This window comes from Zootoca vivipara, chromosome 4 (assembly GCF_963506605.1).
Source record: "Zootoca vivipara chromosome 4, rZooViv1.1, whole genome shotgun sequence".
In the NCBI taxonomy this organism is placed as follows: domain Eukaryota; kingdom Metazoa; phylum Chordata; class Lepidosauria; order Squamata; family Lacertidae; genus Zootoca; species Zootoca vivipara.
Window position 1 is genome coordinate 35,406,453 of NC_083279.1, and position 63,689 is coordinate 35,470,141.

The window sequence follows — 63,689 nt, forward strand, 5'->3', positions numbered from 1 at the left end:
TATCCGACCAGCTTCCCAGGCAACATGTGCTCTTGAGCGCAAACGTCGGGGGGAAAACCTGCCCAACTTTGCCTTATGCGTGTTTTTTATTTTAACTTTTAAAAAGAAACGACGACGCCCCCCCCCAAGGCTGTATTAATTCCCCTCGTCCTTTCAGACCCCATTCCAGAGCGGAGTCCTCTCATTCCTCTCAGGCCAATTAATTCCCCCTTTTTCTCCCTCACGAGGGAGCAGCTCTGCTGCTGCCGCCGCGCCAGAGAAGAGGCGACGGGGCGGAGCGGGAGGCGGAGGGAGCTAGCTGGGTTTTTTTTTTATTTCCCCCCTGCCCGAGTGGAGAAAGATGGCGGGGGCAGGCGCCGGCGGGATGGAGCTCAGGGAGCCGACGGGGCTGCGAGGCTGAGCTGCTGGAGAGGAGGCCGCTCTCGGGGGCTGCTGGGAGGCCGAGAGGGAGGAAGGAAGGGCGGGAATTTCGCGGTGGCGGCGCTCTCGCTTTTCCTCGGGCCAGAGGAGGCGGCGGCGGCGGCGGCGGCAGCGGCGGCTGGGCTCGTCCCGGGGCCCAACCAGGGGTGTGGAGGCGGGAAAGCGAGAGGATGAAGAGCCCGGCGCGGTGGCGCTGCTGCTGCTGCAACCCGGGGAGCGGCCCCAGTTGTGTCCCACGAGGCCGGGCCGCTCGCTAGTCCGTGCTGGAGGCGGCGCAGGGCGGCCCAGGCGCCGCGGCCGGAGAGCAGCTGCTGGAAGGGGAGCGCTTGCCGCCCAGGCTCCGGCCCGGGAGCGGCAGGAGTGGCGGCAGGGCCATGCCGTGGCTGAGCGGAGGGCGGCGGCGGCGCCAGCAACAACAGCCACCACAGCAGCAGCCGCCACCGCCGCAGCAACAGGCTCCTGCCGCTATGGGGCAAGGGATGGGGCAGCCGGCTGCCGGAGGCGTCGTCGGGCCGCCGCGTGGCCGGGAGAACTCGGAGCTGCCTTTGCCCGCCGGTTGGGAGGAGGCCAGGGACTACGACGGGCGCGTCTTCTACATCGACCACAACACCCGGCAGACGTCGTGGATCGACCCCCGGGACAGGTCAGGAAGGGCGAGGAGGCCCCTTTTCCTCCCTCCGAAACGAGGCTCCCTTTAGCAACATCCCTGCCGTGTCCTGGGACGGCCTTTGCTTGAAGGCGGCGGGGCCTGCAGAAATGGTCGTCGGAAGGGAAGGGACGGGAAGGGAAAGTCCAGGCTCCGGGAAAGAGCATCTCGAGGGGGCCTTGCGATTTTAACTCGGAGCGAGGGCCATCCCCCTTTCACGCTCTTTCCCCGAGTCGCCTTCCTTCCCCAAGGATTGCAAGTTTAGGGATGGACCGTTCCCGGTTCTGGGGATACACCGCAACTCCATTTTGTCCCGTGTCATTTTTTTGGGAAGGGAGGCTGGCGAGAATAGTATCGAGCGCGCCTCATTGTTCTCACTCACAGGAGACACTGGGGGGGGGGTGCATTTTCTCCTTCGCAATGCCGTGAAGCCAGGACTGTTTTCTTTCCTTCTCCCTTCAGTATCTTGTTTTAGCAGATTGTGGCTTGAATTCCTATACCTCTGATAACAGCAACGGATTCTGACCTCTAAATCTTTTTTTTTCTGGGTGGGAAGGTTCCCAACAATAAATAAGTAAGCAGGCAGGACTTAGCAGTATCTCAGCTTTGCATGGGTAACGTGTTATTAGGTTGTTTTACTTAATAAGAGTAGAAAATCCCCCCTGCCCCCAATAATGCTTAGGTGTTGTGTTCTGGAGCTAAAATCTAAAACAACAACGGTATTGCAACAGTTCATTCTGGCTCTATTCTGTGACATTTTGTTTCTTTTAGAGGTTATGGCAAATGCAGCATTTTTAAGGCATACCATCTTGTATTCTGACATTAATAAGTATTGTTACTAAAATTGCTTTGGGACCATTCAGTATCCTGATGTGCCTTTGTATATGAAGCTTTGTATATGAAGCTTTAATCATCAAAAAGCAGAAGGGTTGTTTGGCTCCCTCTCTATACAGTAATAGAAAGCTGTCAGCTTCTTTTGCTGAAAACAAAACAAAACTTTCCAAACATCTAACATTAAAAGCAAAGGTTGTGTTGGTGCATAAGAAAAAACTCCAGAGTCTAGAGTTACATACCGCAGTACCTTTAATAAGAACAACCAAAACGGTCACAAACGTGACTTTTAGGAAACTTTGAACAAGTTTTTAAAATGTTATTTCTAAGTCTGAAATCCTATGCATTGTACAGTAACTTGAAAGTTTAGTAGGCCTAACTGCTGATAAAATATGCCTGAAATTGAACTGATAATAGTATTTAAACTTAGGCACTATTAGTACCAGTGACAAAAGAAGCTAAACACACCCACCCTCTTAACAGTTGTCAGTGATTTCATGTAGTGAGTTTACTTGTCAAAAAGCTGCAGGTCTTTTTTTTTGTCTAGAGCCAGCGTGGTTGAATGGATAAAACATTGAAACTGAGTCTTGAAGACTGGAGCTCAAACTGCATTTCAGCTGAAGACTTGGGATGAATTGTAATCACTTATTTTCCTATGTCTACAAATTAGAAAATAGTAACACTTTGTACAGTTGCATGATTGAGATGATGTTGTATTAAGTTGCTTTACACATGGGAAGTGCTACAGAAAACATGTTGTTACTTACTATGCCTTTGAAAACATTATGACTAGAATACTGTGGTGGATGCAAGAATGCAAAGTTTATTTTTATAGCTTTTGACATTGATCCCTGTGCACACATGTTCAAAATTTCATTCATATTTATTTGTTTGTTTTATTACACTTCAAGGGCAGCAAACATCAAAGAAACAATACAGTACAATCAAAATTAAAATAATCATAGTCATGTTTGGAAGCTTACTTAAATGCTGCCAAAGCATTTATGAATTAATGTACTGTCAAGCATTTTGTTTTTTGTGTTTTGTTTTAAAGATCTTGCTCCTGTTTGTGACTATTGTACAGTATGCTGGTGCTAAAAGGAAAACAGAACAAGCAATATCTTCTGGCAGAACTCCTTAACTGTCAGCAGGATTTCCCATGACGGCATGTGGGCTAGGGCTAAGACTATGATTCCTGTGGTGTATGCAGGCAGAGTTTCTATTTTATCATATGCTTTTATTGATCTTACTAAACTAATTATAACCATGTTTGCCTAGATAGATCAAGGGAAAGAAATATTTGGAAAAAAAGTCAGGAAAAGACTTGTTTCAGAAGGAAGCTAGCTATAATATGCTTTTCATGATCTATTTGAGAAATACTTGCAGAGATAATTCGCCTGCCTTCTTTTGAGATGCATACTACTGATTAGGGGTGCTGTCAAAATTTGCTCCAGGCTGGTTTTGTAAACTAACTTCTGGATTTTTTAAACGGCCATCTCAATGGACAGGCAAAATTCCATGACACAAACACACATGGATGGGGGGGGGCAGGTGTTCTGGTTACCTTACTCCTAGCCTCCACTAGCCCTCCCCTCCCTTCCCAATTCTTAATCTTAAACAGGAATATTGGTGAAGAGCAGAGAGAAGGAAGTTCCCCCACCCACTTTTTCTGTCATCTTGATGCTCCACTGTAGCACGTAAGGACTAAAGTAGTGCTGCATTTCAGAACTTAATAAAAGTATTAGCAAGGGCTGCTGCAGTGGTCCCAAGTGCTATTGCTTTTTCAATTCCAGTTCCTAGCACACTGCATGTCAGGACTGAAAAAATTAAGGAGAGTTCACCTGTAGCTAATATCAAGTTACGGAAAGCTCAGAGTGGGTTGTCCTGAAGTATTCTACCTGCCATCATTGGCAAACAGGGAATTCTGTTTTGTTGCATGTCTTTTTACATCTCCATGATTCTGTCTTCAGTTCGGCCTCTTTTGATCTTCCTGAGCACCTTCTGAATGTTTTCCTACTGGGAAGCTCTTGCTCTCCTTTTCATCACTTCATTGGAGTTCTTCAGGAAAGTATTCTTGGCCCTCTCCACTTCGCTCTGCATTTATGAGGAGTGGTGCGCCTACAAGCTGGGCCAGGCCATAAAGCAGTTTGATGAATTCTGCCAACCCAGTGAGTTCAGTCACGGTTTCTTGTCTGCGATCTGAGTCTCCATCACAGCACAGATCTCAGATGAGAAGTTCAAACCTTTCCACTCCGCCCAGTGCAACGGTTAAGAAATTGCTCTGTTGTAGCACAGGGCTGAGAGGAGACATTGCAGTATCTCTTCTCAACCTATCACTGTAGTAGGGGTTGCATGTGTGCACCTGTGTGTAATTATGAGAAAGAGTCCATATGACTCTTGGAAGGTTGGCTGAGTTTTTGAATGCATCCCTCTGGCTGAAAAGTGTGAGCTGCCCCTTGCTGCATGCGCTGCCTGAGTGGCCTGCCCACATCCTGTGATTTTCAGTACCACCTACACGCTGATGACACTTCTACTGCTTTGCCCCCAAGCTTTCTCCCTTCCCCAAGTTTCATATCTCCAGCTGCCTCTAATATTTCCACCTAGACATATTTCTGCTTTGTTGTCATTTTCCAAGCACTTCTTTCCTTTGCTCATTTTACTTACCCATTGAAATATTGAGCAGGCATGTAGCAGAAACTTTTTCTTTGACTGCTTCCTGTGCTTCCCACATCTAGTCCATTGACAAACTATGGTGTGTTTCCCGTTATAAAAACATGACTGTTGCTGCTTGATTCAGCAAAAACAAACAAACAAACAACAACAACCCTCTGGGCCTCACCCTGGTCATATCTTTCCTTGATTACTACATAATTTCCTCCTCTGGTTTACCGTTCTCTCACCTGGGTTTACTGCTTTTCCAGCAACTTGCTGCCAAAGCATTCACCTCTGTTGCTGCCAGAATCATTCACTACTTCTTTATAATGCCGCTCCTTAAATCCTTACACTGACTTCCTGTCCATTCCTGAATCCTGTTCAAGCTTCTTGTCCTTGCGTTTAAAACCATGTAGGCCTTGCCTTCTTTATCTCTCTAGTTTTCGTATACATTTCTATCTGTGCCCCTTAGCTTGACCACCTTTTACTCCCCTCAGCCATCTAAAGTTCTTCACAGATGATGTTTTTACTGTTTTATGCATGGAACTGTCTTCCAGGGTGCCAATGTACTTACTTCTCCTTCAAACCTATCCTCTTCTTTTCATTGAAGCTGTTGGTACAACCCACTGGTCTCCATATGTTGTTATAACTAAATCTGAATAACTGCAATACTGGTAATTAAGTTATTTTCTTGTTAACCCCCTGCCTCTGCTGTTGTTTGTTTGTTTGTTTTATACTCGGCCCATCTGGATGGGTTTCCCCAACCACTCTGGGCGGCTTACAGCACGTAAGAAATTGTAAAACATTAGACATTAAAAATTTCCGGATACAGAGTTGCCTTCAGATGTCTTCTAAAAGTCAAATACGCTAGTTGTTTATTTCCTTGACATCTGATGGGAGGGTGTTCCACAGGGTGGGCGCCACTACCAAGAAGTCCCTCTGCCTCTTTCCTTATAACCTCACTTCTTGGATTGAGCGAACTGTCAGAAGGCCCTTGGAGCTGGACCTCAATGTCTGGGCAGAACGATGGGAGTGGAGACGCTCCTTCAGGTATAGTGGACCGAGACCGTTTAGGGCTTTAAAGGTCAGCACCAACACTGAATTGTGCTCGGAAACGTACTGGGAGCTAATGTAGGTCTTTCAGGATCAGTGTTATATGGTCTTGACAGCCATTCCCAGTCACCAGTCTAGCTGCCACATTCTGGATTAGTTGTAGTTTCTGAGTCACCTTCAAAGGTAGCCCCACATAGAGCGCATTGCAGTAGTACAAGCGGGAGATAACCAGAGCATGCACCACTCTGGCGAGACAGTCTGCGAGCAGGTAGGGTCTCAGCCTGCGTGGGTAGACAGCTGCCCTGGACACAGAACTGATCTACACCTCCATGTACAGCTGTGAGTCCAAAATGATTCCCAGGCTGCACACCTGGCCCTTCAGGGGCACAGTTACTCCATTCAGGACCAGGGAGTCCTCTACACCCACCTTCCTCCAAAACAGTACTTCTGCCTTTTCAGGATTCAACCTCAATCTGTTAGCCACCATCCATTCTCCAACTGCCTCCAGACACTCACACAGGACATTCACTGCCTTCACTGTTCTGATTTAAAAGAGAGGTAGAGCTGGGTATCGCCCGCATACTGATGAACACCCAGCCCAACCCCCCTGCTAATCTCTCCCAGTGGCTTCATATACTGTAGATGTTAAAAAGCATGGGATGGCGATGGAGCTGTGAGGCACCCCACAAGTGAGAGCCTAGGGGCCTGAACACTCATCCCCCCAACACCACTTTCTGGACACGGCCCAGGAGGAAGGAGCAGAACCACTGAATAACAGTGACCCCAGCTCCCAGCCCTTCTAGCCGGTCCAGAAGGATGTCGTGGTCAATGGTGTCGAAGGCCACTGAGAGATCTAGCAGAACTAGGAAACAGCTCTCACCCTTGTCCCTAGCTCGCTGGAGATCATCAACCAGCACGACCAAGGCAGATCATCAACCAGCACATCCTCCAGGCAGGTTGAGTCTGGGCCCCACCCCCTAGGCCAGGTGGAAAGGGCCTTGCAGGGAGTGGTCTTCAGCACTCATTTCCATCGCTTTAATCTGTAGACTGCTTTTTGTAAATTGCTTGATCGTGTGACCCTAATTCTTTTTAAAATGCCATGTGGCACTATACATTTGTCACCTTATTATATATATAGATTAAATTTTAACAGGCGCTTACTTTAATCAGATTACATCTGTTCTTGTTTGATTTTTTTTTAAAGGAAAGCTGAGTATGTTGTCCTTTAGAAACTAGTCATAAACATTTTATCTACATTTCCAAGAAAGAATGTTTGTGAGTATTATGCATTCCTATGAAAGAAGAAATATCTGTGTGTTTCCCTATACTGAATTGTGTTTTCATAACTGGAGAGCTTGAATATCAGCCAAAACTACTTTACTAGAAATACGCATGGAATGTTAAGTAAACCCATGAAATGTTGTGCTTTTGTTTTTTACAAAACAGTAAAAAAATTTTGCAGCTTCTTTTTGTATTAATAATGAACGAAGGGCACTAGCCAAATTTTTGAATAATTTTATTTTTTCAACACAAACTTCGTTATCATGTTTTCCATGTTTAGCTCTAATAAACAGATCTATGGGCAGGATTCAAAGAGCTACTTTGGGCATCTTCAGTGGGACATTTTGTTTTGAAAAGCAGGTCTTGCTATATCACTGCTTTGCTGAAAATCCTTGTGGTTTCAAAAACAGTTTGCCCTGTGGCATAAGGAACCGGCATTTGAGAAGCGTAATATAAAATTTGTTTGGATGTATAGACGGCATTGCAAGCTGTTTTTTTAAAAAACAATTCTTTCAAATTGCTTCTAACATAATATAAATACTCTACCAACCCAGGAGCTAAATCAGGGGTAAAGAACAGCAATGGGCTCCCTTAGCTCCTGACAACAGGCAGCTCATTTTCTTTTGCCACCTGACCTGTGCTCAAAGTAAAAATGAAGTTCAAAGCAAAATGTTTATTTGCGGGCATGGCTTGGGCTGCCTCCCGCAGTTTGGTCAAACTCATGTTTGTAGCTTCGAGAACACTGTCCAACCATCTCATCCTCTGTCGTAACACACATTAAATAATTGAAGGTTGCACCAAAATTCAGATGAAAATGAGAACCGTTTTCCTTCTTTGCAAACTGAATGAAGTTGTTAGATGATGGCTTAGTGAAACTAGTACAGTGGTACCTCTACTTACGAATAACTCTACTTACAAATATTTCTACTTACGAATGGAGCTCCGTCTGCCATCTTTGATGCGGTTTAGATAGGATTTTTTCTACTTACGAATTTTTAGATAGGGTTGCTTCTACTTAAGAATTTTTTCTCCCAATGCATTCCTATGGGATTCTACTTACAATTTTTTTTTACTTATGAATGTGCGTTCGGAACGCATTAAATTCGTAAGTAGAGGTACCACTGTATTGTATTTAAGCACCTGCTTAATTTGTAGCTGGTACAGCTCTGCTGTACAGAGCTATGGGCTTGGAAACCTCAGAAGCTTCTCTTAAAACTTGTGAAGTGTGAAAGTCTCTCAATGATAAAAACAACCTTAATCAGTAATACTTTTAATAGGCAAAATATGTATAGTTTTCAACTAAATAAATACATGAGCAGAATGACTTTGCTTGCACTTTTTATTTCCTCTCCTTCCAAATTTGCCCCCCCCCAACTGTCCCCAAATATGCTTCGTATTTAGGGGGCATGCAGGAGGATGAGAGGGGGAAGGAGTCCAAGTGAATGTCATTCTGCTTGCACCACTTAACACATTGTGTACCCAATGTGGACCTTCCGGATCTCCACTCGCACCTCCCTGACTATTGATAATGCTGATTGTAGTGTAGTCCAATACATCTGGAGGGCACCTTGTTGGCTACCCTGGTCTAGTATGCTAGTGCATGGAACAGGAGTTTTATTTCTCTCCTAATTGAGATTGTTGGGATGAAGAAAACTTGGAGAATGCAGGGCACCAGGAGTGGAGTGTTTGACAGGACTGTGAACTCAGTTCTAGTACAGTGGTATCTTCGGTTGCAGCAGGATCCATTCCGAAGCTCCGGTCGGATCCCAAGATTTCCGCAACTGGAGGTGCCTGTTTTACGCATGCGCACGGCGCAATAGAGCGCTTTTGTGTGTGCGCACATGGCGAAACCCAGAAAAATACTTCTGGGTTTACTGTGTGCGTATCCTGAAGGATAAGTAACAATAGGTGCACATAAGTTGAGGTACCACTGTAATGAAAACAAATTTCTGAGTTAAGTGTGTGCTTAGAGGCACTCTGTTCCATAATGCCGAGAACACTGTCCCTTTTACACTTGTTTCTGGTTAGTTTATCCTGGGGTTCTAGTAAAACGTAGAAGATCCTGCCAGTGTGCCCATCTCTGCTTAAGAGGATGGGGAAAGAGATGGTGATATATGCCAATTTAATACAGCTGTGGATTAGATGATGAAGAATATTTTGCACAATTCTGACTCCCTTTAAGTCTCATTCTTGTATATCCAAACTGTTTTGCAATGGAAATCATTCTTATTCTGGACTCCCTTTGTGCTAGGACACACTTCTCAAATTCTCATATGCCATTCAGGCACGAAACTGGTTAGGGAACTTGTTGTGAAAGTGGTGATTAGTTTGATATGAATTACTTTATCTGTCATTCTGAATTTCACTTGCTACAACATCGGTGAGCTTACAAAAACTGGTATGCAGTATTTTTTCTCCAGTTCTAAGGATTTCATTTGCAGATTGACTAGAGTTCTAATGCTCTAGCTAGATGACTTTTAAACTTAATTTTAAAAACTATTTAGTACAATAGACCTACTTCAGTTTCACCATCAAATAATGTGTTTCTGTGATTCCTGTTCCTTCTTTTTTAAATAGTATACTTATGTAGACTTACGTAGCAATCGGGCCAAAAAACAACAAATAATAGTATCTTGAAATAGTACCCAGATTTCAAAAAGCAAATAAAATGACATTTTTAGCTCTTTTAAAAAATCATTCTCCTTGGCGAATTCTCTTTGTACATGCTCCTTTTCTTTCACTGTTTTTTGAAACAGAGTTTTCTTAGCATTCAGGTTGTACACACAGCAGAGCACACTATTGAGCTTTTTTTCCTGCTGTGTGTAGAACTTTTTAATGTGGGACAGAGACTGAAGACAAGAATCTCTGTCCCTTTTCATACTGAACTGAGTAGGGCCTACTCATGTAGCCATTTATATAACCAGAATCCAGTAAATTTTCCCGTGTGCTGGCAAGAGGGGAGGAAGATTGCGTAAGCCTGAGATGTATCTCTGCCTTGGCATGTGTACAAGCTAGACATCAAAGATTTGTGTAAACTTGTCTGAATATTAAATGCAAATTAAAAAATAAATAGGCTTTGATTTTGCTTGAATGTTTAGGTTACATGCTTCAATCTTTGATTATCTATTTTTGTTAAAATTCACATCAAGCTGTTCATTTACCTATGCCATGAGCACATAGTGGGTTTACAAAATACTAAAAGGCCTTGAGACTGCAATATTTTTTCATATAGAATAGAATAGATACTTTATTATCATTGTACATAGTACAACAAAATTGAATGGTTTATAAATGTTTCAGAGAATTTATAGACGTACGGTATGGTCAAAGTTCATGTATAGAAAACTGCAGTGAAGATGAGCCATTATTAAGCAGAAGGATGTTTTTAAGTTGAGAATCAATCGCAGAGCATCTACAGTTCTGGTCTGGAAAATATGTGTCTGCCCGTGGAAACGCATTTATTTTGCTTTTCCACGAATAAACCTTTCAAAATGCAGGATTGTAAATTTGTAGCTTAAATATTCTTTAAGTATGCATAAATGTATATTTAAAATACACTCTTGGACTTGAAAAAGCTCTGTGGTGTCTATTTTTGGTGGAGACGGAAAAATTAATGAAAATATTTTTAAAATGTCTTATGTTTATCACTATTTTTATTATTATCTATGATGCCAGCATGACTCCCAGCTATTTATAATGAATCCAACTATATATATATTTTACACACATACATCAGAGAAATTGTAGTGCTCATAATATGGCAGGATTTCCATTTTTGTTCTACTTACACTGAAACAGCTTTTTGCTACGCTAATTTTGAATATCAAAACCAATTGCTTAGTAATTGAATATATTATTAAGAAGAGCCTAGGCAAGTGTTTTATCTGTAGATTCATGTTAATTTTTTATTGAACAAAGAGCACTATTCCATATTGGAGGGTTTTCCCGCCTTCCCCTTGCTGTATTTTTCTTTAGCAGGACAGATTTGTTCTTTCTGGTATTCAGGTAAAGGTACTATATGTAAAAGAAAGTCCAATACAGCATTTATAAGTTGTGGAATGAAAGGTATGCTTGCTCTAGTTCCTTCAGGAAGAGTAGCAGACTACTTTCCATGTATCGGACAGCTATATACATACTGTTTCCATTTCCAAATCAAAATATTTCTCCTTCAGTTGGTGCCTTGGCAGTGGTGAGGAACCTTTTTCAGCCTCATAGGCTGCATGCCAGTGGTGGGTGGGACCAGAAGCAAAAGTAGAGGAGCAATGAATGTGACTTTTACCTTTGCACAGAGGTTTCTATATACACACATCCACCTCCTCCCCACATACGTAACTCTTCTTCATCCAGGCAAGCAAGAGGCATCACAGTTGAATGGCTTATTCCAGCAAGGAAGAAACATTCAAAGGTGGGAGCAGGGCAAGGCAGGTGAGGATGTGCGGCCTGAGCAGAGTCCCCTAGGTTTGAGGTCCTCAGCGCCTATCTTAGAGTGTACTTGTACACTGGAAAAAAGTACTTTTAGTGAGGTAGTTAAATAGTTGTGGCAGGCATTTTGATCCTGAGCTAAGCTTTTTATTGCTAGGCATAATCACAAGCATTCTCTACATCAGCAGAAGTCATAGCTTGCACAGATAAGACACTTTGTACTTCTGAGGATGGCAGATGCTTGTAAGTCTGCCTGGATAAATGAATTGCTGCAAACTATGAGCAACCCAAAATTATTGACAACCAGAGGCTAGTGGATATCTATCTACAATAGCTGCATGGCTTGGGCCAGGGACCTTGTGATGTCGAACAACACTGGGTCTGGGACAGAACCCTGTGGCAGCCCACTTGTCACTTCTTTCCAGGATGACAAGGAACCATTGGTGAGCATTCTTAGGGTTTGATCAGTCAACCAGTTACAAATGCACCAAATAATAACACCGTCTAGCCCACATTTTACCAGCTTCTACACAAGAATATCATGAGGGACTTAATTGAAAGCCTTACTGAAGTTAAGATACATCACATCCACAGCATTCCCCTGATCCACTAATAAAAAGTCTGGCATGACTTGTTTTTGAGAAACCCGTGCTGACTCTTAGTAATCACAGCGTCCTTTTCTAATTGCTTACATACCAACCAATTAATTAGGTGTTTTGATACGAACAGCTTTCTCCAACTCTGTCGTTATAGACAAAAAGGCACTGTCTTTATACCTAACATTCCTAGCTGCATATGCCGCATATAGTTAAGAGAAGCTGGTAAAGTGGAACAGTATTAAATTTATATTTTTTGTATGATGTATTGGTAAACTTCGCAAAAGGATTTTAATTCTGAAACTAAATGTTCTGTGTCTATGGATTTTATAGCTGATATGACATAAAAACATGTTGGTATAAGGGTGTTGCCAGTTAAAATATCCAGCTGTTACAACACTTCCAGACTGGCATCCAATTTTAGTACACCCAGAAAATAATTATGCAAATAGGAGTACTTGACCAGATTTTAGATGTGGTGTGCTCAGTGGATATTTTTTTGCATGCATTTGTCTTGGTATGGAAACTTGAAATATTATTGCTACCATTTGAAAGAGACTATGACATAATGCTTGATGAAACATTTGATATAAAGTGCTATGCATAGTATTTATTTCATTTGCTGGTCTTTTGTACCTTTTGGTTAAGAAGAAATTTAATGTTTCTAAACCTGCAGATTTACCTTGTCAAACTATCAATTTTAAGATTTCTGTATAATGAGTCACAAAATGATTACTATACTGTAGTGAGGTTTTTGTAGCTGTGCCATTCTTAACAAAATGTATCAAATCTGAAAAAAATATTGTATCCCTGAAATATATTTGTGTTTAGTTCCAGTTAGCATAAAATTTTTCATATCTTCTCACAGTGATGGAACCTTTGCAAGGGCCATTTTAGGGTGTGGGTATTATTTCTATGTTGTACCACCTCAATTGTTTGATAGCATTGCTAGCTTGAACAAGAGCATGAGCTTTATAGCTAGCAGTTTCTAGAGAGGTACACAGTAAGCTAGGATGCCACCCATCAAATGGTTTACCAAATTCATTAGTTCAAATTGAAGTACAAATTGCAGTGTTCAAATATCCCCAAGTGCCAGGAACGTTTTGTGTCTGATGCAGGCCCAATTGCGACCACGTGAAGATCTCTGGATGCCAGGTTGGAGACTGATATCTCCACCTGGCTGGCCCCTCTCCAGCTTTCTTGAGCAGGTAAGCAGAGGAGCTTATTTATTGCATCTCGGACCCAGGGCCATGGCCTACTATGTGGCCAGGTTGTCTGGGAAGATTAGCATTGGCACACACCATCTTAATATCACACTGTCTTTACCTCTGACCTATCCTTTGTCTTCCAAAACTTCCAAGACAGCTGAAGGCCACCCTGTATTGGGACGTTTTTAATGTTTGATGTTTTATTATGTTTTTATGTGTTGGAAGCTACCCAGAGTGGCTGGGGCAACCCAGCCAGATGGGTGGGGTGTTGTTGTTGTTGCTGCTGCTGCTGTTGCTGTTGTAGTAGTAGTAGTATCATCCACCCCCCTTTTCTTCAAGGTGGGTGGCTGTTGCTGTTGCTGTTGCTGTATCATCCACCCCCCTTTTCTTCAAGGAGTACCTGGCTCACCCCACTCCTTAATTAATCCCTACAACAATCCTGCATAGTAGGTTAAGAGGCTGTGGGTTTCTTGATGGAGTGGCAAGTTGAACCCGAATCTCCCGGGTCCCAGTCCGATGCCCTAACCACTATACCACATTGGCTTCTGCTATAGGGGAGCTATATAAATTAAGTAGGCAGTTTACATAGTTGCTGGAAGGAGTTTTCTGTAGGTTGAGCATTCTCAGTGAATTACTTCTATGTGGGATACGCTAAAGAGATTTAAGTTCTTTCATTTATCATTCTTCCAGCAATGTACAGCTCACAGAAAAATGCCAACAAGCACCTGATTTCTAAGGACAAATTTTGTTTGTTGGTAATCACTATTGAAGAGAGTTCTTGGTACTGATCCTATTTAAAATACAAACATAGGAAGGTGATATACTGACTAAACATTTCTGAAGTTTGGAAACTACAAGGGAAATAATCAGAGGAAATGGAAATATCTATTTTAAACTTAATGATACTTGGATTGAGGGGGAGAGTAGAGCTGGCGGTGGGGGAACAGATTGGAACTGTGGCTAATATTGGATCCTATGAAAATAACTTCTCTCTGCAGAAGTATTATGGTTAGTCGTAAATTACCACTTAGAATAATAGAATCATAGAATTTTAAGGTTGGAAGGGATCACCAGGGTCATCTAGCCCAATTCCCTGCAAAGCAGGAGTCTTTTGACCAATATGGGGCTCAGACCCACAGTCTAGAGGTTAAAAGTCTCATGCTCTACTGACTGACCTGTGTTGATGCTCCCTAGCGTAGGTTTTTCAATGGATTTCATTTTCAGCAATGTTCTCTGTGATAATGTAAATACATTATTGTGATGGTATAATTCATTGAGGAATGTAGTTCCTAGTGGTTGACAACATTTTCATATATTTAAGAAGAATAATGTAGAATGCTGGAAAAGTAAACCTTTCCCCCCCCCTCATGTGTTGCCAATGGAGAAAAGTAGATGAACTTGGCATTATGATTTCTTTTTATTTTCCTTCTTTAAAAAAAGCAATATTAAAGTTTTGAGCCCTTATAGTTACAGATAATGCCTGCTCCCCATTTCAGAAGCCAGAAGTGAGTTCACTAGGATTTCCAAAGGATGGGATTCTTGAGCTCACAGGCCAGCTTTGCAAATTACAAGATTTACTAGCCCGCATTTTTTTAAATGGACCCAGTGCTACTCCATACCATCTGTTGAACAATTATTAACTTGTATGAGATGATTAGGCTTGTGACTATTTTCAGACTGAGCAGAAGAAGCTGAATATTTTATTGAAACAAAAAATTGCAGGCAGGCTTCTTTTTCATAGTTAATACATGTTTTAGAATTCAACTTTTAATGGTGCAGAACTAAGATTACTTTTATATAGATTTATTTTAAGCACACAATTTGCCCAAGGTTAGATATTTTGAAGTTCCATTGATTTTAGTGGGAAAGGTAAGAACATGTAACTTCTCTTTTAACTTTGAGCTTTAAAACATTTAATTTTGGTTGGATTATTTATTCAGTACAGTATACAGAAAATAAACTAAAAATCATTGTGTAGCTAATGTCCGAATAAAACCATTTACAGTATTTATTTTTGGTATCCATAGCTAGTAAAACTTGAATCTTTAGAATCTAGACTAGTGTTGCTCACTAGTCAAGCTGTTAAGATGTGTGCATTGTTATATTTAAAATATGATTTATAGTCCTGTTGTTCATCACAGATAGTTAACTTTATTTGTGGAATAACTGTATGTGATGCTTGTTACCAAAACATTAGATAATTCATTAGATAATATCTGATGGGTGATAATATCTGATAATATTCATTAGATAATATCTTGTGAAGTGTGCATGCACACGAAAGCTCATACCAAAATAAAAACTTAGTGCTACTTTAAGGTGCTACTGAAGGAATTTTTTTATTTTGTTTCGACTCAGACCAACACGGATACCTACCTGTAATTAGATAATTCAAACATTGTCTGCAATATTGTCAAAAGTTCTTAATACTGAAGAAGTAGTTCTGTTCTGCACTACTTACATAAATTGGAATTCTAATAGAGATATACATTGCTAGTTTTGTTTAATACTTGCCTACACAAGAACATTTACAACTGTGTTAAAAATGAAAGAAAAATAGGCTTTGTGTCAAGTGAAACATATGTTAATTTCATACAGTACGCAACATAAATAGCTGCTTTTTTTCAGCTGGCATGGTTCATGGTAGGCACATTCAGTAAAGCAGCTAGTTGGAGACCAACAAATGTGCACTAGTCCCATTCATGAATGTGCCTAGATACATACCGTATGTGAAGCCCCATTGTGGCTTACATGGTGGGTGTTGCAAGTTGATGGTGTTGATTGGGAACAGTGGAGATCCATCACAAGCCATTAACAATGATCGAGACAATAAGCCACAGGTGCTTCCATTATGTGTTTAGCATTGTAAGATCCTCCTTTGGAAGGAAGGTGGAATAATGTGTACAGGTAGAACAATGCATATTTATGTAGTAACAGCTGGCCGGATTCTTTGGAAAACAATATTGTGCCTAAAACAGAGGCATAGCTTGACTCTGGCTTTCCCCTTAAGTCTGGAATGTATTGGAATGTATTGCCAGACAGGCTGTAGCTGCACAGTAAGCAGCTCTTCCTGTGAATAACTTTACTCCTTGTTTCCCTCTTCTGATAGTGTAGCTGCCAAGTTCACAAAAGAGAATGTTTCAAAAATGTCAGACAAAGACTTATAAAATCAGAAGCCTAACATTTTGTCATTGTGATTTATGCATACCTTTATATGGACAGTAAATGTGCTGCAACCAATAATTCATCCAATGCAAATGCTGTTGGGCAATTTGCTTATTAAATATTTGAGCTAGTACGTAACCTATGCTTAATAACAGAAAAGGTTTGCCTTTTAGTTCTTCCAGAAGCAAATGTAGTGTTAATAGTGATGCATCTTCAGTCTCACATTGTTTTTTAAAGATAGGTGTATTCTTTTGTGTATTTGTTAGAATTTTATTAGTGAAGACATGTCAAAAACTGTTGCCTTTCTTGGCATTATCAAGAGATAATCTTGATAAACAGCCTGCACGCGCTTGTCACTCTGGAGCCTCTTAATTAAACACTTCTCAAAATACTTTTTAAAACTGATGTAGCAAATCTTTTGTCTGTCTGTGTGCAAGAGAGATCTGCAGGTTGCTTCATTAGCTCACAGTGGCATCTCTGCACAGGGCCAATTATTCTCTCAATGAGAGCGAGCATTTGTGGTGAGTGTGCTGACTTGGTAATTTAGAATAAGAGTTGAGTTGCTAGTACTGTATTTGGTTAAAGGATTTTCCATGCAGATTCTGCAATATTCTTTAGGCTTTTCTTGCTGCTCAGCTGGAATGCTAAGCAGTGTGGTGAAGGCTGGCTGTGTCTGAACTCGATACGAAACCACGGACAGAGAACTTGTGACTCTTTGGGTGTTGCTGGGCTCTCAGGTGTCAATAGCCTAAGCCCCATGGCCAGCAGACAGAGATGGCAGGGACTGTAGTCAGCAATTTATGGAAGGTGACAGGTTTTCCAACAGCATGATTTGCATGAGCCTCACCTGATCTCATTGTCCCCTGTGCTCCTCTGTGGAGGGTGGTTTGGGTTCTTTTGCTCCTGTTTTTGCCTAACCACAGCTTATCATCCAAATTAACAAGCTGTAGTTAACTTTATTTTTTTTATAAAAAAAATCAAGTTGAAATCATGGTTTTAAATTTAATATTAACACAGTGAACAGAGAGCTGACTGGAGAAAGGAAAGAGAGTGGAAACAGGAAAGAGTCTTATCAGGTCAGTCAGTAAAGTATTGAGTAGGGTAGAGATGTAGTGAGTGACTTGCCAAATAATACAAGAGCAGAAATCTAGTCCATAGTGGAGACCTGGCAAAGCTATAAGAGACTTATTGGGTTTCTTTGAAGTCTGACTCTGAACCAAACAATACACAGACACCCCACGCACCTGGGGTAGAATTAGGCAGTACTGTATTCCTTGCAGCCGTGAGTACTGGTGAATCCTAGACACTCCCGAGTTAGTGGGAAAACATGATTGGGAAGTTGAAAACAAAATACTGTAAAATCAATTACCATAACGCAGGAACTTTGAAACACTGTAATGCTTTCTTGTGAACAGTAGGTTCAAGAAAGATTTCTCACTTAGAAAGGAAGAGCTGAAATCATTGTTTAGAGCAGGAATGGGGGACCTGTGACCATCCAGCATGTGGCAGGTTGCTGGATCCCCCATCCCTGATGTAGAGCAACAGAGACTGGTATCATGACAAATAAACCAATATTCCTACCTTTGTTGTAATTGTCAGGGTGGGAGGGAAGCTTGCTAATTCTCCCCAAGCCTTTGACAATATATGTGAGTCAATTTTAAATATGAAAATATGCAATTGGAAATGTTCTTGCTGTTTTTATTAGAAAAGTAAAAAGTTTCTAGTTGTTAGATATGTCTTCTTTTAGCTTGAAACTGTAAAACATGCAAGCATTTCCTGCAAAAATGTATGACGGGGGTCCCCAAACTTACCTGGCTTCAGGCCGGTTCCTCCGGCGCCCATTGCGCGGAGGGCAGGGGAACGCACTCCCATACGTGCACGCACTCGCTTTTTCTGGCATGGCATGGCGCCGGAAATGGCTTCTGCGCATGTGCAGACATCATTTCTGGTGCACTTCCGGGTTGGCGCGGCACCAGAAATAGCTTGTGCGCGTGCGTATGGGAGCGCGTTCCCATGCCCTCCGGCCCGCGCGTGCGCACAAGCTATTTCTGCCCCGCCGACCCGGAGATGGGCAACCGCACCGCAGCGCGCCAGTAAGAGCAGGCGGTGGCAGGGGTCATCGGGGGTCGCACAATTGGCTTGTGCGGGCCGCATCCGGCCCCTGGGCCGTAGTTTGGGGATCCCTGATGTATGATGTCAAAATGCTTGAACACTGTTGATAAATCATACCTGTCCATAGCCATTGTTACAGATATAACTCTGCATGTAGGCTCAAGTTGATGTATGTTGTAGCTTTTGATAATGTGGAATTAGGGTATTTTACAAATGATTGCATTTCTTATAAAAAATCTTTAATGTCAGTAAATGTTTCACTTCTAGATTATAAAAGAAAATAAACTCACTTTCTTGTGCATTGATATTTCTAAAACAAAAAACAAACAAACCATATACTAGGCTCAATTTGTAATAGCAATGAATTTCAGTACAGTCCTTTTTGTTAGAGGAAAAACCTGTAGGGTTACGTACCACAATAATTAAACTGTTAAGCTTAGAATGCAAAAAGAAAATCTTGCCTCTCTTGTTCTACAAGATATCTTCCAATATCCACCTCTTGAAATAGTACATGCTTCATCCAACCAGTACTAGCTTCAGTGTTCAAAGTATTGGTGCAGGAATGAGGAACCTGTGGCTTTCCTGGTGTTGCTGGACAACAACTCCCATTATTCTCGTCTATTGGCCAAGTTGGTTGTGACTAATGAAAGCTGGATTCCAACATCAACAGGAGATGCACAGGTTCCCCATCCTTGCTCTCTAAGGCTTTCCCCAAATTATCTATAACTTCTATAGGTGACTGTAGTGTCACTTAGCTGAATGCTTCGCTTTGAATGCATTTCCATTTTTTATGCTATTTCTAGGATTACGAAGCCATTGACATTTGCTGACTGTGTTGGCGATGAACTGCCTTTAGGATGGGAAACTGTTTATGATCAACAGATTGGTGTTTATTACATGGACCATATCAATCGTAAGTAAAATGATTTTTTTTTTAAAAAAAAATGCTTTGGAACTAATGCAGTTAATTTTTTTAATGCACCCATAAGCCTAAATGAATGCACATAAGTAATTTCTATAGAAATGTATTTAGGAACACTGTATTGGGTAAGGCTAAAACATAATGAAACAGTTCTGACAACATGAAATATGTTAATGGCTCTCATGAGCTCAGGTTATCTTTGTGTAATTTGATGTAAAGTTTCTGAGATAAGGTAGCTGCATTTGACTGAGGTGTGACAGTGGAATAAGATTGACAACCTTTATAAACACAACTGCTTGGATCTCCTTTCATGGCTCAGTATAACTTCATTTCTTCTGCAGTTATTTGAAAACAAGAGTGGACGTTTCTGACCTCTTGCAAACTTGCTAGAGAAGGTGCAAGGAAGAGGCTCATGTACATATTGCTAAAATGTGGTTTTTCCATTGTATCCAAATCAGGCAGTTGATTTTATTACATATTTTAGAAATAACTGTCTTCAAATTAGAAGTTATTATAGATGTGGAAGCCTGCCAATTTTGTAGGTTGCAAATTGGTGTGTATGATGATTATGTATTTTGCCCCTTTACAAATCGGAACACTTTTTTTTCCTCGTCAGAACTCACACAGATTGAGGACCCAAGAGAGCAGTGGAGAAGAGAGCAGGAGCGCATGTTGAAGGAATATTTAATTGTTGCCCAGGAAGCACTTAATGCCAAAAAAGAAATCTACCAAATTAAGCAGCAGCGTTTTGAGCTAGCACAAGAAGAGTATCAGCAGCTGCATAAAATGTGTGAGGATGACAGTCGCTCTTATGCCAGCTGTAAGTTTACCTTTAATCTCCAAATGGTTCATATATGAATTCTGGGCTTCAATGTATTTCTCCCTAGCTGGATTAAGAACTTCATGTGCAAATGCTTCCTGAACTGCAGCAGTAACGCCTCCTTGATTCAATGATCTCTTAACCAGGGATCAGCAAACTTTGTCAGCCGGGGGCCGGTCCACTGTCTCTCAGACCTTGTTGGGGGGGGGCAGACTATATTTTGAAAAAAAATAATGACCGAATTCCTATGCCCCACAAATAACCCAGAGATGCATTTTAAATAAAAGCACACATTCTACTCATGTAAAAACACCAGGCAGGCCCCACAAATAACCCAGAGATGCATTTTAAATAAAAGGACACATTCTACTCATGTAAAAACACGCTGATTCCCAGACTGTCTGCGGGCCGGATTTAGAAGGCGATTGGGCCGGATTCGGCCCCCAGGCTTTAGGTTGCCTACCATGAGTCAAAAGTTTGCTGACCCCTGTATTAACCATCCAGGTTTCCCTTTGCAGGGAAGGGCAGGATCCAAAAGTAAAAATACAATAAAAAATTATGACAGAAAACTAATAATTTTGTTTCCATGCAGAATCTTCAAAAATTAAGGGCCTAACTCGATTCTGTGTACAGATATGTAGAACGATATCTAGCAGGGTTTTTTTGTTTTTGTTTTTTTAAAAAGAAAAGCTGCTTCAGAAGGCTACTATTGGGAACATTTGCTTTTATTAGTATTGCCTTTAAATAATTCATTGATTTATTATTTTTTGAAAGCTGTCTTAGTCAAGCCAGTTTTACACTGCAGGCTAAGTTGAAGTTTCTGAGCTTTATTAAGAAATCATCTTACATGTGGAAAATTTGAGAAACATGATATAATGCTGTTATTTGTTCATCCTGTCTGTGGAATTCAGAATATGATGGCGCTACTTAAATTATAAGAGGTTCGGATCAAAACCAGTCAAGTCATGTTAGGTTCCATGAAATAGTGTGAAAAGTTAGCAATACCTAACTTAACTATCATTGATTCAATAGGCACTAAATGCAACTAACTTGCTCCAGATCCAATCCAGTGATGAATTTGCATCATGCAACTTTGTGTGGCATGAAAAGCTTGATTTGTATATTGTTGAGGCAGAGAATATTTGCAAAATGAATTGTTTATATCTTCAGTGTGGCTTTCGTTTTTATTTTGTTTAATATCAGCCCTCCAAAAATGGCATTGCAACTTTTTCTCTAAACGCTTAGGGATTTTAAATAGCAGGTAGTGCTCTGTTGGGTGAGTGCTGCTGTTAAGCTAAAAAAACCCTAGTATGTTTTGATCTCCCACTTGTGTGTCTGTGAATTAGGGCATCAGAGTATTTAATAAAGAGAAAACTTCTATTACAAGTTTAAACTTCAACTGTGCTGGCAAACAACATTTTATCCATAATCTAAAAGGTCAGGAATTCAAGTTTCACACTAGGGCTGTGATCCAGAGGGTCCTTTTGTATGTGTGATAGCAGTGCAGGGTATGAGTATTCTGCCTGGTGAAAATTAAAAGAGAAAATCCTACAAATTTAAAGCAGCTCAGTGATCAGTAGTATTTTCATTTTAAATTATCACTCATGGCACACACCTTTTGAAAAATCTAACAGAACTTTTATAATTCTTTAACAAAGGTTTTAAACTTTGTGCAGTACACATCTCTTGTGAGACGTACATGACACCAAACATGTCAGAAATAGAATCAGGAAAAACAATTTAGTAGTAATTGATGCTTTACAGTATGAGTCATTCTGTTTTATTAAAAAAAAAATCCCCATAGTTTTCAGAACTCACAGTAGTTTTAAAAAGCTTGATTTTCTTTAGCTATTGAAGCTTACAAATACATATTTTAATGTTTGTTTGGCATACATATTAGAGAACCAAGGCCTGTATTTTTCTTCATTAATTTGATTCTTGAGCCCAGGAAAATACATTGCTTGTAACAGAAAGGTTTAAACAGAAATGGCTTCCTTGCTTTTTCTTAAAATATGTATATTTCAAATGTGTAAAATGCTAATTTTCACTTCTGGAAATGCTAATAGAGAAGGTGATTTTCCTTGATTGTTATTTTAATAAGCTGTTTAACATACATATGCTCTTTTCAGAACCATGTACAATTGAATGTAATATAGGCTTGCATTAATTTTATTTCTAAAGACTAAATTCTACTATTTGCACTGGAATAAAGTAGTTGTGAAAAGCTTGCTAATTACATTTTACCAATATGCCAAATGGCATTGGATAGAATCTTAAAAGTGTTTAAAATACTTTCCTCTTTCATACATACTGTAACAACTATATTGGTTGTTCTGTTAGGTGGGACAGCGACAGTCCTTCCTGTTCTTAGTTGTATCTCATAGGGGAGATATTAATCAGTCTAAATCTTTAAATTAAATTTATAATTTGTGCTATGAAAACAAATTTTATACACCTGTTGCAGTGTTTGATTTGTAGGAACAGAAGTATTGCAGTTCATCCAGCAATGAAGGTTTTTCAGGTAGAAGAACAGTCAAAATGCGTATAATACGAATTATGTGTGCAGATATCAATGAGATAAAATAGTTTCCTTGGCCCATTTCTTTAATTGACATGCTCCCTAGTTTGTTTGGGTGAGCCCAGGTTTAGTGTTAATTCAGGAGCAGTTCATATGGCTATTTAGAAGATGGATTTCATTGCAAAGTGACTTCTTCCCTTAATATTCATGTGGTAAAGCTGCTATGTGTTTATTATTATTATTATTATTATTATTATTATTATTATTATTATTACTACTACTACTACCTACTACTATTTGCATTGCCTACTTGTCCTGTGCTATAAGGTGCCAGGGTGGGTCACAACAATGTGAAAGTACAGTATCAAAATCATTTAAAGCCTTTTGCAATAAAAATATGGTGTGTCCTAAAAATAAATTCCAACACACATCAAATGCATTCATATTATAAAATTACAAGTACTGTGTCCTCTAAACTCAGAATGTTGGATCCAGCAACATAGAAGCAACATTCCACTCCCCCCGCCCCACTCCAAAATGGCTCCAATGGATTTCCTAACCTCTTGGAGTAGATTTTGAGAGGATGTTGCAGGGAAGAGGGAGGGTAGTTTCCATTGTTCAAGTGGAATTCTTCTTTGTGAGTAGAATCCATAAGTTCTATCTGATAGTGCTGAACCACTCATCAGAAACTAATTCAATTTATATCACTCAGTATAACAAAAATCTCTTAGCACAGCTTACATAAAAACAACCACGCCATGTAAAATTTCCTATAAACAGAATAAATATGATACTGTATAGCAGAAATAAAGCGGAGCCATGTACAAAACAGAATTGAAAAGCTAGTCATATGTTGTACTTTATTTATGAAGTTTTTCCAGAGCACTCTCAATGTGGATTTTTTTAAAAAGTGACACAGTACTCCTCGCGAATCCCTAAGGTGGGTTGTGGCAAACGATAACATTGTAGTATGCCTGTGGTGAATTCTGCTCATTATAAAAGTGCATACACAAAAACTACTATATATTACCAAAATAGGAATTTAATTCAAGCTTGAATGTAATTTGCTGTCAGACTATCATAGAATTGTAGAGGGCGGACTCTGATGATCAACTAGTGCCTTAGATACAGTATTAAAATACGATGAAAAAAAATACATACATATACATAACAATGTACAAGACATAATTCATTTTGTTTAATCTGTATTACCAGAGGAAGAATATGAATCAAAAGGGGATATTACCATATGCCTATGGTATGTTTTGTGTTGACAGTCAACATCCATTACTTAATGTCATGTATATACATTTATACATTTATATACATTGTATAAACAATGCCCTGTATTTAGTGTATATAGGATGTTTTAGGTTAGTACTTTTGTATCCAGCCGACAACAATTGAATGCTAGGGACATGGATGAAAAAATGTAAAATTGTTTCTTTTTTGGTAATAGTTCTTAAACAGATTATGTTGGGGTGGGTAAAAATAATGTATTTGAAAGCGTTGATCTTGAAAGCAAAACAAAACTTGTTGAAGGGAATTTTGTTAAATGGTTAATGTCAATTCACTAGGTTTCATTGAATGCAGTTTATAAGAAATCTGTTGCCTCTAAACTGTTTTTGCATAACTCAAAATAAATACAGGTTCCCCCTCCCCACACATATAAGTTACAAAATTATGTGTTTTAAACCCCCCACTTCTTTGTAGGATAGACTATAAGATTGCTTGTCCTGATTAATGGTATACATTGGTATTAGTTGAACTGATTGATGTCTTCAGGTAGACAACTTGTTTCCACTTTAGCTACAGAGGAGTAAGTGGAACAAGTGAAGCATAAGATCTGGCTGTTAAACATTTAATTAGCCTAGCATTTACAATGCACTTAATGAACTACTTCTAGTGTTTTGAAAATTAAGACATTTTCTGTTTGTTCAGCATTCTCTGGATTTTCAACCAATACCAAATACGACCCATGTCAGATTAAAGCAGAAATAGCAAGTAGGCGTGACAGAGTGAGTAACCCTTTTCTAATACTTCATGCTGAAAATAATCAGTGCCACCTCTTCTTCTTCACTCTATAAGCTTTCTTTGTGTTTTTGCATTTCAGCTTTTGCCTTAGTGAAGTAATTCTAGTGGAAAACTTGACTCCAGCTCCTTGCAACTACCCAAACTTTTTATTGTTTTAAGGGTTATATGCTCTCTTAAAAAAATCAGAATCATCACACCACAAATTCTACCTAAATTTTGAAAATCATGTTTATTGAGACATATGTTTGTTAGCTGCCACTGTGAGTTACTATATTGCAGCACACGTATATTAAAGTCGGAAACTTTCATTGGTAGGGTAGGGAGTGGCAATGCCTCAGTGATAAAGTGCATGCTTTTGTGCAGAAGGAAATCCCTACCGGTAGTTAGGTCTGAAACACTGGAGAGCTGCTGCCAGTCAGCAGTAGAATTACTGAATTGAGCAATGGTCTGATTTGGTATGAGGCAGCTTTGCATGCTCCTTATTGAGTTGTAATACCCTAGGGCAGTGATGGCCAAACTCGGCCCTCCAGCTGTTTTGGGACTACAATTCCAATCATCCCTGACCACTGGTCCTGTTAGCTAGGGATGATGGGAGTTGTAGTCACTCTAAAAACAGCTGGAGAGCCAAGTTTGGCCATCACTGCCCTAGGGGCATTGGGATGGAGCAAAATGGAATATGTTCTGGCTGCCATTAACAATATGATACACTCACATATTGGGCTGAGTTGAGTTGAGTAATGGAGGTAGTATATTGTGTCTGAGCTTATATTTCAGGCTGCATGTAACTCTTTACAGTAAGCAATAAAATATAGATTGAAACTGACATGATATATCATAGCTATTCCAAAGCAATGTTAAGCACTACAAACATGTTCCTAAATTGCAAGTTCTTTTTATTCACCTATATTAAGAGAATGGTTATCAACTTTCCAAAAACTCTAGATGATGAAATATATCTTTTTAAAGGGTGGATGCATTTGAGTTAGCTATTTTTTATGTGACCAGTCCTAAAAACAAAACTTAATCAGGGGTATTTATTCTGTGTGTATATATAGTATACATAGAAAAAGCTAACTTTTAAAGAAGTCTTCCTGAGATCAGTTGGCATTTTCCTAAGTTCTTTACTATTTATAGTGGTAAAATTATAGCAAAATAAACACATAGTTATAGACGTAGAAATTTCTTTAGCACCATGTAATAGACCATAACTACCCCAGTTATCTTGCTAATTCTGTTAAATCGGTTATACCGAAAAATAGTGACTTGCTCTGGCCCTCCCCATTTGCTCCATACTTGACAAGTTATTTGATTATTTGCTTTCCTACTTTGACCAAACATGGTATCACTGCAGTTTAGTAGCTAGGACTGTGCACTGGATTTAACCATAATCTGAACCCCAAACCAAATTGGGCTGATTCAGAGGGATCAAGGTTTGACCTGAGTTGGGTCAAGACAGGCCTGGGTTGGACTGCTTGGAGGGGTTGTGATATCTGGTGGGAAGACTGCAGCCCCCATCAGGAATGCATTTGCAAAGCGGCACCCTGCAGGATTGAATTCTCCAATCACTCAGCTCATTCACTTGTCCTGGCTGCAGGTAGTCCTTTGCAAGTGCCTTTCCTGCAGGATTGAATCTTCCTACTCTGTGATCAAGGAGAGTGGGGAGAAGATGCAGCTTTTCCTACTCTCTCTCCCCCTTCTGAATGTATGTTATAATTAGGGATTAGAAAACATTAGTACAAATGTCACAAATAAAGTTTACATTTGACTTGGGAGCCACAGGAACAGAGGGCATGAAGCTATTATATTGCCTTGGATGCACTGTTTCAGTGGCATTTGGTGAATGATTTTGTCCAGAAATAAACTACTAAAGGGACTATTGAGTCAAGTACATGGAACATTTTTACAGCATGATTATGAATATAGTAAAACAAAGAACTGAAGACACAGAGACATAGATAAAATGACATGCAATGCACAATTCTTGTCCTCAGTTACTTTGCTTTATGCTTGAACAACCTGGAATATTTGGTTGGTATGTCTGTAGCCCAATATGGCTGCCTTTCTAAAATCAATTCCTGCCTTAATAAGGTGGCAATCCTATCTCCACTTACCTAGGAGTAAGCGCCATTGTATTCAGTAGGACTTACTGCTGAGTGGACCTGGTTAGGATTGCACTGTAAGCTAGGATGTGCATGAGCTGTGTTCACTTGCTTTTCTCTTACCTTTGTGAAAGTGAAGAAGGAAACTGCAATTAGCCATTACTTCTGGACCAAGTTCTGATTAATGGTATCCCAATAAACTAGGATTTAGAAACCCACTTTAACCAGTGAAATGGAGAAAGTACCACCAAGAGAACCATTGCAGCCGCAGTAGTATGTTTCCAGTGCATACTATTCTCTTGACTCTTTTTTTTTTTTGGTCTCTAGCTTTCTAGGTTGAAGCGGGAATTAACGCAGATGAAGCAAGAACTACAGTACAAAGAGAGAGGCGTAGAGACACTACAAGAGTGAGTTCAAATGAAGTAGGATGAGGTGTTTTGCCCTAATTCTTGCTGGTGTAGATAGTAAAGATATGAATGTTGTTCATAATAGTACTTTGCTGATGTTTGTGCTTACCAACAATTCTCCAAATAATTGTAACATTTCCTGTGAGAATGTTACAATGAACACACAGTGTTTAATTTGGGAAACAGCTCCTCCTGAATTGTTCCCTCTAGGAACACTCCCCTTTTTTCTCTGTTCTTTGGCCATTATCTAGAGGGCCAGTCCCCCCTCCCCACCTAGAGCATTAAGATTGATTTTGGTTTGTATATTACCAGAAATGGGTAACTTTTCTGCTACTTGTTTGTCTAACAGGATTGACCGTAAGATGTCAAATGCCCATATGAATTACAAATTGGATGAAGCCCAAGCAATAATGAATGAGCTTCGAAGCATCAGGAAGGCTATTTGTATGGGTGAGAGAGAGAGGCAAGACTTGATGCAGGTAAGAAGCTGTCAGTTACTTAATAATGACATTTGTTGTCTTATACAAGACTGGGAATTTATACCAAGTCAGAACACTACTTCGTGCATACATAGTTGGTCAGTAACATATTTTGTGGAACGTGTTTCTCATTTTTGCCATTTAAGGATTTACCGTGTTTTGAAATATGAAATGTCCATAGTTTGTTCCATTTCCTTGTAAAGTATTGTAAGATTAATCACATCAGTGTTTCCTCTTCAACTGACTCCTGTTCTTCAGTGATTGTACAGTATATGGAAGTTAAATGGGGGGTGGTGGTGGTACATTTTAGTAATTTGAAGCACACACCAACATTGAGATCACACATGTTCCTCACAGCCAGACAAGGTCCAGTTATCATGAAGCAAAAAAACATCCAGGAGGAAAGGTGCCCAGACTTTTAGTAGAATCCCAAAATACACCACTGGCTTTTCTCAGCCCTATATTTTGCAACAATCACACCTAGTATCACTTGACACAATGGGAAGTCATTTATTTATGCATCTATTTTCCATTAAAACGCTCAAGGTTGCCTTCAAAGAAAATTTAAATGGCCAGGGATGGGGTTATTTCCAGAAGAAGGAAATACTTACCTTAACATGCCCGTTTTAGGTGATGATCTTGGATTAGATGAGCATGACTCATTTTTGTGTAGGTGTTGGAAAACTTAGCTGATGGAAAATTTGTTGACAGTTGGTCCGTATATAGGTAAAAGGACAGGAAGAGTTAGTCAGGCCTAAATAGGGTATGATGACTAAAATGATGTCATTGATGTGCAAAAATATCATTTTTGTAAGGAAACTTTAAAGAAGAATTCAAATTGCTTGAGAATTTGTTTTTATGGTCTGCTCAGGAATTGAGACTTCTATATACTCAAATTGTTAGCGTATGAGATTTTATTTTGGAAATTTTATATTATTATAGTTTTTTAAAAAAGGAAAAGCTAGAGAGCTGAAATAAATGGATGTAGCTAAACTGATCTGTAAGTGATACTTTGCTAAATGTTGGATTTATATTGTGTAGGGAGCTTTTCACTAGCTGCTTAGACTGGATTTCCAGTGAAATCATCTTTGGGATAACTGACAGAATTGTTTAATGAATAATCCCTTCTGTTTTCTTGACGTGACAAGGTGTCTGAACATAATGGGAGGGGAGAAATACTCAGTCAGAGAACTCCCCACTACAAGTGAAACTTAATTTACAATATGAAAACACCTTCCCAATTGTCAGACCATTTGGGGGAGGCTGAAATGCTTTCCCTAGGAGATACTGAAAGAAAATGTTGGCTTTTCCAACAAATAGTGGTAGTGTTCTACTAAGGTATCTGTTGAACACTACCACCTGCCATTCTGATCTGCCCTCCTGGATGACAGCTGCTTCAAGCTAAGATCTGAGTTATGTAAAGTAACACAGATATTTACAGATATTTCCAACGTAACAAAATTGTTCCTTATATATTACTCAGAATTAAAGCTCCTCATGTACACAGTCTTGAGGACTACTTAATACTAGCTATTTTTTAAGTCTGTCTAGACTACATGCATTTTACAATGTTTTCATGTTGCTATATGCATCATGTTAAACTTTTATTTTTGTATAGATAAGCTCATTTAAAAAAGCTTTCTATGCAAGTCATGATTCCATTCTATATGATTATCTTTCCTGTCATAAACTAGTAACAGAAATCCATGGGCTATTAGTGACTTGTTTTAAAAAGGATGATTAAATTACAAATAGATTCTTTTTATAAGATGCTTTCCTTAATGTTCTTTTTTAAAGAGTCTGGCCAAGCTGACAGATGGATTCAGGAATAGCTGTTGTATTACAGAATCTCTGCAGGATCTTCATCATAATTCTAGCCCACTTAGTGACTCCAGTTTACCTCAACACTACTCTGATGCTTGTTCTCAAACTGATATCATTGGAGAGGTATGCAAATATTTTTATTTAAATATGTTTGTTATGAAAAAGCAGTAACTTTTGTTGTACTGCATAGTGACAGCGTTTAAATATATTTTCCCAATTCAGTTCAAAAGAGGATTTAATCAAAACACACAATGCATATAATTGCATTATGGGCTTTTTACCTTTTATTTAAGCAAAAGAATGGAGTTCAATTAATATAATATAATATAATATAATATAATATAATATAATAATATGGCACTTTTCTAAACTATGCTGTTGATGTCCACTTTATAGGTTAGTGGGACTGTTTAGCAAATCCAACTAAATTGAAGAAATCTCTTAACACATTGCATTTTTATTAAGGCATTAAACTAGAATCTATTTTTCTGGTTGAGATTTGCATTAGCTATTTAAACCTTTCATACATTTTTTTCACTCTACAAATCATATGTAATTTCTACCATTTTTCTGTGTTTGTTCCAAAGTATATTTTCTGTCTATAATTTTTTTCTTTGTTGCAGGAATGGGCAACTCTCTCCAGCATGGTATGTATAATAGCTGAATTGCTTGATTTAAGAAGCAATCATATTATGTAAGAATTAAATTCCCTTTGTGCTCATAGAATTTTGAATCAATCACAAAAACAATCTTTACTTGAGAAAGGTCTAGAACCTCAAACAAAACAATTAAATATGAAGTCTAACAGTTGCCTGTGTAGTCATTAATTTAATGGAAATTAGTGAGAATGAGGTATTGAGAAGCAATGTACATTGGCATAGGTTTGCACTCTGTGTTTCTATTTTATAAAGAAAATGTCATTCTGTAGCAAACTGTATTTTGCTAAAAGTTTATATGGTATTTTAAACATAGTTTAGCATGAATTCAGGGTCCTAGATTAGATATAGTAAATAACTATAGCCATTTACATATACTTGGGATCCAAGATACTGTATCAAGAACAAAATGATAATAGCTTCAAAATAGTTTTGGACTAGATTTGGGACAGAAGTGGCTGGTACAGTGGGTCACTGCTGTTTTGCTGATTGGTACAGGGTGACAATGTTAAAGTTGGGTGCCATGCAAGAGTGTTGAATTGGTTCCATTGGCGCTGCTGTGCAGCCCTGACTTTGCCACTGCCCTGCACTATCCCAGTAGGCACTCCTGGTTAAGTGTTGATGTTGAAGTTACATTTCTCCACACAGTATTACTATTTTCTAATGCAAAGCTAATTCTGTCATTTGTCTTGCCTTTTAGAAGTTTGGATTTGATGACAAAAGACGTGCTGACAAAATAAAATTGAGCTGGCAATATGAAGAGGCCAGAAAGAAGTAAGTATGCATAACATGCAATGTTGATCATCAATGCTAACCAGATGGTGCTCAATTCTTAAATGAATCAGTGGTCTGGCTCTCACAGGAAACTAAACTATGGTTTATTAAACTATGGCTTAACAATAAGTCGCTGGGTTACATTCACACATATCTGTATTTATTAAGTTTGGTTAAAGGTTGCTCATTAACCAATGTTTGCTAGCTTATAAACCTCGCTAATCACTTTAGTTCAAAGGTCACTTAACATGACTGATTTCCAACACCACTTATAGTTGCCAGGTCATTTAGTTGACCTCTAGGTCTGATCATATCAGCTAGATAAGAGGGAGCATCTAGAGTGGGGCAGGTTGTCAAATGGGGCTTGAATATTATCACTAGTAGTTTCACACCCATTGAATATAGATGTAAGTTACATCTAAAAGTTTGTGTCTGTAACTTTGTGCCTAAGTATAAGAATAGTTGTTTAATGAAATGTGCAGTTAGTGTTTCCCATCAAGGATTGGCAAATCAGATAAGTACTGCAGGTTTTATTATTATTATTATTCAACATAGTAGACTGACACAGGACAAAAGGAATTGTCTTGACATCACCTGTTGCTGAAATAGATGTGGAGCCAGTTAGTTGCTTGGGTAGGAGATCACAGGAAACTCCATGTAAAAGTGGGAAACACCTGTAAAAATTGGACCAAGATCATTTATTGCAGGCATGCATAAATCTCTCCTTTTCAGAAAAGCTGTAGCTTTTTGTATCAAATCTATAGTAATTGTATTTAAAACCATGTTTAGGTAAGAGCTCAGAGCACATTTGCTTCTCCCAGTTATCTCTGTGGTCACATTCTTCATTTATCATGCATTCCTTCCCCTTAGCTTGCTGGCATTTCTGTACGGCTTTTGTCTCCACAAAATATTTCTGTGTTCAACCTCACTTTGCTAATGAAACATCCATTGCAACTACACAGTGTGGGTGTAGGAATGTGCTGCGTTTGGTTTAAATCTACAAGCTACTAAATTAACATGTTGCAGTACATTAAAAATGCTTTTGCCAGGCTCCTGTTTATCCAAAGTGATGAGAAAGCAAAGTATATGTGTCACCATTAGAGTTGAGAAAATTCTTCCACAAAATATAAATTTGTGTGTGTGTGTGCTTTTTCATTAGAGACCATGCTAAGAATTCATGCAGTGTTTATTGTCCTTTACTGTAGGTTTATTGACCTTTACTGTAAGCAAGGTCAAGGAATCTGAAATAATAGACTTAATCATTTAGTATATTGAGGATAAAGTTTTGTTTTCTGTAGTAGATGGTAAGCTGTTTGGACAGTGTGTGTTTTCTTAGGTGTTCTGTCCCATAGTCATTTTAGCAGTTCTAAACAAATGCATTTATTTATTTATTATTTCAAATACTATTAATTTGAATCAAGTCCTGATGTATTTAACTGAGGTTAAATACCACTGTTTTTTTGTTTTGAGTTAGTTCAAAATTTTGTTACATTTCATTTTCCATTTTCGGTTGTAGTTAGTCTTCAGACAATGTTCCTGATGGAAAATGTCACTCAGGATAATAGAAATTCAGTATCGGTGTTTTTCCTCTTTTTTTCCTGCACCATGATAGTACAAATTCATGTTCACAAGTCTTTTTCATGGGATGCGTAACAAATATTTTTGTGGATGGCAGATGCAAACATTTCCCCTGATTTTACATTTCTTTCTGTCAAAATAATAATATTTTTTCAGAAGATTCCAAAGTAAGAATATTTTTATGAACACATACGGCTGCTTTGGAAGAATTGATATAGATGATCCTGCAGTAGTAAAGTTATGAGAGTGCTTTTTAACAGGAATGCTGTAGTATGACAAATGGCCAATATATAGCAATTACATCCCTTCCCGTACTTAGTTTTTTAATTTTGGATTTACAGAGCCATCCTAAATGGCCTGAGAGGAGGACCAAAGTGGTGGAGCAATCATCACATTTGAAGTCTTTGTCACTTGGATTGGCCAGGGGTAGGAAGTAGGGGGCGGGCGGTTTTTAATTCCCTTCGCTTGTAATGGAAACCACGGGGGGGGGGCACAGTTCTGTGCTCTGGTCCTGTTTGCTTTTGGTTGTTCACCGTGTAGATCAGCCACTGGGATTCACCAGAGCTGTTCTTATGGACAGCTGTGAAAATGCTTTTCTCAGCATCATAAATAGCTTAGAGTTTTTATTTTTTAGCATTGCAAACTGTAGTTACCCTTGGTAGCCTTGAAAAGCACCTAATGCATACGAGTATATGGAACAGTATTCTTCAAGCTTATCCTGGGTTTTCCAGAAGCTTATGATAGCAGATGATACATGTGTGGTGTATATTTTAAGGACTTTCATAACTATACTGTAGAGATTTTCCTTGCTTTTTCTTCTTCTGTAAGTTAGTAATTTCTTGGTGGTCCTTTGTAATGAAGGGTTTTCAGTATCCAGCAACAGTTGGCTCTCCATGATCATGAGTCTTGGCCAGGGATGGTGGAAGCGGACAGAGACCACTTTCAGCTCATCAAAGAGAAAGAAGCTCTTCTACAAGAACTGCAGGTCATAAGCCAGCAGCAGAGGTCCCCGGAAGATATCGATCGTTTAGAGGAGGAAAAGAGGAGGTTGGAGGATGAAATCCAGCAGGCTCGGGCCACTTCTTCTCATGGTGCAGCCGAAAGGTTTAATTATTTTGTTAATTAAATATGATCCTGCAGTAGTAAAGTTATGAGAGTGCTTTTTAACCAGGAATGCTGTAGTATGACAAACGGCCAATATATAGCAATTACATCCCTTTTGAAGTTAGGAGGCTATACTAAAATAGGGGATACTTAACAAATCCTACTTAGCTCTTATTTGCTATGCCACATTAAGTCTCCAGAGCTGGTTTAACTAACTGACATAGTACCAGTCTAATTCAACTACAGTATAGAGGTAAATACTATGTGAGTAATACCAGTTGCAGATATTGCTTGCTAGTGTTTTATCTGTCAAGCTAGTATTTTATCTGTCACTGAATACAATGTTGTTGTTTTTATTTTTACTGTCATTGCAAAGTAAGAATACTAGTTTTTTTATTATAGGATACTGTTACAAGAAAAGAAGAACTGTCTGCTCATGCAGTTGGAAGAAGCAACTCGTTTAACATCCTATTTATGCTCGCAGTTGAAGAGGTTAGTTCTTCAGAGAAATTGATTCTTGTGTTTATGGCAAATCATGACAGTTTAGCTTCCAAAAAAGTAAAATTGAACTAGATATAGTCTCATAGTCTCATAGCTAAATGAGAATGAACAGGTTCCTTTTACTTTTAGCTATACAGTGGTACCTTGACATCCGAATGACTCGACTTTCGAAGGTTTCGACTTACGAAGTCGGCAAACCCGGAAGTCTTTTCGCTGTGCGTGCGTTCTGCGCCTGTGCAGAAGCGCAAAATCGCGCTTCACGCATGCGCAAAATGGACGCTTCGCCAACTGAAGGATTCGACTTACGAAGAGCGCCACGAAACGGATCACCTTCGTAAGTCGAGGTACCACTGTATATTGCTAGCATATTGCTTCATGGTTATTTCAGTAGATTAGGAATATGACTTAACTCCAAAAATCCAGAAAGCACTCTTAAGTTTCAAAATACATAGTAATGATACAAACTTGGAAGACTGTTGTCCAATTTCCTAAATCTTGAGGGTTAGCTGTGTATTTGATTAGAATATGACGATGACTGATGATTATATATAAATGATTAATATTTCTCATCTGTCAGTTAATTAAATCAAAAGCAATAATATTTTTTTGCTATTGTAAGCATTTATTAAGAAATGCAGGCCTTCAGTCTTGGGCCAGACTTTGAAACTAAAAAAGACTGAATTTCTTGTGGGAAATTGATGACAGATATTTGAAGTACTGGGTAAGTTCTGGTAACTTTTTATAACATAGATCCTGTTAAGAAACCAATTTGAGAGTAACAGAAAGTGAAGAAATGAATACAATTGAAAATAAACAATACAGATTCCATTGACTCAGTTTGCATGTAAAATCAAACTCCAGGCTAATATGGTCAGTCCTACCCTAAGACACTCTACTTCTTTTAGCTTGGAACTACAGTACTGAACTTTGTCATTCTATTCAAACTGGGAAGCTTGGTTTGCACTTGCCATGCAACTAACATTTCAATCAGGAAAAATATATTTGGGGGGGCCCTCAAACACAAACCATAGACTGCTATTGCATATGTAATGGCAAACGATGGCTTGCTGTGAAAGAGAGGTGTGGGAGGCCAGGAACAAAGGAGCTTGTGTACCAAGGGCTGTCTGAACCAACCCATTGTGTTTAGCATTTGTGCAGACATTTACAAATGCATTTTTGTCTTCTAGCTTGTCTGCCAGCACACTAACAATATCATCTGGAAGTAGTCGGGGGTCATTGGCATCGAGCCGTGGATCTTTGGCATCCAGCAGGGGCTCTCTCAGTTCTGTCAGCTTCACAGACATCTATGGTGTTCCTCAATATGAGAAATCGGACAGTGCTACAGAGTATGGGCAGCTTATGCGATATGATCCAGTTCCTGTTGATTCTCACAGTAAAGATGTACAGTATATTGAAACTATTGGACATTCTAGCTGCAATAAGCAAAGAAGATCATTGGATACACCTTTATCTTTAGCATCTCTGTCCTCACGGTCTTCTCTGTCCTCACTATCGCCACCAAGTTCCCCCCTGGATACCCCCTTCCTACCTCCTTCCCGGGATTCTCCATTGGCCCAGCGGTCAGAAGGATATGAGGAAATGATGGGAACAGGTGCCTTAGAAATGCTCAGAGCTCAGGCTTCTATTTTGGGTGAAGACAAAGCACAAGAAACTGTTTCATCCAAGGCTCTTGAATATTCTACAGGCAGTGAAGGACTTCGAGAAGCAGGACTGCAACTGACAAATGTTCCAACCTCTGGAGGTAAGTTTTTGTCTTTCAACATTTTGTTTTGTTGATTCTCGAAACCCTAAAATGCACGATATGCTTATGCCATAAGTAAGTTTCGTAAGTTTAAATAACTGCTGTGGCAGGAATTAATGAAACTAATTAAGTTGCCTAGGTGGTTTGTGAATATATTTATACAGCAATCTCAAAACTGCCCTTTATTTTGCTATAACTAATTTGTGTTTTTCTTTGTGAATAGGGAAAAAGTATTAGTGAAATCTGATCAGTTAGTGTTCCTGCTATAAAGCTTGTTAATTAATATGGAATTACGGTTATAAGTTTGGAGGAAGGCAAATTGTTGTTGCTTGGTCTTCACAGCAGCAATTTTTTTTACTCCATGGTGCCTTGTTATGAATTTGACAGTTTCAAATCTTCCTGATTCATGTACTGGAAGACAGGACCACAAGTGGGCAGGCCATGATGCATAATACCTACCAAAGTCACCCTTGAAAAACTTCTGTCAAGTCTTGTCTTTCAGATCTTGAAATAATGGTTTTTCAAAGTGTTTTTCATGTAATTATCATGTAATCTTTCTTCTTCACAACAAAGGGAATAGCAGCCCAAATCCAAATAAAATTAAAGCTGTGTTTCACTAAAGGGGTAAACCAGGGTAGAGTGCAGGACCACACATGCAAGTCTCGCACAGTATTTCTCTGCATGTTGATATTAGCACAAAAGTTGGACTTTTAAAAAATAATCATGTTCAATTAGAAACTTTTCTGCAAGTGGAAACTTTGCTTACCAGGTTATTTCAATACGCACAGTTTTCAAGCGCATTCAACTGAGTACTTTCTAAAATCACTTCAAGTCTTGGCTGTTGTAGGTCTTCCCTATATTCTTTTCAATATTGCATTATTTCTAGAGTTGAATAAAATTGTATGTAATAAATGCAGAGCCCAATATTTCCACATGAGTACATGTGGAATGCATGTGGATTTTACTCCTCAGTTCCAAGTCTGCATTCTTGTGATAGCCATCTTTGATCTGCCTTAGGTACTTTGTATACATTGGATTCCCCTCTTTCAAATTATCATTGTTTACTGAGTTTTCTACACACTGAGTTTACTGAGTTTTCTACATACACATCTACATAGTATCATTCCAATTAAAAATGGCAAATTAAGGATTAACGATACAACTTGGCGCGTGTCTAACATGCATATAGTCAGTTCAGAGCATATAGTCAACATATAGTCCTCTTTCCTGACCCAGTCTCCATCCATAAATCAGGAAATTCAAAACCACATATACCATGGTAGTGAATTCTTCCATAATGCTTTTTGGTGGCTTGACTATTCCACCTTGTCAAGCCACTAGTGTTATAAGGTGGCTCCATTTAGCTATAAAGTATCTTCCTATTTTGCTCCCCTTAGTTCTCAATTCTTATGCCTTAGCTTTTCTGCTAGAGCTATGAACCACACCAATTCTACCAATTCTTCAGCATAAATAGTGACATACATTCTGAAGGTTGTCCAGTCAAATTAGTCTCTCCATTGACGCAGATGCATTCAAAGAATGTCAGGCTTCTAGGGGCTTCCTCCAGCCTCATCAGGTTTTGGCCAAATGGCATTTGCTGCAGCCAATTAGCTTGTATTTCACTTAATCTGGTCATAAACTGCTCTCGGACAATATATGTCCATTTCCCCAAAATACCTCATAGCCTGTATTCCCCTTTGGTTTCTATTTCTTATGCTACCCACACTTGTCCACACCTGGGGCTGGTCTAGGAAAGGTAAGAGTGGCGTTACTGAAATACGTAGCTATTTTCCCCAAACTTTGCCCACAAAAATGGGTTCTCTACTTGCCACAGCCTTCTTGTAGCATTCTGCCCCCCCCCCAAAAAGAGTGAGCTATATGATGCTGCCAGTAGTTATCCAATTTAATAGCTGCCTAATCCACCTTTATTATTTGTACGAACAAATGTTTAACTTGGCATGTTTCATAGTGAAGTTTGAGATTAAGGGCTCCCAGGACCCCTCTTTTTATACTAATAAAGTGATGTTCAGTTAACGTGGGATTTTTTTACTACCATTCAAAGGTTTTTTGCCAACAATGGATGGAAATGTCAGGAAGAGGAAGTGCAACAAAAGGGACATTTTTATTGCTACTACATGGCCTAGCCAAGTAAGGTTTGGTTTATACCAGGAGTTCACTCTCTGCAGGCCAAGGAAAGTTAGGAATCTGACTCCAGCACAGATTTATGCAGCCCCTAAAGCATCGAGTATTGACACCTTGCTGTGCATTTGATAAGGTGAAGATGAAGAAACAGAGCAGCATTCTTGCCTGGTGGCAAGCCATAGGCTTGTTTGTTTGTTTTGCTATTGTTTTTATCCTGGACTGTTAAGATCCGAATACCTGTAGCAAGCTTTGGAAATCATTATTGAATTTAAGCTTCCCACCCCAATACTGCCTATTTTCTTGAATCACAGTTTCAGTTTGTTCTTAAATAATGGTTCATTTTTTACAAAAAAATTACAGGTTTGACCAACTGATTTCACTTTTTACTTAAATTATTCTTGTATTTTGTTTCTCACGTGGCACAACAGAAAAATTTGCTGTAAGTGAACTTAGAATTTCTTATTGTGGTGGGTTTTTTCTTCCTGCCTGTAAAGCCCAGTTTGTGTGTGTTGTTTGTTTGTTTGTTTTTGTTCTGTATTGTGTGCATGTTGGGAGGGTGGAATATGTGCTTCTTGATTTCATCCCCAAAAAATCATATCTGTAACCATTATAGCCCATTCATGTTGCTGAACTTTTAACTGAATTATTTTCTATTTAATAGCCACTATTGACTACTGAATAATGTTCTGTGTTTGCAGCTTAAATTGCTGTCTTCAACATGCCTGGTAAATTGTGGGTGAGGATTTACTATTTCCTTATTTTTGGAAGGATTTTTTTTTAAAAAAACTGCCATCAAAGTATTTTAAACCCCCCAAAATAGCAAGGTTCATAAAAGCTGTTAAAGTAATCACACATTATTACTGCTTGATGAATCTCTTTCTACAGTTTTAGTAACTAAAATTACTTACCTTGATGGTAGTTTTTCTGTCCACTAACTAATGTCTCCGGCTTCATGATTATTAAACCAAATTACTCTATATGACATGTCACAACTGGTTGTGGGTATATCTTTATACAAGGACTTCAGATCACTTATCTGCCAAATTAAGCTCCTATTACTATATACTATAATTACTATATACTATAATATGCTAAGGGACGCGGGTGGCCCTGTGGTTTAAACCACTGAGCCTCTTGGGCTTGCCGATCAGAAGGTTGGTGGTTCGAATCCCCGCGACGGGGTGAACTCCCGTTGCTTGGTCCCAGCTCCTGCCAAACTTGCAGTTTGAAAGCACGCCAAAAAGTGCAAGTAGATAAATAGGTACCGCCCCGGCGGGAAGGTAAACTGCATTTCCGTGCGCTGCTCTGGTTTCGCCAGAAGTGGCTTAGTCATGCTGGCAACATGACCCGGAAAAACTGTCTGCAGACAAATGCCAGCTCCCTCGGCCAGTAAAGCAAGATGAGCGCCGCAACCCCAGGGTCGTTCGCGACTGGACTTAACTGTCAGGGGTCCTTTACCTTTACCATTTTATAATATGCTAAATTTCAGAGGTTTTGTCTGCCTGCTGCATGATATTTCAAATTTTGTCCCCCCCCCCTTTTTTTGGTCCGGCTGTGTTTCTGCTAATACTTAGTAAAAGGCATGTTGATAGGTGGCACCTACTTTTAATTTTAGTGGCATTGTCTTGTTAAATCATTTGAAAGCATCAGGCAAAATAACTTCAACTGAAACATTTATAACATGTTTGAGTTTGAAACATTTTCATATTGCATCTTGATTCTTTATTATTCTTTACTGTTATATCTTTTTGGTGATCTCCAAGGTACAGTAGTCAGCGAAAGAGTCTTTTAGTCTGCCAGCTTTTTGTGGCTATGTGGGCACTTCTTCTTTGTTCATTACAATTTTGCAAAAATTATATAAATTTGCAAAACTTTATTACCATATAGGAAAGATAAATTCAGGTAGTGAATCTCCCCTCTGTTCCTTTGAACTTTGCAAATATTGGAAAAATCATATTTGTTCTTTCCTCTGGTGGGTTGGAGTGACTCCATGCAAAATAATGTTCTCCATTGTCAAGGTAGTTCACCTGGAAACTGATCAAAAGGGGAACTGTGTTTCTAGGTTAAAAAATGCTGCTAACCCGAATAGTGTAGTTTAATTGTAAAGTATTACAAGCATAAGAGAAATTACTAGGATTTGTTAGTAATTACTAACAAGCCCTAGTAATTACTAGGATCATGTGATAGGACATAAAGATAACACTTACTTGGAAAAAATAAAAGATGCAGCAAAGGACATTTATTGTTTTGATTTGTTGATACTTCCCCCTTGATTCCTTGGGTGCTGCATTTTACTCCTCCTTGCAACTATTTTAAACTATTCTCTTGCCACACATAGCCTCATAGACCAGTTGCTTAGTGGTAGGTTATTTACAGCCCATAAACTAGTAATCTCACCTAGGACTATGATGTCTAAATCTCATGTGTATCTTATATGAATATGTTAATATGGTTATCAGCACAGATACAAGCCAAGCTATGTGTATTCAGTTATATACATCTCAAGGTACTATTTGGAACACCTTTGCATGTATATAAGATTCAAGAATGGTAACTGGAGTTTCTACTTTTTGATGAGGGCATGGTCTAGAGGGCACATGTTGCAACTACCTTGCTGAAACTAAGCAGGTTTGGTCAATCCCAAAAATGGTGACCACCTGGTAACCCTACAGAGTTTACCTTGAGGGTCACAGTTGAAGGAAGGTGTGACATAAGTGTGCTAAACAACTGCATAAAACAAATGCCCACCTTTTCAGCTGATTTCCTACTTTTCTGACTTTTGAGAAAAATAAACTGTCTTTATTTGTATGTATCCTGTCTCAAGTGAACATTTTCGTAGTTTCCATTTGAAAAATCACCTCCTCATGTATCCTGCCTGTTTTGCACGTATAATTGCTGGTAGTCCTTTAGACAGCTGCCACGGTTCTGCTGTTCATATATGTTGACTTCCAAGTAAAAATGAAGTGTAACTGTGTATTTGTTTGCTTTTGCTCCATTCCTATTCCCACTGCTTTATTTATTTTTAAAAGTCTATTTTGGACTTGGAAGTATATACAGTACTAGGTCGATTCCTACCTTAAGTTACTTGCACTTAGCTTTCATGAAAACCAATGGGATAAATTAGTCACGACTTGCCTTAAATCTCTCTTATTTCAGTGGGAACTAAATCCAATTTACTTAATATGGATCTAACCTATGGTTTATAGGTTCCATTTGTAAGCATGAACATACATAGCAATTACGGTATGATTTATATTCACAGAACTTACAACAAAATAAACCCTGCACTATGCAAGTATCTGAAATACCCATTTAATTTATGATTAGCTTGATAACACGAAGACATGTAATATTAGATTGCCTTAATCTTGTTTGAAGCAAGTTGATCTACAGCACATGCATAGTCATGGTATGATTTGAAGGCCACACTAAATATCCGTGGATTACACCAGTGAAAATAGAACATATTCTTCTGGTTTTTGTAACATTGTCTCTTAACTGTCTGCTTATTGTGTCGTTTGCTTCTTTTGTGACAAGGCAAAAACTACTGCATGAACAGTACTCTCTTTGCCTTGTCACAAAAGAAGCAAAGAACACAATCTAGACTTAAATGAGAATGTATTTAACGATCAGCTAAAATGAATGAGACTTCAGTGTTAACTTGTGTTAGTTCAGACCAAGAAGTTTCTTCTGTTTCTTAAGAGCACTTTCTTAAAACTTGAATAAACCATGGTGCCTCAATGATATATAAAACATTTGTATGGATTGAGTTTTGCTTTTTCAAAATATTAATAATAATTATGTATGAATGAACCTTGTCTTTGCTGTTTTCCCATGTTGTAGCTGTGACCCTCCGTGAAGATAGTGCTAGAAGGTCAGAGAGGAGAGCCAGGCGAGTCTCAGCATGTCTGTCCAATTATTCACTGGCTAGTGACAGTGGCGTGTTTGAAGCTTTAAGCAAAAGGTCAGGTTGTATAAATGTGTTGTAAATTGGAACTGTGCTTAACATCCTTCCCTTAAAAAGAAACAAAAAACACTTGGTAAAAAGTCTTATTTATATACACACCACTGACTAATGGTTAATTCTTTAAAACATTTTAGTTAGGTAGATTTTTTACCTGGTTCTCTGGCTGCTTGACGACTATAGTGCTTTATCTTTCTCTCTTTCTTAACTTGCTTAGTAACAGTTTTGGGTATTGCAAACTTTTTTTTCCTTTTCCCTAAGCTAGTTAAGATATGGGATTGGCGTCCTTTGGGAGGGAAGGGGTGAGGGGAATCAATCAATCAATCAATCAATCAATCAAATAAATAAATAAATAAATAAATAAATGCTTTTAAATTTGAATAGCATGGATGATATACTCAACTATTGCACAACACTTCTGCTAGGTTGCTCCATGGGAAGGAGGATAAGACAACCACATCTAATTGCACCATTCTTCACTAGTTTCACTGGTTCCTGTTGTGTTTAAAGGTTCAATTCAAAGTGCCAGTTTTAGCCTTTAAAGCACTGAACAATTAGTTGAAGGATCACCTGTGCTTATATGAACTTGCTTGGGCATAGATTCATGCCTTGGAGGCCCTGTTTGTATGCCTGCCTGTGAAGGCAGTTCATTTGCCAGGCCTTTTCAGTGGTGGCTCCCAGAGGACAACACCCTCCTTCAGAGGTGTGCAAGGCCTCTTTGCTGCAGATCTTAAAACAGGTTTTAAACACCCACCTGTTTTTGAACCACTCTTTTAAAACAAAGGCCTCTCTGTTAGTTGTAGTATCTGTCTATAATACTTGTTTCAATAACTGGTAATGTTGGTGTCTTTATCTGTTTTGGCTATTCACATGTTACTCATGAGTAGGGAGTGACTGTGTTTACTTGGAGGCCTTTCCCAGCCCTACTTGGAATTGCTGAGAATTGAACCTGGTACATTCTGCATGTAAAACATGGGCTATCCCATTCAACTAAAATCCATTTTCTGAAGGGCTCAAAATATCCCAGGCAGCTAGAAATTTGGTGCTGTTAATAAACTGTTCAGGTTTGCATGCCTGAGAATAAAATTATAGTTCATTATTTTTTAAGGTGAATAGCAACATGTGATAATAGGAAGTGAATATTTAATTCATTCCTTTTCGGCAATATACCACAAGATGAATGCTTGTAGCCATATCTTGTCAACATGCAGTGGTTCCCATAGAGTTCAATAATGCCTTTGAAATGTAAATCTTACTTTTGATGGAAGTTCATAATCTAAGTAAAGAAGTTTAATAAGCAGTAGGTAAAGTGTGCATTGTTCATACAGAATAGCTCTGGCCATTTGTGGTAATAAAAATACAGCACTACTGCTAGTTTTTAAATAGCTTTTTCTCTTATCACATAGGAATGAGGATATTGAAGAATCACTTTACAGTGATGCTGTCAGCAATGAAGAGCCCAAAATGCAAGTTGGATTTCTGTAAGTTTTTTCTTCTCTTTTCGTTTCCTTGGTCAATATTCATTGTTAAAATGCAAGTGTACGCCAGGTGTGCAGCGTCCTTAATGATTAAATAATTTTGAACTTTTGGAGCACAGATCATCATCTCATAGAGAGAATACTCCAAAAGTAAGGAGAAAATTACCTGATCATGTTTGGTAAGGTGTGGCATTCCAGTTCTTCTCTACTATTGGTAGGGTTGGGTGATACAAGCTTTTCAACACTGCGATGTATCACTAGCTAAACATTGCTACATAGTGATACATTGCGATGTTGAAAAGGAAGGCTATCGGCATTTCTAAGCGGTGTACATAAAAACAAACTACACACAAAATGAAAACAATAAAACAAAACAATATTTTTTTCAAAAACCTGCTGGAACAAGCCTTAATTAGGTGCCTTAAGTTCGGTGAAGGTGGTACCAATCTAATCACATTTGGGAAAGAGTTCTACAGGCTTGGGCCCACAGCTTCTAGCAGTTCCAAGCTGTGTATTTAACCATGGGGAACCACCAACAGAATCCTCCTGAGTTCTCAGTGTTTGGATCACAAGATAAGGGATCAGGCAGTCCTTAAGATATCCAATAAGGACATGCACCTAATAAGCTTATTGAGAGGTTGGTTTTATTCATAAATGATTGGAATTTCAAGTTCCAAGAGCTCTATGTGCAATTTTATTTATGGTAAGATGTGAGCAATATTTTCTTGATCTTCATGTCTTTGTTGTATGTGCAATGGGATGTGATAATGGAATGTTGTGTTTTTTGTCATCTTTCTTAGTTTGTATTACTAAGTATGGTTCTGTCAGTAATTCACTATGATATAGTCATATAGTATGTTTTTATTGTCATTTTAATATTTTATTTTATTTAAAGAAGAAGAAGCTTCCAGAGTTTCTGGCAGATAAAAATAGTCATTTGTGCTGTATGTGTGATTCTGCATGTTTTCTCTTTGTATCCTATATATCACACATTGGGTCACCAATTAATTGAGAACTTCTTTTTCAGGCATGACAGTGCGACTGAGTGTCTCCTGGTCCATGTGTTGCAGCTGAAGAACTTCACAGGCTTTGCTGTGAAAGAAGGATGTAAAATGTAAGTTGAAATACCTACATTGGCCTGATTTCTTACTTTTCATTCCTTCAAGCGTCAGAATACGACACATCTGTCTTACTTGGGGTTTAGAATAGAATGTGATTCATTCACTTCACAATGAACTCCAGAAAACTTACAAAAATAATGTTAATATATTTATTTTTAATTAAAGACATTTATAAACTATCATTTTGTCCCATTATGGATCAGCCAAAGCAGCTCTCACAACACGATTTAAAAAAGAAAGAAATAAGAAACACTACAAAGCAATAAACTATACAGACTCAAAAAGTAAAACACGCTGATATTGTTAATCAGATAGCAAAAGGTTTATGTTTATGTCACAATGAATCAGTAGAGGGGGCGGAATCAGGGATTGGCATAGCCAGGCATCTGTTAGGGGATGTTAGTGGATCTAAAATGGAACCCACTGCCGAACAGAGACAAGAACCAGCTGGGATTTCATAATAAATGCTGCCGCTGGGTAAAATATTTGTGGGCATGAGGAGACTGAAGTTAGTTACAGACGGTGGCCGCAAGCAGTCATACTGTACTGGGAATCTGATTTGGGGGCAGCTGCATCAGCCACAGGCAGGAGATTGGTGCAGTTGCCCATTTGTGGCACCATGCCGAGGGCACACTCACTGGTGCAGGCCTTGCAGTGAATTAAGGATATTTGATAAGCAATGACAGTCCCAGATAAATGTCCACAAATGCAGGGAAACTGGGAAATGCTGATGTATACCTATAGATTATTTACCAGCATTCCCTTGTGAATGCTTAAGAAGTTTGCTTTTGAACCTTCATAAAATTCATTTTTTTTATTTTTTTATTTTTTTTTGCCTATCAAATCATAATTTTTATTGATTTTACAAATTACAAAAAACAGTACATACATGAACACCTTTTCTACCTTCTTCCCGCCCCCCTCCATGGGTCCTCCCCTGCCACAGAAGTATCCCACGCAGGTGAACAGTCAGAGATGGTCCATTTTATGGTTGGATTTCTGTCCTCCTCCCCCTCCCCTGCCCCCAAAGCCCCCCCCCCTGCCACCAGAGAGCTCCAGGAAACCAGGGCAGTACGCAGGAAGGCGTCCATCCAACCATCTATTCTCATACCAAAAAAGAGTAAAAAGAAAGAAAAAAGGAGAAAAAAAAGAGACAAAAAAGGAAAAACAAAACAAAAATAATCTTTTTTCATTCATAATTAAGAAACCATATTTTGTGGGCTTCCCCAACCTCCCCCCTTCCCCGGTTTTCATCCCTTTTTTATCCTCTTCAACAGTTTCTTATTCTATGAAATAATTACCTTTATACCTTATACTACTTTAAAACTTAGCTATTATCATTTTCACCAAATATCCAAATCACTGAAAAATCAAACTCCCATTTTTTCTTCCCGTGCCTAATTTTCCCCCCCTCTATAAGCCTCCATATTTTCACCTTTTTCCAAAATCAATTCACTTTTAAACTATAACTATTCCCAATCTAACCTTTCATCCCCAATTTCCGGCTCCAACCCCCCAATCCAGCAAGTTCCGTAGTCAGCAGTCCAGTTTTAATCCTAGTAATCCATCCTATTAATCACAACTTCACTTTCCCTTCACCCCACCCCGTTTTTACAGTATTTTGCCATCCAGGCCTCCATACAGCACCCCTGAGTTTCTTCTCTTCTCTGCTTATTTTTTTCCTCTTCCCTGTGGGCATTCTGGAGTTCCAGTAAATCCAATCGTACCCCCCTCGAAGGAGGGGCACTCCACCTGACTTTTTGTAGAGTAAAATCATCTTTTTTTTCGTGGTGAGCTTCATTTTGTATTATATTGTCACAGTCCTCATCTTCATCTTTTCGTTCCAAATCACAGTCCCCATCATTGTCAAAATCCTCCAAATCACTGTCACTGTCATTCTCACACTCGTCTTCCTCAGTTTCAGTAGCTTCATCCTCTAAGAAGTCATATTCTGCCATCACCATCTGGAATTGTTGCTTTAACTCTTGCTGTTGTGTCTCCTCTTGACATAGTCCTATTCTTACTTCCCACATTATGGTCAAAACAGTCCGCTGGAACTCAGGCGAATACCTTTTTGTTGACATAGTTCAATCCTGTCAAGGTCAAAACTTGTCACATGGGGTGGAAAATGGTCACAGTTTATTTTCTCGACTCCATTTTAACAAGCTGGCTGCATTCTCCAAGTCTTATTAGAGATAAAGTTCAAACTCACATTTCAAAAGCATATAAACCAAAAAAAGGATTTCCAAAAAGTCCAAAAATAGAAATAAAAATAAAATTCCACTTATAGATCCTGATCAGCTCACTGGTTTGTCTGGGCTGCCGGCTCCCGGGGAAAAGAAAGGTCTTTCTTGATCTTAACCTCTTTCTGCAGGGTATTCACAACCGCAGTCTTTCTCCCCTTTTACCCTGCATCTAGGGGAGATCCTCTTTGATGCCTTTGAGGGAACCTTTTAAATTGAAATCTTCTATTTACGGCTTCGGGTTTCTATTTACTGTCTCTTAAATTGCCGGTGGGGGGGGGTGGTGGCTTCCTCTTTTTTCCCCTCTCTCCCAAATCCAAATTACTTTATAGTCCAAATCCAAATCGTGGGATTACTTACACTCTTATTTCCAATCGTTTTTTTTTCGGAAGAATCCAACGCTCTCCGCCTTCGGCTTGAAGCTTCTCTCCGCTAGGATAACGTTGTCGCTCAAGATGGCCCCCGCGACTTCTACCCTCCTCGCTCCGGAGCTCTTATTAGAGCTTGCCGGAGAGTTGGGGAGTCCGGATTGGGGCTCTGCCAAGCAAAATTCGCCCCCGGGACGCTCTTCCCGAGGTTCTAAGGGGCGCAGCGTCGCTCTCGCTGCCCTCCCCACTCCTAGCAGAGACGGGCCGTCTCGGAGACGAGACGGGACCCCGCCGATCGGCGCTGGCGCTGAACCGGAAGCCCATAAAATTCATTTTAGTGTTCACATGTACATATTCGACAAATTTGAGACACTTGCTTTAACACATACACAGGTTTACAGAGTTTTTCAGTCTCTTGTAAGTTAACATACTAATAGTATAGTGATCAGGGATGCAATAATGAAAATTATGTTTTGTCCAATTTTATTTAGCAAGTTAAAATGATATCTTACTGCTTCTGTTTACCTGCTATGACTTATTTTTATTTTGCCTGTTCTCAGACATGTGAGGATATACTTACCATCTCTTGAGTCGGGCACATCAACCACTTATTGCTCCAGAGCTTTGGAATTCCAAACTCCCTTAGTGTTGAATGAAGTCTTCCAGATTCCTGTACATTCAAATATTTTGAAGCTGAAATCACTACAGCTTTATATCTGTTCGGTTGGCCATCACCAGCAAGAAGAATTGTTGGTAAGGGGTGCCTTTTTTTTTGTAAAAAATAATAATAAGGTGTTACGAGTTCCTTTACATTGGTCTGGTTCCCGCATAACACTAAGCCTAACAAACTATGGCTTAGTTGAATGAGCAAGTGTGCTGCTGGAAACTTCACCTGAGCTTGTGGTTTATTCTCACAGCAGTAGGACTGGGGGAGAAGTGAACTGGACACAATTTTCTAAATGTGCACCAGAACACTTAATTGTTCATTCTAAGCCATACTTTGGCTTAGCTTTACATGAAAACTGAACTACTGTAAATGAAAAAAGTGGTTTCAGTTTTCTCATATCCCTGTGTTCAAAGGTGGCTCAAATTTAATTTAATCATCAAGATAAATTTCCCTTTTTGTGGATGATAAATTTGTTGATGTCATTGGTTTAGTCTATGATGGATGTTCATTTACAATACTCAGCCTTTTAAAGCAAAATCTGGTTTATAGTCATACCACTGGCTAATAAAAGTCACACTGTATTACTGTTTCTTAAAATGATTCAGCTCTGTTGTTGGAAATAGAAAATTGCTCCTCTTTTTCCCCATACATGAATATTTATCAGTTCAGACATCATGCCTAGCAACATTTAAGTTGCCTTAACCGTGGTTTGGCTTACAGTCTGGAGTGAGCTAGTGGCTGCAGGATTGCGTGGTCACATTTCTGGTTTTTAAGATGTTCCTCCCTGAAATATTATAATACTTAACTGGTCTTTTTTAGGCCAATGCTAAACTTTGCATTAAGAAAGAGCCCCCTGCTGGTTTACCGACAGGAAACACTCAGCTTAGAAGTAGATGTTAGTGAAACTATTTCCCCCTCCTTCCTTTTTTCTCCCACATGCTTGGGAGACAGTCTACCAAACAATAGCAAGTATATTTACTTAAATCTTCTCTTAATCTGTAAAGCCCCAAGCCTTCCACAGGTCGTGAACACAGTATCCTCATTTTAGGACATTCCTGTTCTCTCTTAGAACATATCAGAGTATATAGTATGCAAAGGGATTCATAGAGTTGTAGAGTTGGAAGGGATCCTGAGGATCATCTAGTCCAACCTCCTGCAGTACAGGAATATGATGCTATCCCATAGGGATCAAATATGGAACCTTGGCATTATTACTCTAAACAACTCAGCTATCCAGGCTGTGTATTCAAATAAAAATTAAGGCATCTTTGCAGAATGTCCTACTAAAAGTCCCCAGCTGCTTCTTCACTGTTTTGTAATATAATAAGTAGCCTTGTAGACAGCAAATGTTTTTCTAGTGCAGGCATACCTTGGGTTACGAACGTGATCCGTGCGGGAGGCATGTTCGCAACCCGCAGCGCCGCGTCTGCACATGCCCGTGACGCGATTCGTCGCGTCTGCGCATACACATGACGTCATTTTGTGGTTCTGCACATGCGCGAGCGCCGAAACCTGGAAGTAAACCCTTCCGGTACTTCTGGGTTCGGCGCGGTCCACAACCTGAAAACGTGCAACCCACAGCTTTCATAACCCGAGGTATGCTTGTAGTACTGTATAAGTATTGACAAATGTTGCTTCAATGTCTTCCCAGGGCATTGCTCAGATTAGCCTAGCTGACTATGAGAGCTCCAGTGAGATGCAACTTCACTGGTACCCCATCCAGATATTCACTGGTTCAGATTGTGAGCAGACGAAAGACAGACCAAAATGTGAAGAAAGTGCTTCTCAGAATTTCGAAAACAAAGCTACAATGAAAATGGTATGGCTGTATCTGAGCTTTTCCTAACATGTTTCTTTTGTATGTTTCCTCGTGTGTGATACAAAATTTGTTCTTATAACATTTGATACTGAAAGTTAAGGGTGAGAAAAATGCATATAGTATATACCTGAATTCAGAGGATAAATTTTATTGAGGCTAAATATGGTAAATTGCAATGATTTAATTGGATGATACCATTTAAAATTCATTTGGATGCTTTTAAATGTATTAGGTCTCTCAACCATTTGTATTTTAATATAAATATTTTGTCATATTATTTTTTAACCTTTTTGTATGTAATATATTAAGAGTAGAGGTAGAAATATTTTGGTATATTTTCATATAAAGGCATATATTAGTCAGCACTATTCTTCAATATTGTACATGATGATGTACAGTATATTCCTGCGTATAAGACTACTTTTTAACCCAGGAAAATCTTCTCAAATGTCAGGGGTCGTCTTATACGCCGGGTCGTATTTCTTATACAGTGAGTATATCCCAAACTCTATATTTTAACTGGAAAAGTTGGGGGTCGTCTTATACACCCAGTCGTCTTATACGCCAGGATATACGGTAGTTGCTATGGCCATGGTGGTCGAAACAACAACAGCTATAAACAGAAATAATGATATGCCTGGACTCAAAACAAATGGATCTGCTGAGAGATACTTGCATTTGAGCTTATTCTCATCAATAGGATTATGTCATTTTAATTGACCTATAGATTACACACCACAACTGCACACATGTGTAAATATGCTTGTGTTTTTCCATATTCAACTATCTAGCCATGTTTGGATTATTATGAAATATTTGAGCTACTTCACACCACAGTACTTAAGTTCTAATTTAATTTGTTGTAAGCATGTCAAAATAACAACAAAAAATTCTGAATTCAGCCAGAATGCTACTCTTTGGTTTAGAGAAATTTCCAACCAAAATTACTTTGTGCTTTTGTTTGAAATTAGTCATTATTGTTGTTCCTTCAAAAGGTTGACTTCAGTTTTTCTGCTAAGAAAATGACTCTCATTTGATTCTAAGCTCAATTTCCATTCTAGGATGCTGTGACTGCCCTTTTAGCTAGGACCACAGCTCAACTGGAAGCTGTGGAGAGAGAATTAGCAGAGGAGAGAGTAAAACTGGAGTACACAGAAGAGGAAATTCTAGAGATGGAGCAAAAAGAAGATCAACTAGAAGCTGTGTCAGAGAGGTAACTTTTTCAAAAGAGTTAAGGCAGAACTTGAAGTTTTAAAAATAATATATGTGTGATTCTGTTGAGGTATTAAATGTATAGAATCTTATATAGCATATATCTGATGTAATCATTAGCTATTAGATGTAAGCATTAGCTGTTTTATGATATTGGAGCATACATAACCCAATTTCATATTTCTTAGTTCAGATTTGAGAACTTGGCATTTAATGGCATTTAATTTACAAGAATGCAAAACCTTGATAGGATCAGTAATGGTACCGAAATATGTATTCATGTAACACTTCTTCTAGAATCGTAATATAATCACTTACACTGCGTCTAGAACAGGGGTCAGCAAACTTTTTCAGCAGGGGGCCGGTCCACTGTCGCTCAGACCTTGTGGGGGCCCAGACTATATTTTGGGGGGGGAAATGAACGAATTCCTATGCCCCACAAATAACCCAGAGATTCATTTTAAATTAAAGCACACATTCTATTCATGTAAAAAACATCAGACAGGCCCCACAAATAACCCAGAGATGCATTTTAAATAAAAGGACACAGTCTACTCATGTAAAAACATGCTGATTCCTGGACCGTCTGCGGGCCGGATTTAGAAGGCGATTGGGCCGCATCTAGCCCCCGGGCCTTAGTTTGGGGACCCCTGGTCTAGAACATCCTGAAGTAGTTTTTAGATATTATTCTTGCTGATCCTGTAAAGTCGCACATTAATTTTTTTTGGGGGGGGCACTAGTGTTCACAGATTCATAAGAAAATAGAACAGCAGCAGCAGTGGCCATGTGGGACTAGTTTTCTGGAAGTATTTGCATTGTATTAAACATGCAAAAGGCCAGTGTGAAATTAATTACTGGAACCAGTTTTCATTGCTTGATGTATTTTTTTTCTGCAGAAGTTGGCAAGCAGAATCAGTTGACAGTGGATGTAGTAATTGTATGCAGACTAGTCCTCACCCAGAGTCTTACTGCAGTGAATCATTACACAGTCATATGCTTGCACCTCAAACAGATCAATGTACGTCTAAAAATGTCCCGCCTCCACCTCTAAAGGCAAGTAGAGAAAATTGTACTTTCTGCTCCAGTTTTTGCTAATCCTTAACTGGGCTACGTCAGCAATTTCTTTCCAAGATACACCCTCATTTTCTTCTCCCTAGACTTCGGTACCTTTGTTTGTCTTACAATGGAACGCTGCTTTATAACCCTGTAAATATTCCTCTTTGTTCAGACCTTTAATTAACCTGATTTCTTGGAGTAGTTCTGGCCTGCATGTCACTGCCACAGATAATTTGTTAACACTTTTAATGGTTCTGTGTAGATTATTATAATTTTTTTAGTTTTGGCTGAAAATCTGCTACTTGTTATAATGGAACTCATTACATTCAACTCATTTTTATAATGGTGCTGAACCATAATAGCTATACTCTACAGCAGGGGTGGCCAACTCCCAAGAGACTGCGATCTACTCACAGTTAAAAACTGGCAGTAATCTACCCCCTTTTTTGAGGTTCAGGTCAAAGTTGTTGAGATTTTTTTAAGGAAGGAGGAAGGCCCATTTGGGGGGGGGGGTTCGGGTCAAAGTTGTTGAGATTTTTCAGGGAGGAGGTAAAATGTTGAGCTTTTTTAAGGGGAGCCACAGTTGTTCAGCTTCTTTGGGGGAGCCAATGATCTACCAGTGATCTACCGCAGACGTCCAGTGATCTACCGGTAGATCACGATCTACCTGTTGGACATGCCTGCTCTACAGTGCTCTGGAAATGCTTATTTGTTAAGATGAATGAAAAGATAAGCCTTTGCAACACTTGGAATTTCGCTTCTTATTTTAGGTAGATAAGGAGACCAACACAGAAGAAACAGCTTTGCTTCATAAAAACAGAACTGGCCGTCGATCCCGTGGGTCTGCTTTTGTTCGTAGTAGCACTATCGTTCGCTCACAGACATTCTCACCTGGTGCACGAAGTCAGTATGTTTGCCGAGTGAGTAGTAATTGCTATTAAACAAGCAGTCTGGAACTGTGACTTTAAAGATTGGATGTTATTGTAAATGCTATATCATTTGCTCTTGCATTTGAACCTGGTCCAGTAACTGCTTTTTATGCGTTGTCAGGTTCAGTTCCCATATTCTTTCGTTTAAGAGCATGGTAATGTATGTCTTAATGTATGTATTTTCTTAAATGCAGTTTTTAGATAATGTTGCTGTGCGTTTTGGTGAGGGGAGGTGGTGAAAATAAAAATACTTAAGGCAGTAGATGGGCCCAAAGGCAGCACTTAAGTCTGACTGGTTGGCTGATTATTATTTTTCTCTTGAACTGACATAGATAAGTCTCACGTGTTGCTGGAATAAAGATTAAAGTATCAATTTCCATTTCATATCTTTTTTTTCTATCAGCTATATCGTAGTGACAGTGACAGTTCTACTCTGCCAAGAAAGTCTCCATTTATCCGAAATACTTTGGAAAGACGTACGCTGCGTTATAAGCAGGTATAGTTGTGACTGTAAAATTTGGGGCTTTGCATTGCTGAGGCATTTTTACAGAAGAAAGCAGAGGTTTTTTTTTTATAAAAAAACTACATTAGGATACCAAAAAGAATAGTTTGATATGGCAGTGTAATAATGTATGTTGCATGTATAATCATACACTGCAGCCAGAACTATAAAAATATTTTGTGGTGTTAGATCAATTTTAGATATGTTCCTGTTGAATTTATTGATTTAGACTTGATTAATATTGGCAGGTCCTGCCAACCTAGCAGTTCGAAAGCACGTCAAAATGCAAGTAGATAAATAGGAACCGCTACAGTGGGAAGGTAAACGGCGTTTCCATGTGCTGCTCTGGTTTACCAGAAGCGGCTTTGTCATGCTGGCCACATGACCTGGAAGCTGTACGCCGGCTCCCTCGGCCAATAATGCGAGATGAGCGCGCAACCCCAGAGTCGGTCACAACTGGACCTAATGGTCAGGGGTCCCTTTACCTTTACCTTTAATATTGGCATGAGGATTTTTAAAAATCTGTACCTTGGGGCTTAGACAAAGTCTGTACTGGAAAGCCAACATGCATAGAATACATTGTTGTTTAGTCGTTTAGTCGTGTCCGACTCTTCGTGACCCCATGGACCAGAGCACGCCAGACACTCCTGTCTTCCACTGCCTCCCACAGTTTGGTCAGACTCATGTTGGTGGCTTCGAGAACACTGTCCAACCATCCCATCCTCTGTCGTCCCCTTCTCCTTGTGCCCTCAATCTTTCCCAACATCAGGGTCTTTTCCAGGGAGTCTTCTCTTCTCATGAGGTGGCCAAAGTATTGGAGCCTCTGCTTCAGGATCTGTCCTTCCAGTGAGCAGAATACATAGATCAATACAATTCTTAACTTTTTAGAAAGTATCAACCCCTTTTTAAAGCACTAAATTTAGAATTCTTACAGCTCACTGCTGTGAAGATGTAATATGACAACTTGCAGCTCATGTTTTACCAAGACATTGCCTTGTTTGTATTCTCCTCCCCATCTGTTTCCTCTCATGTGAATTCCCCTCTCCATTGCATAATTTGCTTTAACAATGGCTTAGTATTATGTTTGGCTTCAACACTATTATAGTGAAAGATAACCAGGATTAATCTCGTAAAAACATAGTTTGTAAACACAGCTCAAACCATAGTTTTGAATAACATTGGAGAGGAGGTTAGCTATAGCCGTGTTCATCTCAGTGCTGACATAACTCCAGAATACGATTAAAGTGGACCATGAGAAGATGGAATTTCTTCTTCAAAAGGGTGTATGCTAGCCCACACAAATTCAAACTATGGTTTGTAGTCATCCCGTTGGGCCAATGTCTGTGTCAATTAAACTGGCCCAAATTGCTTCCTAATATTTTGGTTTATTTCAGGAGTATGCACAATACCTTGCGGTTGGAGGGGAAGTCCAGGCTTGTTTGCATTTGAGACTTATTGCCACATTTTTGTTTTAATGTCTCAGCAATCCTGTAGATCATCTTTGGCTGACCTTATGGAGAGGACGTCACTAGACCTGGAGCTGGATCTCCAGGCATCCAGAACAAGGCAGAGGCAGTTGAACGAGGAATTATCTATCTTAAGAGAGTTGCGGCAGCGCCTGGAGGATGCCCAGCTTAGAGGTCAAACTGATCTGCCTCATTGGGTGCTTCGGGATGAACGATTTCGAAACTTGCTGAAGGAAGCGGAGAGGCAGGTATGACATATTGGGGTCTGCAGATTATTGCATTCAAGGGTATTATGTTATGCAGAAAGCTCCAATAGAAGGAACTGAGCTTCACAATTTTTAAACATTTTAAAAATTGGGATCTTTGCCCTAGTGAAATTGTTACAGAGCAAACTGTAATGGTTGGTTATCTTACTCTGCCTGTGGCAGGTGGTTTGCAGGGAGGCTCTTCTACTAATGGAAGGGTAGCCTTGGTAGTTCTGCCACCCTCCGAAGTGTAGGGAATGTCAGCCAGGAAGATGGCTTTCTCTGTAGCAGCTCCTAAATTGCGGAATTCCCTCCCCATCTCATCATGGTATAGCTTCTGCTATATGCTGAATACACACTTCTCTACAGTGGCCATTGACACCTGAAGTATATATATTTAGAATCCACTCTCTACTGATTTACAAATCCTTTTATCTTAATATTGTATTATTATATTGTTGTAACCCGCTCTGGGACTTTCTAAAGAAGAATAGGTAAGAAACAACAACAACAACAATTTAAAAATGTATATTCCTGTTATGTACAAGGAAGGATTTTTCTCCTCACACGCAGTACGAGGTAGCATGTTTAGCCCTGCCTTTGAAGAAAGTGGGAGATGTCACCCGAATGAGGTTTCCCTCTGTCCAAGGAAAAAGACTGAGCTTCTATCCTAAGCCCCGTGTTCCTCTGACAACTTATTTTTGATTTCATATACATCTTCTTTAGACAAGACAGACCAAATTTGAACATCGTCAACAACAAGCAGCAGAAAAATTGCTTAAAAAGGCATCCAAAGAAGTTTACCAGCTACGTGGTCAAAACCAGAAGGAGCCTATTCAGGTTCAGACCTTCCGGTAAGTGAAGTGTAAAATAAATATGGTTTTACCCCACTCCTTTCAAATGTATTCCAATGTACTAGATGTCATATTCCTTAAAATGTTCAGTCAAGTTGTTATGTGTTTGTTTCTTCTCTATGTGCTGCTTATTCCTGAACGTTTCTACAGTTTGATTTCAAGTGGGATTACTAAATCTAATATCTGCCTTGCATTCTGGATAACAGTAATATACAGAATAACAGTAATACATAGAAGTAGTTTTAGTGTGTTAGAGCCAGACACTTTAAAAGTGGATGTTTTCTTGAGCATTTGTACATTCAAAATACTCAAAAAATATTTTTGAATCATGGAACTGTGTCTCCAGAAGGTGATCAAGTATATATAGGGGATGGGGGTTTAAATGAAAAAATGAGGTATAAATATTTAACAAATAAAAGCAGAGAATCAGCAGGATCTCCAGACTAAGGCCTAGTTCTCATTATGGTGATCAACCTGTCTCTGGGCTGTACAACTTCCAACTTCAGGTGGACTCAACAGAATTGAGGGTGGCAGCTGTCTAATGTGTTCCGACAGCACATTACCTCCTCCTCCCCCACTCTGTGTGCCCCTAAACCTGTTCTGGAGGTTCCCCCACCCCCTGGAGCATATTTGCGGGGTGGCACAGCAGGAGGGGGGGCGAGAGTTACGTTGTGCAATAGTAAATCCTGATACTGACAAAATGAGTTAGCTCCCTGAGAAGGCAGTATACAACTTATTACGTAGCCTTGTCTTCTCTCTTCTCTGCCAGCTTCATACATAGAGATTTTTGTTTCGTAGTGTCTTTCAGTCTGAAGTGATCTAGCCCAGACATAGTTTTACCATCTCAGTGAGAAGTAGGCCTAAGACAAGTTATGATAGGTCCCCTTAATACAGAGATCCTGAGAGCTAGACTTGGAAGAATTAAAAATATGTGGAACATTTGGAATGCAGCCGCTCTTAAACACTGAAGTCACATTTTCAGATTTAGCCATATTTCTGTTGTAGCTTTGCCTTTTCATTCATGTATAATAAACATGTTACAGGTGACTAAAATGTACACGCTGAAATAAGCAGTTGATTTATTCCATTTGTGGAAGTATATTAAAGTTTCCTTTCACATGTGAACTATAGCATAAAGAACGTAGATCAAAATTAAAAATATTACTCTCATGGGGGTGCTGTGGAAGGATGAACAAGTGTGGTAATATGATAATATTTAGTTGTCATTTTAGCAGCACAAAACGTAAACTGCCAAAAGGATTTGTAGTTCAGAAATATTCAGTTAAACAAATTGAACTTGGGTGTTACTTGTTATGCTACTTTGCTTTAGTTTCTTGAAATGTCCAGTTTGAAAACTGGTTCTTAAATCTGCTCTAACATGGAACTCACAAGCAGCAAAAGAAGATGCTTAAATATCTGCGTAATATTTTCCCTTACCAATTGCAGGGAGAAAATAGCGTTCTTCACAAGGCCAAGGATCAACATACCTCCTCTGCCGGCTGATGATGTATGACATGTTACTTTGTAAACATGAAGTATTTATCTGCCTGTTTAAAATGAAGTTATTAAACTAGTTAAGTTTATTTTTTAAAATCGTTGTGCAAAGACTATTAATATACACATTTTGTAAAATAATAATAATAAAGTAAACAAAAACATATATAAATATATACGTCTATATATATATTATAATAGTGACTGCAGCAAGGCTTGGTTTTTCCTTGTTGTGAAATTGACATCTCGGAAGACAACTTATTTTATATTAAAAAAAAATCAACTATCCTGTTAGAGTTATGTACTGTTTTTATGCTGTTTTATTTGACTTAAAAGGCTGGAAGACAGAAACAAAGTGAGTTCAGGCAAATTCACTGTATTGTAATTTATTTATAGTAACTCATTTTCCTTGAAGGAAAATATTTACTTTAATATGTATTTTTTAAAAAACAGAAATTTTGTTACTCAGTATTTGTCATACAGTAGAATGGAACCATTGAGCTGGTTTTGTTTCTGATAGCTGAAATGAAAATACTATGTTCTAAATTTGTCACTTTTTAATCAGCTTTACTGTCTGCATCTTATAATGTATCGTGTTTTTCTGGCACTGTTTTGATATCAAAATATCACCTGCAATGTTATCTTTTTTCTTTTTAAAAAAAGAATAAGTTAAAATGCCATTAAACATTGCTGGGTGAAACTGCATGTTCTTACTGTGCACTACTAGATTGTTCTCATTTCAGTTGTGTCAAGTATGTCTCTTATAATTTTAACTAGTTTTTCTGTTTAACGAGGGAAGGAAGAAGGTGACAGGTCTCTCTAGCTATTATTTTAGGAAAGGCACTTGTGAGTTTTCCATATTAATCAGCAGTGTAGGATTTGGACACTTCTACTATTTGACTGTCCCAGAAAGTGGTTAGGACCTCATTTAGGAAACTTTCCCAGCTATCATAGGACTATCAGTTCATTATATTTCCTCATAAATCTTACATTTACAACTTCATTTTCTTTAATTATAACGATACCTTAATGTGTGACTCAAAAAAACTTAATGCCATACTGCTTTTAATGCTACATACAGAGAAGGTGGTGCTGTGGGTTAAACCACAGAGCCTAGGGCTTGCTGATCAGAAGGTTGGCGGTTCAAATCCCTGCGACGGGGTGAGCTCCCGTTGCTCGGTCCCAGCTCCTGCCAACCTAGCAGTTTGAAAGCACGTCAAAGTGCAAGTAGATAAATAGGTACCGCTACAGCGCGAAGGTAAACGGCGTTTCTGTGTGCTGCTCTCGTTCACCAGAAGTGGCTTACTCATGCTGGCCACATGACCTGGAAGCTGTACGCTGGCTCCCTCGGCCAATAAAGCGAGATGAGCACCGCAACCCCAGAGTTGGTCACGACTGGACCTAATGGTCAGGGGTCCCTTTACCATTATATTTACAGAGGAGGTGCCATGGATCACCTGATCAAATACCAGCTTAAGTTTGCGGAAGCATCATAACAGTGATGCAAGTTTTGCCTATGGTTCACTCAAGGCTTTGTCTACTTTTGTAGTAAAAAAGCCTAATTGTGTACATGCCTAGAACTTCTTTTGGTTTCTGAACTATTAGCAGACATTACCTCTTTTAACCCATCACTTTCCATGAATGCTGCAGACTTCACCAGTGATTCTTCACGTTTCCACATGAGCTGCTATGCAAAATTCAACTATGTGGCATCGTCTTGCTATATTAGAAATACAGTATTCCTCAAAAAAAGCTACTGTCCAGATAGTAGTACATTTTGTGGTATGATTTCAAATCTGTGCTAATTCTTTGTTTTTGTTCATCTCTATTCCCTCCCCCACTTTAATTATTCAAATTGTTGAGTAAAACTATTTTCAGTTGCATTCCTAACCTCCATAGCACTAGCAATCTCTTCTGACCTCATATTACATGTACAGTTTAATACATTTTCCTTATCCCATTGCTAAAGTGGTTGAATGGCATAAGCTTTTGCATCAAACATAGATTGTTCTCCTGAATTTGGTAAGATCTGCTAAAGCAGTTTGTTGCCCTGTTAAACATTTTTTTTCCCATTTGTGTTCTATAGCTTTGAAGACGTTCACTTGGGCTTTAGGAGAACTTGTAGTTTTTGTTAACATTGCTGGACTGTCACCTTAAATTCCCGAGAGTGCCACTTCTTGTGTCTTGCAAATGTATGAAAATGACTTTATTATGCTATTGTATTCAACTTCAGTTACCCAAAGAATTATGTCCCACAAAATGGGAGCCTATATTTTGGGGACATCAAGAAATGAACACCATTTTTATATGGGATACTGTCAAGTCAAACTTTGGTGTTAGTTGAAAATCAAAAAATGCCTTAGGGTAACCTGATACCAAAGAAAGTTGTTAAGCTAAAAACAAGTCAGCTTGGAACTCAAGCATTGTGTTAAGCTCACGAGAACCTAACCATTAAATTGTTTTTCATACAATTTAATTTCATACAATGTGTTTTGAGGGAGATTTTAAACCATATGTAGTGCAAATCATTAAATCTGGATTAAAGACGAACAGTGTAATCTTGTGTATGTCAACTCATATGTAAGACTCATTGAGTACAGTGGGACTGACTCCCAGGTAAGTGTTACAAAGGATTGCAGCCTCCATCTGTTAAAATTAACATGGGTTTTGTATGATCGTATTTTGATGGATGCTTCAAGCTTTTCAGTTGGAAATGAGAAACGCTTGGCATTACCATTACGGGTTGCTGTATAGAATCTCTGCTTGGTATGTTGGTAGATGGAAAAGGGTCTCTTGTCTGGAAAAAAATGAGCTCAAAATTCCAAAGGAACAAGAATAATGGTTTGGAACTGGGGCAGAAGCCCTAAAGGAAAAAAAAATCACAGCTCTAGTTCAGTAGTTAGGAAGAATTAAGTATTAAGTATCAAGTATTAAGTATTAAGTATTAAGTATCAGGTAGTGTGGTTGCTGACCTTGAGCCAGACATCTTGGAGAGTGAAGTCAAATGGGCCTTAGAAAGCACTGCTAATAACAAGGCCAGTGGAAGTGATGATATTCCAGCTGAACTATTTAAAATTTTAAAAGATGATGCTGTTAAGGTGCTACACCCAATATGCCAGCAAGTTTGGAAAACTCAGCAATGGCCAGAGGATTGGAGAAGATCAGTCTACATCCCAATTCCAAAGAAGGGCAGTGCCAAAGAATGCTCCAACTACCGCACAATTGCGCTCATTTCACACGCTAGTAAGGTTATGCTTAAAATTCTACAAGGCAGGCTTAGGCAGTATGTGGACCGAGAACTCCCAGAAGTGCAAGCTGGATTTCAAAAGGGCAGAGGAACCAGAGACCAAATAGCAAACATGCGCTGGATTATGGAGAAAGCTAGAGAGTTCCAGAAAAACGTCTACTTCTGCTTCATTGACTACGCAAAAGCCTTTGACTGTGTCGACCACAGCAAACTATGGCAAGTTCTTAAAGAAATGGGAGTGCCTAATCACCTCATCTGTCTCCTGAGAAATCTCTATGTGGGACAAGAAGCTACAGTTAGAACTGGATATGGAACAACTGAGTGGTTCAAAATTGGGAAAGGAGTACGACAAGGTTGTATATTGTCTCCCTGCTTATTTAACTTATATGCAGAATTCATCATGCGAAAGGCTGGACTAGATGAATCCCAAGCCGGAATTAAGATTGCCGGAAGAAATATCAACAACCTCAGATATGCAGATGACACAACCTTGATGGCAGAAAGCGAGGAGGAATTAAAGAACCTTTTAATGAGGGTGAAAGAGGAGAGTGCAAAATATGGTCTGAAGCTCAACATCAAAAAAACCAAGATCATGGCCACTGGTCCCATCACCTCCTGGCAAATAGAAGGGGAAGAAATGGAGGCAGTGAGAGATTTTACCTTCTTGGGCTCCTTGATCACTGCAGATGGTGACAGCAGTCACGAAATTAAAAGACGCCTGCTTCTTGGGAGAAAAGCAATGACAAACCTAGACAGCATCATAAAAAGCAGAGACATCACCTTGCCGACAAAGGTCCGTATAGTTAAAGCTATGGTTTTCCCAGTAGTGATGTATGGAAGTGAGAGCTGGACCATAAAGAAGGCTGATCGCCGAAGAATTGATGCTTTTGAATTATGGTGCTGGAGGAGACTCTTGAGAGTCCCATGGACTGCTAGAAGATCAAACCTATCCATTCTTAAAGAAATCAGCCCTGAGTGCTCCCTGGAAGGACAGATCGTGAAGCTGAGGCTCCAATACTTTGGCCACCTCATGAGAAGAGAAGAATCCTTGGAAAAGACCCTGATGTTGGGAAAGATTGAGGGCACTAGGAGAAGGGGACGTCAGAGGACAAGATGGTTGGACAGTGTTCTCGAAGCTACCAACATGAGTTTGACCAAACTGCGGGAGGCAGTGGAAGACAGGAGTGCCTGGCGTGCTATGGTCCATGGGGTCACGAAGAGTCGGACACGACTAAACGACTAAACAACAACAACAACAACAAGTATTTCCCAGCACTTAACCAGGAGGTGGTCTTGAGTTGTTTCATCGTATTACAAACTGACATGTGATTAATTTGGGTTACAATTCAGCAGCTCCCAATGCACTTGAAAAATGCAGTAGACAAAGAAGACTTTCCCATTTTACCCCCAGTGTGAAGACAAATAAACACTGCAAATGAAGACCATGTTCTATCACCTGTGATATATACTCCTTGTTTGTGACAAAGATCAGGCAGTGTAAATTTGTTGCCCTCTATTATGACAAATTACTGTATTTTGTTTGCATACATTAAGCCTATGTGGAGTAAATGGAAAGCACTGTATGTGAAATAGAAAACGTTTTGGAGGCTCCCTGATAAAGTATATTGCTGGGTTGTAGTGGTGGTAGCTGTGCAGTATGCCCAGAGATTTTAGGGAAGATAAGATTCTGACTGTCAAAATGAATACTACTTCAGTGTGTTAAAGTGTAATATCCTCTCCAGTATTCATTTCTTGTGTTTGTCATACTTTCTGAATGGATTTTGTCATTTGTATTTGAAAAGTATTCTGAAAAATAAATTTTTAAAAAACTTGGCATAAATACAGTGCTCTGTGTATCTATTTTTTTACAGGTCATAGTTAAACCATCATTAAAACAAGAATTTAAAAACCTGTTCTGGCTCCACCTACCCATCATGTGGCACCCAACTGACTTTTCCTTGCAGATCAATGACCCATCATGGTTTTCAATATGTATTGTATTCTGTAGGATGACTTTTTCGATCTCTCGAATGAGAAGTGGAGTCTGGAGTATTGCTTGTGCTACCCTCTAAATGCCATATACACTGGCACTTTTGCAGAAACACTGCTAGAATCAGTGTAGTGAATTCCAGAATACAATTTTGTCAAATCTTCATTTTGTTCCTGTCCCCACCACCACAAAGGAAAGATTGGGAAGACTTTGTTTTATGATGGATGGCGGCTGAAGAATTTACCATGTTTAAAGCAAATGGCTCGCACTACTACCGGTATTACCATCGGTTCCATTTCATGTTACATAACTTTGAAACAAAACTACAGCATAGATTTGTTGCACTACACTCTGCTCAGTTTTACATGTCATGGTTATAAGAGTGGAAGTTGATGCACTCACATTGAGACTATATTTAACTTGTCCAGAAATTAGTCCTGAAAGTTCCGTTGTTCCTCTTCACTCACTGCAACCCAGAACAATAACAAAGGGTAACATGATGGATGTAATAACTAAACTGAAGTAGGACTTCAAGAAGAAGAGGAGGAGGAGGAGGAGGAGGAGGAGGAGGAGGAGGAGGAGTTTGGATTTGATATCCCGCTTTATCACTACCCGAACCCGAAAGAGTCTCAAAGCAGCTAACATTCTCCTTTCCCTTCCCACAACAAACACCCTGTGAGGTGGGGTGGGGCTGAGAGACTTCAAAGAAGTGTGACTAGCCCAAGGTCACCCAGAAGCTGTGTGTGGAGGAGCGGAGGTGGGAACCCGGTTCCCCAGATTAGAGTCTACCGCTCTTAACCACTACACCACACTGGCTCATTGCAATTGCTTACTCTCTCACCTCCCTCTGTGCAAACAGAAAACACTTTAAATGTGTGAATCATGAGTGATACATTCAGTGGCATCCCACTTTATCTTACTAAGATTGCATCCTAACTCAGACTTTGTGCCATTCAGGCGCGCCAATCTGGGAAAGAGATGGGGGGCTGATTTCGCATCCAGGCGTCACGTGTGATGTCCAGATGTGT

General features: G+C 39.2%; 1 protein-coding gene across 2 annotated transcripts; it reads left to right on the forward strand.

Moving 5' to 3' along the window:
- Positions 1-518: 518 nt before the first annotated feature.
- WWC3 (WWC family member 3) lies at positions 519-60,336 on the forward strand. 2 transcript variants are annotated; one of them, XM_060273486.1, is made up of 24 exons: positions 519-1,063; positions 19,190-19,299; positions 19,925-20,128; positions 24,588-24,664; positions 27,107-27,186; positions 27,536-27,665; positions 29,463-29,612; positions 30,113-30,136; positions 30,846-30,919; positions 33,359-33,601; positions 34,004-34,093; positions 35,290-35,864; positions 41,850-41,970; positions 43,377-43,451; positions 44,476-44,562; positions 47,741-47,933; positions 49,499-49,666; positions 50,728-50,879; positions 51,775-51,935; positions 52,709-52,854; positions 53,267-53,359; positions 54,849-55,079; positions 55,803-55,930; positions 57,377-60,336. In XM_060273486.1, the coding sequence occupies exons 1-24, from the start codon at positions 795-797 to the stop codon at positions 57,441-57,443; spliced, it is 3,648 nt and encodes a 1,215-aa protein (XP_060129469.1). In that variant the 5' UTR covers positions 519-794; the 3' UTR covers positions 57,444-60,336. The 2 variants fall into 2 exon arrangements, with proteins under 2 accessions (XP_060129469.1, XP_060129470.1); XM_060273487.1 differs by having other exon boundaries at positions 41,850-41,898.
- Positions 60,337-63,689: the final 3,353 nt, after the last annotated feature.

Excerpts from the sequence above, each read along its gene's own strand:
- WWC3 (XM_060273486.1), top strand. The coding sequence starts at position 795 with ATGCCGTGGCTGAGCGGAGGGCGGCGGCGGCGCCAGCAACAACAGCCA. Across the intron at positions 43,452-44,475 it reads AAAATGCAAGTTGGATTTCT|GCATGACAGTGCGACTGAGT; the intron begins GTAAGTTTTTTC and ends CTTCTTTTTCAG. Across the intron at positions 55,931-57,376 it reads ATTCAGGTTCAGACCTTCCG|GGAGAAAATAGCGTTCTTCA; the intron begins GTAAGTGAAGTG and ends TACCAATTGCAG.